The 72,089-nt window shown below is 42.3% G+C and overlaps 2 protein-coding genes and 1 pseudogene across 2 annotated transcripts; 1 reads left to right on the top strand and 2 right to left on the bottom strand.

Annotated features, from left to right (window-relative positions):
- Positions 1 to 41,681: 41,681 nt before the first annotated feature.
- LOC136490202 (protein NO VEIN-like) lies at positions 41,682 to 46,065 on the bottom strand. The gene is made up of 5 exons (XM_066486678.1): positions 45,757 to 46,065; positions 44,966 to 45,176; positions 42,234 to 43,087; positions 42,072 to 42,125; positions 41,682 to 41,957 (listed from the first exon to the last, which is right to left on the bottom strand). The coding sequence occupies exons 1-3, from the start codon at positions 45,946 to 45,948 to the stop codon at positions 42,447 to 42,449; spliced, it is 1,044 nt and encodes a 347-aa protein (XP_066342775.1). The 5' UTR covers positions 45,949 to 46,065; the 3' UTR covers positions 41,682 to 41,957; positions 42,072 to 42,125; positions 42,234 to 42,446.
- Positions 46,066 to 51,206: 5,141 nt separating this feature from the next.
- On the bottom strand, positions 51,207 to 58,489 carry LOC136488609 (uncharacterized). The gene is made up of 3 exons (XM_066485484.1): positions 57,785 to 58,489; positions 51,790 to 52,168; positions 51,207 to 51,232 (listed from the first exon to the last, which is right to left on the bottom strand). The coding sequence occupies exons 1-3, from the start codon at positions 58,487 to 58,489 to the stop codon at positions 51,207 to 51,209; spliced, it is 1,110 nt and encodes a 369-aa protein (XP_066341581.1).
- Positions 58,490 to 58,620: 131 nt separating this feature from the next.
- On the top strand, positions 58,621 to 60,331 carry LOC136490201 (heat shock protein 90-5, chloroplastic-like; annotated as a pseudogene).
- Positions 60,332 to 72,089: the final 11,758 nt, after the last annotated feature.

The following is a 72,089-nucleotide window of genomic DNA, read 5'->3' as shown; positions in this document are numbered from 1 at the left end:
TGACAAATATGTATACTTATGATAAAACCACTCTCATGCTATGGCAGGGGTAAGTCCATTGATAAATAAATGATAAGTGTAAGGTAATAATGGTGTTCCAGAGATAGAAATAGATACTCATAAAATGTAGTAAGGCTAAGCAAGAGATTCGTTAAGAGCAAAAGATTCCTAAGTCATTACTTATCTACTAAGTCTTTTGTACACCCAAGTACATACACTCTCATCTATAGTATAACTAACTTTGGATCTATGCATAAGGAACATTACTAAGGAAGATTAAGAACAGAGCTTATCTTCCTTCGCAATCATGTTCTACGCGCTTTATAAATAGGGAGTGGACTACAAAGAACTCAACGGGAGTGTCACATCCACGATCTACCACATGACCCAGAGTGTGGAATGCATTCATAGGCAAACAATATCTAAGCACCATGCTTACATAATGTCGACCACTTAACTCGCTCGAGTACTGAGCTAAGAGCTTTGCGAACATATGCATATATTCATCATCAATCATAACTATATCAAGCATATTACTAGAGCAAACTAGGAAGCATGATAAATAGAAACATAATATTGAAGTAGCACAAAGTCATAAATAAAGAGATATAATGGCTATACCAGTCTCCTAGACGACCGATCCGAAATCCTTAGCGATAGCCCAAACTCTACTTGAACCTTGCTAGCTAGCCTATACTAGAAACTTGAAGAATTGGAGTTCTATTCTCTTCTCTCTAGAAACCCTAATTTCTGGTCTGATCTTGACTTATGGCAGCGTGCTCTAGAGGGGAGGGCAGGGGCTGGTTATATAGGCCGAGGCGTCCAACTTGAGCCCTTGGTTCAAACCAACTTAAAGGACAGCGTAGATGCATCCTAGGAGGCGGTGGGAAACCGACTTTCGAAGGAGGCTGACAGGTGGGTCCCCCAAGGGTCGAGCGGCCTCTAGGTGGGGCCGGCTGGCCGGACCTGCCAGTGGCTTGGCCCCCGCTTTGGTGTGGAGTCCTCTTGAGTCTTCTAGAACCTTCTAGAGTTGATTTTGCTGTGGATAAGCATGATTTTATTCGATGATTTGATCCACCTTGATGGTTTTCTGAAATAACCCTGCTAAAAATATAGATTCACCAAAACTTGTGGAAATTGTCAGTCTATATTGGTGATCCTTTTTATGCATTTATTGAAGTTAAGTTGACGGTTTATGATGGATGGTAACTACCATCAACAGTGGGGCTGGCCGGCCCCACCTACAGGTCAGCCGGCCCCTAGGACCCACCTGTTAGCCCCCCGTTGCTATGTCAGTTCTCCACTGCCTCCTAGATTGCATCTACGCGGTTTATTCAATTTGGTTTGATCCGAGGGCTCAGGATTGATGCTCTGGCCTATATATACCAGCCCCTGCCACCCCCTGGAAGCATTCAAGTCAATTGAGAAGATAGAAACCCTAATCATTCTCAGAGGTCCACCATATTCTAGGGCATAGCTAGTTAGACTAGGTCTAGAGGGAGGCAAGCAGGTTTCGCTTGGATTCCTAATTGTGTCAAGAGCATGGTTTGGTATAATCTTTGTACCCCTCTCTTTTTTATCTCTCATTACTTTTATATGTTTGCTACAATTGTTTTTTTAGATTAACATTATTCATATCGTTTATGTTCCTAGTTATCATGTTCATGGTCTACTTTGATTATATACTTAGTATAACTAGAAATATCCTTATATTTATGCATAAGTTCATATAGCGCTCACTCTAAGGTACCATGGGTGAGTGGTCGACATTGTGTAAGCGTGGTGCTTATACGTTGTTTACCTGCGGATACACCATATATTTCGGGTCATGTGGTAGATCACGGATGTGACACTCCCATTGAGTCCTTTGTAGTCCACTCCCTGAATATAGGTATACAAGTAGGATCTAGTTACAAAGGAAGACAAGCTCTGTTCTTAATCTTCCTTAGTAATATCCCTTATGTGTAGATATGAAGTTCATCTCAGCCATGACTACTAGGTGTAATGCACTAATCAATGTATGCTTTGACTTGTAATTAAGAATGACTTAGGAATTATTCCTCTAATATTCTACTTAACCATGCTAATGCCATAGATAGGAGTAATCTAAGTGATCAATGATTAGTTATTATGCACTATTCATATATAAATTTACCTCTTGACTTACCCCTATTGTGAGTAGAATATTGGCTATGGTTTAATTCTCCATCAATATCATAAGTTATCAATACATGTCCTTCCCAGACCTTCCCTGTGGTAAAAATATAAATAACGATACAAGGAATACTCCTGGGTGATGTGCTACAATGGTATATTATCTGTGGGCTTGCAGATCCCTTTCATATATATATATATATATATTCTTCCTAGTCACATAAAATAATAAAGAGCTACCTCTAGCATCATCACTAGGGATGACAACCTAGTAAAGTAATGTTAAGAGATGAAGACATACATTAGGTGGCTACTAAAACAAGTGCCAATCCTCAAAGGCCCACCGCTGCAACATCTCTTGGATCTCTCGGCCGCTGCTGCTACTACAAGTGCATGCTTGACCTCTCGGTGCTGCCTTTTTTGCTTCTTAAGCTGCTCCATCACCTTGGCCTTGCCCTTGTCCCTTGGCATATGAGGAGGCTCCTAACCATCACCATCCCCACCAGAAGGAGGTATTGGACCCATAGACTTTGTACGAGCCATAGCACCACTGAGAAACTCCCCTATCTCCAGTTGTCCCTGCAAGAACCATTGCTAGAAAACCATTGCCAATAGATAAACTGCCCCTGACAAGCTAAAACTCCCCTAACTCAAGTCACACCCAACTATCACTCAAGAGGCTTGGCCTCTGTTCCGTACTTGTGGGCTTGGCCTCGAATGAAACTGCCATTGACAACTGCCTCACACAAACTAACATGCTGCACAATAGATTAAGACGGTATATATAAGCATATATGGACTAGGGAAGAGTTAATCCTAATGGAAGCAAAGCACAGATCGGAAGAAAAATGGACAACATGGCATTCTACCTTGCAACTGCAATGATCCAGATTTAGCAGGAAATAAAAGACATCACGGAGTCGACCCAGTCATCTGCAGCACGCAAAAGTGACAGAAAAGAGTGAGCATAGGCAAACAGTAGCTATTGGGGCATTTTATCAAGCACCTTGGGGGCACCCACCTAAGCAGAAGGAGGAAATGCCATCTAGTCATATACTAACACATATTGATGCAATAGATAACCATAGTTCATTATGCATTTAGCTCCACAAAGGGATGCATAAGGGCCTGCCTTGAGCTAAGTCAGTTGACTCATTGTCGGGTTCCACCGCTTGAGGTTCTTTCTCAACCCCGGCCTCTTTGGGAACATCGTCACCTATACATGCATGATGCTTGATGAGTATAATGCATAAAGTAAATGACATGATATGCTATGCAATGATGTTACTTAATTTGCATTGGATCATATGCACTAAGTGTTTCAGTGTAGCATAGCTGAGCTATCGGTTTGGTCTATCGGACAATCCGGTGTAACTATCGGACAGTCCGCTGGTTCAGGGACTTAGTGAAAATAGGGTAGTTGGGCCATTGAACCCGCTGTGGTGACTCACAGACTCTCTAGTACCAAGTCTATGCTTTTGGGACACTTTATTATTCTCTACTATAAATCAACGAAACATTCTGTTGTGGCGACGGACCATCCGTCACATCAGGTTTATAGGGTACTTGTTCTGCTAAGTGTTCAGGTTCAGTGGAATGCTCCACTAAGGGTGACGAAGCCTCCGCTAGGAACTAGCTGCTCTCAGGTTTCCCAAAAATTCATGTTTATATTTCAGCAGACACTTCGGTGTAACTGACAAACTCTCTGCTGTGGTAAGTCTGTAGCTTGGGCTCTCTGTCTTTGAATTACAATTCCACGGACTCTCCACCAAACTCAACGTTCTCTCTATTGAATTATAATGTGTTGTGTTTAAGTGTGGACAGACAGGTCTCAGTGTTGATGGACCCTCCACCAGTGAGGACGGACCCTCCGTCAGATGACTAACAGTGAACATTTCTACCAACTTGAAATCCAAATCTTCACCTAGGCTTCTTGCATGTGTAATCCATTACTAGGATATGTTTCTAGTGTACTAAGGAGCATTTCTAGCTAGGTGACTCTAGCTACATTATGTGCAAACTAAACTTAGGTCATAAATCGACATTTTCTAGGTTTTGGCTCATCAGAGTGAAAACTAGGTTTTGGCTTGATTCAAACCATACCAAGGCTGCAAAATGAAAATGCAAGGCTTTCTCAGATGTTGGAGAAGCTTAATCTCCCCCTTGGTGACTTGAAATCTTCTTGCTCCTTGTTTTGTCCTCCTCCTAGCTCCTTGTGGTGAGGGTGAGAGGGGTCCTCCCTCTTCTAACCCCCACTCCTTGTGGATGAGAGCTCCTAGGTGATCTCCATGGCCTCCATCATCTACTCCAACTCCAAATCCCCCTCCTTTTCTTCTCCTTTCCCTTCCTTCTCCTTGCTTGAGTGTGTGTGAGAGTGTAGAGAGAGTGATGAACTAGAGAGAGTGGGAGAGTGAAAGTGAGTGGGTGAGCTTATTAGGCTTCTGCTTTGGGGTCTCCATGTATTGGACAACTGTTATGACAAGTGGGGCCAAGTTGAATTCTAAAGTGACACCTCACAAACTCTGCATTGGATGGACTGATGGACTGTTCGGGGGTTTTGGCAAACTCTCTGGTGAGTGTTGAATTTAACTGATCGAGGCTGAACTCTGTCAAGTCATGTAGATGAGTTGATGGATTATTCGGTGGTGGCGGCGGACTCTCCGTCAAAACAACAGTGAGCAGACTGAAAGCAGATTTCAGCACAAGATGGTTTCTTAATTTGAATTTCAAATGCAAATGTTGATCAAGATGCTTATGCTCATTGACATGTCAAGACCAGGTCATGACACAAAGATTCAGCATGTGGACGTGTCGAGTGGAGATGGGAGGGGGAGATGTCATGTGCCTAAATCAGGGGCCCAACGTCGGGCCAATCGGGCCAAGAGGAACCCGTGACCCAACCCTGGCTGACCCAGACCCCTGGTGCGCATGACCAGGGGGTGGGCCACCACTACTCTGCCAAATTCCTGACATCGGAAGCAATCCAGAATAAAAAAGAGGAAAGTCAGAAAAAGTAGAAAAATAAATAAGAGATTTTCTTAGATTAAATAGATTAGGACTTATTAGGAAATAAATAGTTTTACCTGTAATGAAAGTAGTACAAATCTATAAGGACTCTTTTTCTAGTTTCTTGGAGGATAAGTTTAGATTGCTTAGAGCATCCCCAAGAGTTCCCAATAAAGCCTCGCAATTTATGATTTTTGGCAAGAATAGAAAAATACCCATCTCCATGAGTTCACAATCCTACCTCCCAACTTTTGGCACTTGGAAAAAATCACCAAACTCGTGGATATATCTGCGCGTCTTCCACGCGCATATCGGTCTGGCAATCTAAGGTGAAAGGGCGTGGAAAAGAATAAAGAGTAGGAAATAGTTCCTGATGTAAATGTACAAGAGAGAAAGAATATATAAAAGCGGTTAGGATAATTTAGAAATAGTATAGGATTCCTGATGTAAAATTGTGTTTTATATTTTAGGAGTGCCTTATTGGAAACTGTGGGACATGGTCTTATTTATTCCACCCAATACTCTTTGGCTAGTTGGAAAACTCCATGGTTTTGGGAAGAAATTCTTGGGAACTCTTGGAAATGATCTTAGGGGCTAAGTCTCCTAGGATTATAAATAGAGGGGTGATGTAACATTTCAATCTTAGGCAAAAGAAATAATCTATTCCCCTATCCCCCCTCTCTCTCTCTCTACCACCGATGCCTCCCTTTCCCTCTCTCCCTTGCACTCATGCCCCTGCCCCTGCCGCATGCCACCACCCTGCCCTTGAAGGTCGCTACTAGAACCTCCCCCACGCCTGGCGCAGCGGCACCGCTGCCCCTCACCGCTGCTGCTCCATCACCCGAGGCCACCCCAATTAGCCCCATGAAAGGATCATCACAAGGTAGGATTTAACTGTTGTGAGAAATTTTAGATTAGGCCAATTCAACTCCCCCTCCTTCCTTCTGGAGCTATTTCATTGGAGGCATGATGAAGCCCGGTGACGATGAGATGTGGTAGCCTCTTTCTAGGTGTGTTTGTGAATCCAGTTGTGTGTAGGTGGCAATGTCTTGGTGGCAGGGGCTAAGGTCTGTCATGGAGAATCAAAGTTGTTTTGTTGCTTTTGCACCAAAACTTGGCAAGGATTCATGTGTTAGGGCTTTGATGTGTTAGGGCTACTGGATCGGCAGTTGTGTGGCTGTAAGAGTGTGTTGTGTTGTTGTTTGAACTTCTATTTTTCTTACTTGAATGATAGAGCTCCTACCTTTTTGTTAAAAAATAGGTGCGAGTAAGGAATATTTCATCTAATTTCTTACAACACCTTCAATAATCATGAAGTTGAACTCCTCAAAAATAACTGAACTTCTTTCTTAAATAAGTTATATACGTACTCACAAAAGTCAGGGATAAAAGTTATATACATACTCACAAAATTCAGGGATAAAGTTTAGAAGGTTAGTTTTTCACTGGGCACGATATAGCCAAACTATAAATTTTCATTTTGATCCTAATATTGACAGGCATGAGAAAACATGAATTAATTAATTCATCAAAAGTGAAAGCAAAAAATGTTTAGTCGACTCATCCATGTTAGAAGTGAAGGTAAATGAACAAGATTGGAAGAACCGTTGCTTTCATTGATCTTTGAAATATATTTATACAAGTGAAGGGGTGTCACGATGGGACACGGCTGTTTCCAAAAGATATGCCCTTGGGGACTAAAACTAACTATCTAATCCTATCCACTAATCCGGTGCTTGATGGATGAGATCACTCATGAAGAGATGCATGTTCGTCTGTAGACGCCTGTTCGCGTATAGGTGTTGTTTCACAACACTCCCTCTTGATTGAATCTTCCTTAAGATCAATGCAGTTGTAAGCTAAAATTCCTCGAAAAACCCTATGGGAAAAATATGAGAAATATATGGATATGCCATAAAAATTCCTTTAAACCTTATTGGAAAATAAGGAGAAAATAGCATATTTGTTTGTGTGGTTTAAATAAACCACTATGTCATTGGTATCCCATTAAAAATCCTAGTGGGGAAAAAATATTGAAGATACGACATAAAGATAACTCCCCCAAAAACCTTTTAGGAAAAATATGAGGATCAATATAAAGTGATATGCCGCTAAAACTCCTATAAAAACCTAGTGGGAAAATTAAAAGAAAATATGACGACATATTATTGGTATTGCCTCTTGGATATCTCACATGAAAAACCTTTTCATGGAAAAACCATGGATGAGTTGCGAGGACAATATGTGTCTTTGTTATTTCCCACAAAAACCCCGATGGGGAAAATAGAAAAGATGAAACATGCTTATGTTAATATTACCTCATTAAAAACTTTAACAAGAAACCTTGTGAGTAAAACTTATGAAAGAAAAGAGTATAATATGATACTGGTACAGGTTAGCATGTAAGAGATGTCTCCCCCCGATCCTTGCAAATTTTAAAGTCGCCGCATACCAATCTTATGTACAAATTTTGAAACATAGATGTTGGTAAGGACTTAGTAAATAGGTCAGTGAGATTATCGCATGACTTGATTTGCAAGATTTTTATCTCCCCTGCTTTCTCGTAACTCATGGGGATAAACCAGCTTAGGGGCAGTACTCTCATGTAACTTGTTTGCATCTATGTAACATAAGCAAAATTATCTTTATAGATAATTATAGGTGATTCAATCAAACCATTACCACATGACTTTTGTATGTGGTTAATCATTCTACGAAGTCATACACATTCATGTGATGCTTCGTATAGAGCAATAGTTTCAGAATGATTAGTAGTGGTCGCTGTCAAAGTATATGTTGACGGTCACTAACATCAATTATAAACAATCAACATAACCTGCATTTATATTTAATTCCATCACCAAACAAAGGTATAGGGGTTTAAACTAACAAATTCCATGAGTTTTGGTGAATCTATATTTTCTACAGGGATTATCCAGAAAACCGTCAAGGCGGACCTACATGTCAGAATTAATCGTGCTTATCCACCGCGAAACGAGCACCAGAAGGTTCCAGAGGACACCACACCGAAGCAGGAGCGGAGGGGCTAATATGTGGGGCTAGCTAGCGCCACCTGTAGGCCGCTCGACCTATAGGCCCACCTATTAGCCTCTGCCTCGTTATGTCGGTTCTCCATTGCCTCCTAGGTTGCATCTACGCCATTCTTTGAGTCAGTTTGATCCAAGGGCTCACATTGGATGCTTCGGCCTATATATATTAGCCCCTACCCCCCTCCTTCAATAGATCACTAAAACCCTAATTCATATCTATAGGATCAGAGCCAATAATCAATAGAAGATTAGTCCTCCATAGGATCTAGTCTTATAAATAGAATAGTGAGATAGAGAGTGAGGAAAGAGTTTGGAGGAGATGTCGGCCTGTCAGTGCTCACTCTACGGCTTGTACCTTGGCAAATCCAAGTTCTACTTGAGTTTGCTTCAAAGGATTCCCTGGTAATCAACTTCTAATTCAAGTAAGTGTCGTGTTTATATTGCTCATTAGGTTCACAACTCTTTGAGTGCTTTAATCTATAGGACGCTCTAGGTTAAAGTAGTAATTGTAGGTATAAGCGTGGTGCTTAGTCCAGTCACTTGTGGATGTACCCTATATTCCGGATTGGTGGTAGCGCACGAGGGTGACTCTTATAGCCTCATTGAATCCTCTGTAGTCCACCTCCCATTTGTAGGCCTAGCAGGATTTAGTTACAATAGGAAACATACCTTGCTTGTGCTTCCCTTAGCAATATCCCCAGTTGAACAATAGATGACATAGCTTACCGAAGTTAGAACTAGAAGACCTTTGTGATCTCCTATATACTCCTATTATCTTAAGCCTTGTTGCTACTCCTAGTTAAGTTAGACTATAGTTGGTCTCACATGTTTCCCTGTGGATACGATACTTGGAATACCTCCGGATGAAAGTTACAGCGGTATTCGTGCGCTTGCGGATTTATCTGTGTGCGTTAAAATATGCCAACAAGCTTTCTGGCGCCATTGCCGGGGAAACGGTTGCTGAATTATCTACAAGCCTAGCTTAACATTTTATCTTTTGTTCTTTCTTTTGTTTTACTTTTTTCGTTTAGCATGGATTCCACTCCTATCTATCAATATGCTAAACCCACGAACGCAAGCCTAAAGCCACCTGAATCCTTAGACCCTATCATAACACCTGGTTATGAGTTGCGCCTGTATTTAATAAAACAGATTCGGGATAAATCCTTAATGGGAGAAGGCGATGAAAATCCATACTCACACCTACGAGAGTTTAAACAAACCTATGCATGCTTGCGTATCGCTGGCATGTCTGACAAAACCTTAAGATGGAAGTTGTTTCTGTTCTTTTTTATGGGAAGAGCTAAACAATGGTACAATCTAGTCGTAGGAAGTATGCAAGGATATTGAGAAACATTATACTCTAAATTTTGTTTACGTTTCTTTCCCATCTCTAAGGTAGTCAGCCTTCGAAAAGAGGTTCTAAATTTTAGGCAATTAGAAGAAGAATCTCTTAGTACATCATGGGATCATTTTAATGAACTAATCATCACTGGCCCGGACCTTGCCATTCAAGACCCTGTACTTCTTTAATATTTTTACATGGGTCTTTGCAAGGATTCTAGGGAATCCATTAATGCAGCCTCTAGAGGAGCTTTCCTTCATTTGTTTGCTAGTGAAGAAAGGGCTATGCTTGATAGAATTAGTGGAAAGACTCCCTGCACTAGCATTCATTATGAACTCCTTGAAGAAGAGAACGAATCCTCTGCGAAACAAGAAGAGGAAGTTCTGATAGCCAAATCACAACCATTCTGATCCCAAGATTTAGTTATCAATCCTGAACCACCAATACCCCAAAATCCCCCAAAAGAAGAAAGAATTCCACCTTTGGAAATCCCTATTGAGATTAAGGATGACCTCTTTGGTGCTGATTTTGGGAGAGCATTAAATTCTCATAAGAGACCTTCAAGCGAGTATAATTCAAATCCTCTCAAGAAGGGATCTCTTAGAAAGCATCCTTATTCTCATGTGGGACATTGGGAAGAATTCAAGGATGGCATGTCTAGTGATGCCATAGAAGGAGAGCCAAGCCATTTAGAAGCCAATCCTATCTTCTCCCCTTCTATACCCACATTAGATGTCTTATTTGAACCCATCTCTCAACCCATCCTTGACCCCGATGATCCCTCTTATGCTCCATCTCTCCTAAGTCTCATGATGACCTTAGAAATCCATTAAGACAATCGAAGTATAGGAATCATGAAGACCGCAAGGATGACCAAGAAGAGCAACAACAATGGCTAGAATGTATTAGGAATTGGCTGCAATGTATTAAGAATTCATATGCCATTGCTAAAGAATGGATGGACAAGGACGAAGCCTTATGGGTAGAATCCAAACTTGGCCTAGATTCAAATAGTGAGCTTGAATCAATATCTTTACTAAACATGACTCATCCAAGTTTGGAGGAAGCCTTAGAGAAGATCACCTCGAGAGTCTCCAATCCAAGGAAAATATTGCACATTCATGAAGAAACATCCTTGGAGCTTGAAAAGGAAGATGACATTGATGAGCATGGGAATTATTTCATGAACACCTCATCAAATCCATGCTCACATGAGGAATCTCCTGAATCAATTGGTCTCTCCAACATTGCCACACACAAGATCTTCAACCCTCTCGTAGTCCCTGTTTATAAAATTGTTGAAAGGGTGGTTGTAGATGCATATGTTTATCATAAATATTGCAAATCTCGTTGGCACGAATCTTGAGATAGGCACACAAGGGTTGATGTTCGAGGGCAAACCACTCCACTAATTTGAAACACAATTCCAAGGTTTCCCAAGGACGAGCTTCTGTCCTAAAACAAACACTTTTGGGAGATAATATGAGTTTTCACCTTCTGCTGTGATACCCTTATGAAATAAGCATAGAAACATAGTTGCAAAAATATTTTTTCGGGTATTTCTATCACTAACCATTTCAGGTTTGAAGCAAAAAAGAATGAACGATGATGACTCAAGGTATGTCCAACCAATTATCATGCAACATTGAATCACATCCATCCAAACTTGACTTTACATTGCAAAATTCAAGCCTGGGGGATGGGCTTCTCTAAAAAATCTTATGCCATGTTGCTAATTTATCTTGGTTGTCTCTACCTTTAAATCATGCTCAATAACAATCATGCTTTTTCATCTCCAATTGAATAAATCTCTATAATGCTTTCATGCTACCTTTGTTTACTATAGTATGTTCGAGGTTTGGAATAAGTTCATACATCTTTTAAATTAACCATGGAGCTTAGTTTAGGGGTGCTGATCGTACTTCCAAAGGCTTTTAAATTAAGCATGGTGCTTAGGTTAAAATGCCTTCCTGAATCAAATTAGACGTGGTGTGTAAGTTGATTTTTGAACCAAGAATATGCTATAGTAGATACTGGTCATTTTGTTGGACTAACCCTATGCAGGAAACTTTTCATTCAATATTGGTAAGTCATGAGATGAATTCAAATCAGAGATGAAGCAAGACACAACTCATTCATTATAGATGTAAGAACTACATACCTCATTCAACATGGATGAAAGAACTGTAAGTACCAAAGTTCATTCACTTTGTTTTTTGTAGCAAGTTACCTTTGCCTTGAGCCATGCTTGTATAAAACATGATCCCTATACTAAAGTAATCCCAAAACCATCTTTTCATTAGCATAGAGGGAAATTACAAAATTCTAGACAAACAACCCGTGTTTTAAAATTGTATATTCCTTCGGGTATGTGTCGTCCACTAATCCTTTGCAGGCATAAAACAATGAGTGAGTAAAAAGGTGTAACAAGGTGTTAAATAATCAAAGAGCAGAAAGATGGCATGACAAAAGGATGAGAAAGAAAGGGTGCAATCTAGGAGACAAGAAGCTCATGAACATCTCAAGATGCGAGGCTAGCCGAAAAAAGAAAAACTTCAAGCAAAAGGGAAGGACCATCATGAGTCATCTACCCTTCGTCATATGGTGGCATCACACTTCAATGACAAAGGTAATCTCCTAAGGTAAATGGTCATCATTTAACAAGTTTTCCCTTGATTCTGGTAGGCACACAAATAAGAAACAAACATGTTTGAGTTATAGTTCTACTTGATCCGACATGATTAACTCAACATGTTTAGTTCTTCAAGCTTGTTCCTAGCACCACTCTCTTGTGACCATAGTCTTAACCAAACAAACTAAAAAAATGCACATCCTATCTCTAGAAGCTTATAGTCATAATCATGTAAAGATTGATACATTATGCACAGATAGACAATCCTTCCATGGGTTAAGCAACTCAATCTTTTCTGCCAAATAAACTTAAAAGCTACATTCATGCTCAACCTTCTGATCTTACCACCTATGTTATAATTGAACACAACACTTAACATCAACTTCATCTTGTTCAATGTCCCTAAGGTTAGAGAAGAATAAATAAAGTTTTGGTTCTATTGGTGTTTTTCCACCAACAGAGCCCATGCACTTGATCTCTACCTTGTTTTATAGTAGGACACACTTCAAGCAAAATGTGCAGGAGTTAGTCAATTCCCCAATTTCTGTAAGTGAAGGTCCTAAGCCTGTCAAACCAAAATCAAAACTCAAAACCAAGACAGGTTTGGCGGAAGAAGGTGACATCACCATTAGAGGCATCATCATAAGAATCTTCGTCTTTAGAACAAACCAAGGTATCAATGAACTTCACTTCATAAAAAGAAGTCCGGTTCGAACAACTTACAATACCGAATCCTCACTGAAAGAGCTAGCTTGGGGGAGAAGCACTCCCGTGTATCCAGGTAAGTTTTCTTTCTCCTTTTGTTTTTTATTTTAGTTTCTTTTTAATAGTTAAGAAAATGATAAATGAAATAAAAAAGTTATCTTTATAATAAATATATATAGCTATAGTAATAATGTGTGATCTAGTAAAATTAAAAACAAAATAAAAGGGGTGTCTAGTTTCCTTTAATTTATTTTTAAGAGTTGAATAAATAAAGATGACTCAGAATAATCTCTTGAATAGAAATGATGAATAGTTGCTCTATTGTAATTCCTTTCAAGTACCTAGTTTTCAGTCTTGAATTCTCCTGAGTTTTGGATAAGATTGTTTTGATATAAGGATTTGCTCTGAACTTGAAACTCGTGGGTGGCATATGCTTGATCTAAGTCTAGATAATTGATGGATACGATATAAGAAGGTTTGAGCTGATGTTTATCTTGTTCCAAATGACACTAAAGTTCTAGAGATTTATCTTTTGAAAAACACAAAAATGCTACATGATGAGTTCATGTATGACAAATATTGAATTCCCACCAGAGCCATACATGTTATTTAGGCTAGGAAACTTCCACATATATGTTGCTTGCTTTTGCATTGAGTTTTGTCAAGCTTTGCTGACCCTTATGAGAGGTTTGTCATGCTCTTAAAATCAAGATCACGTACACACCACCAACATATGCACTACTCCTACACTGGGGGTAGGTGCAAAAACATGCCTTCCCTCTAGATCCACCCAAAAATGTTCTACTCCTACACTGTAGGTGAACACAAAAACATGTTTATTAGGTTTTCCATCCACCAAATAAATGCTCCAAGTTCTTGTTATTATCTCTCAAAAGTTTTGTTGCAGAAAAAAGGGTATGGGGCTATGCAAAAGTTATTCATAAAAAAGGAAAGAAAAGAAAAAAAAAGAGTTGAGAAAAAAATGGACAAGTGTCCGAGATATCTAAAACAATGGGTACTTAGATGCCCGCCTAAAAAAAATGAATAAGATAGCCCCTGCTCTCTAGCAAGTGTTTCCAAGTTTCAAAAGAGAGATAAGTTTTCAAGGAGCAAAGTAGAATTAGGATTAGCCACCATATATTCCACGCATATGCACATCTTAATTTAATTGTATGACTCAACTCTCTTTTCAGCATGAAAATGTCGACACACAGCAAGTCAGAAGGATCTGCTTAATAGAGCAAGGCTAGAGATCTGCTTGGCTTCAATGCAGGGGTAACTAATCCTACGAATTCCTCCCGAGACATGCTAGTCAATTTGACCTGCAATTGACAAGGAGAGAAAGTTTATCAGTAATTTAAGGTGGAACATGCAAGTCTTTGCCCAGACAGTTCCAAGTGTGCCGCTTCAAGAGCAACCAGATGAGAAAATTGACTAAATAGCTGATATGCGTAGAAATCGACTGTTACGGACTGTAAAGCTCGTGGCAATGTTTTTGTAGGCGCTAGGCGGTTTCTAGGCGGTGACCCATCGCCTAGCGCCTAGGCGCACCTAGGCAGGCCTAGGCGTTTCAAGGCATTTTGATAAATTTGCATTCAGCATGTATAGCTGAATAAATATATAAATGTAGTTGCTGAAATGCTGAATAAATAGAAGTTCCTACAGCAATAGAAGTGGTATCTTGTGAAAAAATAGAAGTTCTAGGGACTAGAATGTAAGAAATCAGTAAAGGAAATAATAGCAAGAAAATTTGCTGAAATTTTTTACAAAGTGGAGGGGCAAGTCGCAAAATCGCTCTGTCTTATCCACATCTCATCTGCAGCCCGAGCAGACCGTCTTCTTTCCCATGACCTTCTTCTCCCTTCTTTCACATGACCTCTCTCTCTCTCGTGGAGGCCGGCTACAGGCAGGCAGGCCGCAGGCTCAGCCTTCATGCGTTGCCACAGCTTCGCCTCGTGCCCCCACGCCATCACGACCCAAGGCATGCCTTTCCTTTCTACTCCCTTCCCCTCTCCTTCAAACGGATGCGCATCTGATGGGATTGGGAGGAGGGAGGCCCGGAGGAAGCGGCCCGGCAATGGATCTGGCGGCGCAGCTCCCTCCCTCGGGCGGCGTGGCTCTGGATCTGGTGGCACGACGCCTATTCTCCGCTTATCCCCCTAGGCGAGGCGTTACCCCTGTGCCTAGTGCTGAAGCGCGCCTAGGCGAGCGTAGAATCGCGCCTTGTTTTTTATTGGCTCGTGGGTAGCGATTGATTTTATGCCAATAGGTACAGTACACGTAGATGTAAGTGAGATCATCAGCTAGGTGGATATTATCAGTATAAAGCATTGAGCCAATGAATCTAACGAGAAAGGATATAGCATGCGAACAAATCGACTATCTAGTACAAATGATCCTCCAAACGCTCTGAATCTAATCTGTTACCATCAACAGTGAGGTTCAACCGGATCGATGGCAGCTATGATGATAATAACAAACTAAAACCGAAGAAACTGTAAAACCATCTATACTTCAACAGGCTTTCCAAAAGACATGCTATACGTGAAGGCTCAGGTGAATCGGCTAAAATAGCCGATTCAGGTGAAAAGGTACTACAGCGTGTGAACAATCGACTATTTCACGTGGACAAACCTATGGACTCATCAGACCTAACCGGCTATCTCTAATAGTGGGGTTCGACAGGATCGATACAGCCGTGATAAAGACAACAAATCAAACCTTTAAAGTAAACAGATCTATTCATGTTTAACAGAATCATGTAAACATCTGAATCAGCTGATATCAATCCGTATGCTATGATTCCATGATTGACACAATCTTGGATCCTTCGAGTTCCTGTGTTCTTCTTCCCAAATTTTAGTGTAAACACATTCCCCCCAATTTTGGGATAAAATGATTTTATTCCAAAATTCCTATTTATCTGTTTACCACGTCGCAACTGTTTTGTTTCGAGATATATGTGTGACTCCTGACTTCTCGGTCCGAGTCTTATATAATATCCCAATAGTATCTTTTCCAACTTACTCGGCCTGTTTGCTTTCCCCTTCTTTCTAATCTTAACAGCCGACGCCGACGCCGCCATCGCCAAAGCCCCAACCCTAGCAAATCCTCTGCCAAGCTTTTATTCAAGCGATCTTCCTCGGATTCAAACCTATTTCGGCTACAATGGCGACCAACGACCACGTCCCTAAGGTATGCTTTCAAGTTCCCATTCTCAAAGTATCGATCGCTATCCTATGTTTCCTTTCTTCTCAAATTTATTTTATCTAGTTTCTAGGAAATGAGGAACGAAATCTTGATTTCATCGGCTGTTGCTCCCAATGTCTATTTTCTTGGGCCTATGGGTTACCCTGATCCATCTAATTTTATCTATCAAGAAACCAACCAAATCCCCTTCAAACAATCTATAGTGGGTTCGTCTTCCTAGAACACCAAGACTCCCTTCAGAAACTGGCCCAAAGTGCCTAGGGGGTGGAGAGACTAGTTTCGTAGGGTGTCCGAGAAGAAGGCTAGAGATTGGGAGCTTTATGATATGAATCAATGCTTGATGCTCTCATTGTCTAGAATGGAGAGGAATGATCCACTCCTGATCTCTGCATCTTATTTCTGGTCCAACGCCCTAAATGCCTTCGTTTTTTGTCACAGTCCAATGACCATCACTTTGGCCGATGTTTATATGCTGACCGGCCTTAGAATAACAAGATCGATGCAGTCTAATGACTTCTTAAGTGCTAGATCCAAGAAATTAGCCAAAATATTAGACTGCACAGGATGGGCAAGTTACATTCTGAACCATGTCGGAGACAAATCAACTGTTAGCGAAAAAGAATATGTGGCCTTTCTGAACATGTGGTTAGAGAGATTCCTCTTCTGTGGGTCATCTTGTGGTCTGACTTACAATCACAAACTCATGGCGGAGCATCTGGCAGTAGGCAAGGATATTTCTCTTGGAAAGTATCTACTAGGAGCTGCTTATCATCTGATGCACTAGGTAACTGCCCAATTACTGAAGAATAAACCAGTGCATACCAACAGTGGCCCTTGGTGGTTGATACAGTTGTGGCTGAACCTATATATGCACAAGATTGTAAGGCCTGATCTCATAAACCTAAGTTTTCCTTCCTCCAACTTTGATGAGGAATATAGAGGTGAAGAAGGAAGAACCCGTCAGTGCATGAGCTATGGTGAAGCCGCATCGGCCATAACAATTGATGTCGATGTTGGCCATCTCTTAAAAAAGTTGTATAGAGGGTTTGATATAGATACCCTGACTTGGCTCCCCTATGATGAGGATGAGAACAATGAGCTGATCTTCCCATTCAAATTTTGATTTGAATCATGCAGTTTAGATGAGACGATGGCCGCAATCTTTAATTCCTTCATCAAGCACTATGTTCTTCTAGCCGAATTCCGTCATGGTTGTGGCAAAATGTCTACAGGTTCCTTCCTTCCAGGCAACGTTCCAACCTATGAGTTTTACAACCCTTCTTTTGTAGCTCGTCGGTTTGGTCTTGGTCAATTGCCTCCTCAACTGTTCTTCAAGGATATACTGAGGCCAAGAGAGGGTATCCATGAAGTAATGTAAGCCTCCAAAGTTTTTCAACTAGGATCATATCTTCGTTCTCTTTACTTGCATGACTGGACAAGAGTCAACTTCTCTTCCAACCTTTTTGACTCTTGGTGGCAAGAATGGCACTCCCATCTCTTCTGTGGGTCGGCCCATCCTAGATGCATAGCTCTGGATGGAGACTTTGCTTCTAACAGTGAGGTAATTTACCATTCTTTTTTCAGAAAAATTATTCGATGAACTCCCCTGCCAACTGTTCCTATAGACCTTTTCAAGACACCGAATTCGATCCCCAAGCTTGGACAGGAAAGGGCACCCTATAGATTATCAGCCACCATACCCAGTTTCAAGAAGAGGATCAGTTGCGCCTCCACTGAAGAAGCTGATGAAACCTCATGCCGCCACCGCGATCGTAATACATCAATCTTCAAAGCGCAAGGTGGCCCAAGGGACAACCCAGAAAGACGTTACTGGGAAAAGACTCTATAGAACAAGACCATTAGCTACTCAGGTAAACAATTGGCCCTCTTCTCAAACTGATAATCAACTTTTAATCCTGTTTCCTCAAAGTTAGCAACCATTGCATCCCAATCTGCTCTGGTTGCAGAACTGTTGTCCTAGGCATTTGATTCAGCACCAACTAAACCTCCATCGGCTGATCCTCAAAAGGATCCGATTTCAGTTGAACCAACTAATGCTTCTAGGAATGTAGAAGATGAGAATCCTTCCACCTCAATCCCTGATGTTGCCAAGGTATCTTCTTAAAGCTCTTGACCCTTATTCAATTTCACCCTTCATCTAACTATTCATCACGTCAGATACCCTCTGAGGAAACACCACGCAGGAGCAGAAGTCTGATGATCCTATTGGTATTGAAAATGATCCTGCTGTTGTTGACGCCTAGACTATTGATTCCCTAGTTCAACACACAACTGATGGTAAGAAAATTATATATATATATATATATATATATATATATATATATATATATATATATATATATATATATATATATATATATATATATATATATATATTATCCTTCTACAATAACCATGAACTAAAAATCTTCCTTGATGTTTGTAGATATCTCAATGTTAAAAGTTTAGAGCTGATTCAATCGGACATCATTGGTGCATCATCAGCTCTTCCTTCTCTTCAGATTGAGGCTACCACAGAAAAGGTGTTGTGTCCACTTCACCGTTCATTTTGTTATAAACTGATCCAAACCACCTAATCAAGATTTTCTTATACATAGGCACTCAATCTTCTAGCTCTGAGCTATTCTTTCAATCTTGAGGAGTATCTAGATGAAGATGAAATCAGCTCATCGACCACCTCCTCTAAGGAAGCTTTGTTAGAAGAGACCAGGAATCGGCTAAGGGATATATTGCCAATGTTTGAGAAGAATATAGCCGATTTAGTCCAAGACACTGATTCAATGCAAAGAGTCTTCTTGGCTATTAAGGATAATCCATCCCTAGTTCTTTCCAGAGTCTTGTCACCTTTATCCATTATTGAAGATCAAGCCCCAAAGGTGAAAAAGGATCAGAGGAACCTATCCAACCATGAAACTTTATTGGCTAAGAGGAACTCCAACAGGCAAGAGGCTAAAGAGCTGACATAGCTGATTGATGATTTGAAGAACTCCTCCCTTAGGATCGATCCAGAGTTGTCCCAACTGGAAATCAAGCATGCAGAACTTGAGAAGGAGCTAGAGAACATGAAGGCTGCCATCGATCATCATAAGTCCAACCTGGCTCAAATACCTGATGCCATCAAGCAAAAGAAACAAGAACTATTGGCCAAAATCAGAGAAGGCAGGGCCATCCGCAGTAGCCTCAAGGACATTCCTGGATCAGCCGAAGAAGACAAGCAACAAATCATAGAAGTTGATGCTATCCGGCTAGAAGTTATGAAAGCAATCCAAGATGTTCTAGACTTGTAATATGTATATCAACATGTATCTTGTGTAGAATCAATGATAACCATACTTTCTATCACCTCATTGTACTTCTTGTTTTGGCTAAAGAGCCGATTTGAAAATAGCCAATTCCAGACTTCTAATCTTAATCCGATTAAGTCTAAAAACACAGCCTTTATTAAGAGAACCCCTCGATCTTCTATCCTTAGTCACCAAACGCCGTATTCTCTTCAGCATTAGTGAGGTGGTGCTTCGCCTTCTATTAATTGCGGTTGCCTTTTGCACTTCTCGAGGCGTCCACCTCCTCGCTCCGCGGCTTCAAATACTAGCCAAGGGCTCTGGCCTCGAACACATCTACATTCACAACTGCTCCTGTTCCTTTGCATTTCTTCACCCTCACAAACTCTGTAGTGGCCTTCTTCCTCTTCTTGTAGATCCAATCAACTTCATGGCCAGCGAGGACAACCGCGGCAAACGTGCGGTGGAGGAGATTTTGGAGGAGGATATGCCGGTGAACCAGCGCCTTCCACGCATGAGGTGAGATTGATATCTTCTGTTCATGGCGATGAACTTTTCTAACTTGTTTATAGGTTCGTCTTGAATGACAGTATTCGTCCTCTCCCTAGGGCCGGTAAGCCCTCTGACGCTGCATCTTCTGCGTCGGCCTCGTCATCGGATTCCTTTGACTCTTACAATAGCAACGATGCCCGGTGTTTCCTTCGAGAGTGGAGGGCAGCCCAGGACCGTTATTCCGAGGCAACTCGGGAAAATGGCCAGCTTGAGATTCACCTTGGGGTCTCTCAAGCCGCCCTTCACACTGCCAAAGAAGAGGCCAGCACCGCTCAAGCGTGGCTGGCCGAGTCCAACGCCATGGTGGTGGGTAAGATGAATCCCAGGAACGCTTTTAGTCTGATTTCCATTGTCTTTATATTGATAACTCTCTTGTTTCTGTGATCGCTAGCCCTAACGGTGCTGTTGGAATCCCTCCAACTGGTGGCAAACATGGCCACGGATGCCGTCAACGCTCGGGGCCCGCTCATCAATGCTCACCTCCACAACATTCCAGCCCGCATCTAGGAGATAGCCCTTCACAGCGTCCATCATGGCGCGTCGGTGGCGCTGGCCACGGCGCAAGTCCAGACTAGGCATGAGCTCCACAACATGGAGACCGGCTTCTCAATGGGCGATGGCCCCGAGGAGCACAAGGACTTGATCATGGAGTTCGTCGATGCAGCGGAGGCCATCATGGACATCACATCTGCTCAGGATGTGACAAACAATGTCTTCGATTAGTTTGTATTTAGGGCAAAACTGACCAATGAATAAAATCTTCTACTCTTCCATGATCGTGTCTCAGTGCAATGCCCTTGTATATGTCACGATTGTCTTTGTTTTTGCTTTTGCTCTATAGGCGATACATATCATATCGGCTTTTACCTCTTTGGGTTTATTTTTGAACTAGAGGCGATACCCTTCTGGTATCGGCTATTAGAGCCGATGATTGAATGAATTGGCTGTCAAGCGTCACTCTAAACATTAAGATAATACTCCTTCAATCACTTTCCACTGATCGCTTCTTGATAGGTTGCATCAGAACTCTTCAGATCAAAATTTAAACAATTAATTAATCTGGGCCAAACATCTCATTAAGTAAAACAATCTTTAAATTTCCTTTAATAAATCCATCAACTATGGCTCGTACTCAGGATTTGACTTAGCGTTCACATACATCGGCCTAGTCCTATCTCCAGGACCAATGTCCACCTCCCTTAATCCACCGGCCGATGCGATGCCATGATTATCCATTAAAACAAACTCTCAGAGCCGATTGCTTGGATCGGTTGTTGGCTTTCATTACTGATCTTAATGAAGCCTCCTTCCCACAGCTTGCTAGAAAAACACTTGAAGTCCTCTAGCTCCCAATACACTGGATCGGCTACTGCGATACTCACGGATTCATCAGCGCGAACCAGCTCAACATCATCTCCATGCCACTGAATCAAACACTGATGCATGGTCGATGGCACACAACAGTTTCATGAATCTAGTAACAACAAAGGAGTAGACTGTACGAACCTTTTCCATCAATGACAAAGAATGTGGTGAGCAACATCTTACTTCCGATTGTTAATTCGACATTCATTGCCCCCCGGGTCTTAGACGTATTACCCCCAAAATCCTTAAGCATCATGTTGGTCTCAATCTAATCTCCTGGTCCCTTGCCAACTTTACGAAAAGTCATATAAGGCATCAGGTTGATAGAAGCACCTCCATCCACCAACATCTTGCTCATCGGCTTCCCATCAACAAAACCTTTTACATATAAAGCCTTTAAGTGCCGATGCTTAACTGGCTTATCGAATATAGCCTACTGTATAACTGTCAACTTGCCAACTATTTCTTCATACTCTGATTCATCAAAATCTGAATAAACTTCTTGATCTGCTGGAGCTCTAAATTCTGACGGTAATAGAAAAGCCATTTCAATATTAGCTGATGTTTGCCCTCTATCGACTGTTTGTTTAGCATGCTACACTTGAGGTCTACTAGATACCTAAGCTTATTCTAGCTCTCTGTTCCTTAGGCGTTGCACTCTTCTTTGCTGGCTTCTTGTCAAACCTCCTAGACACCATTGGCCTTCCTACCAAACATATTCTTCCTCGTTACTTTCTTCTTCATAACCAGCCCAATTTTGATCAACAACTCGCTTTCCAAGCCGATCATGAACACTTCTATTTTTTAAGCGCCGATCCATGTTATTATGATGATACGCATCTTGAGCATGGATAGACCGGCGGTTGCCTTGAGATTGCCTAAACTCCCAATATTGCTCGCTGCACTCCGGACAGTTATTTCTGGTAGGCAATTTCAAACCTTCGTTCCAGCAATGTCTAAAGAAAGGACAATTCCAATGTGATTCGGCTTGTTTTCTTTCATACCTCTCTTTTTCCTGTTGACGCTGGTATTCTTGCTCTTCTAACCAACGCTGATAATCATTTTCCTTCTGCCGCTGCCATTTATTCAACAAAATTCGAGATGTAACACGCGGCCTTGTCGTCCCATCCTTTGACATCTCTCCCTTCTCATATTGGCTCTTTTGTTGGTCACGACGCTTTCTAATCTCTCTATTTTTGTCAACCGATATTTGCAGCCTGGGATCGACTGTTCCAGTTTCTTTTGATCTAGTTGATGTTAGGACTTTAGTCTTCCCTTTGAGCAACCTAGTATCAACCATGTTCTGATCTCCTGGGAAAGGATTATCATCAACTTTCATCTTTCGAGGTGTATCAAATTTTAGCCTTCATTGCTGAATGGCCCTCTATATATGCTGCTGAAAAACTCTGCACTCATTAGTAGAATGAGAAGTGGCGTTGTGAAATTTGTAGAACTTCTTATTCTTCAATTGATCGGGAGGCAACATAAAATGATTATCGAGCAACTTAATATGTCCCTTCTCAAGCAAGAAATCGAAGAGCTTGTCTGATTTTGTGATGTCGAAGTCATAGCTCTCTTCGACTCCTCTTCCCCAAGGATTTGGCACCATTATTGTCTTCTTACCCCAATTCCATTCAGCCATGGCAACCACTTCTTCTTCATCGTCCTCATAGCCATCATCAACTGAATATGAATTGTAGGTTTCAGCAATTGTAGTACTCTTCTAGAATCAGGTATCTCTGCGCATATTCTAAAATTGGCTATTGAGCGTTGCCACTTGTTGAGCCAACTGACCTAAATTGTCAAATTCTTGCCCCAGCATCTTCTCTCTCCACGTTGGCAACATTCCTTGAATGGCCAATGCAGCTAGCTAATCATTAGTCAAGTTCAATGAGAAGCACAGATTTCTAGTCTCTCGGAACCTCTGAAGAAACTTGGTGCCCGATTCATTAGTTCTTTGCCTTATAGTCGTCAAATCGGTAATTTTCTTTTCTCCTGTCCTAGTGTAAAAATATGTGTGAAACTTCTTCTCTAGATTAGCCCAATTGGCAATGGAGTTAACTGGCAGTGATGAAAACCAAGTGAAGGCTAGCCCTGACAAAGACAAGGAGAAGAAATGAACTCGATGGGCCTCTTCAATGGATGCTTCGCCCAACTGTGTAAGATACCGACTGACATGTTCTATTGTGCTTGTGCTATCTTGGCCAGTGAACTTAGCAAACTCTGGGAGTCTGTAATTTGCAGGAAGAGTGACCAAATCATACCACTCTAGATATGGGCGTTTATACGAAAAGGTCTGCCCTTTTGGTTTCCAACCGAACTGATTCTTCATCATCTCGGTCACTCTAAGCAACAACTCATCAGCATTTGAATTTGGATTTCTCTGTAATTGTTGACCCATCTGTGGATTAAAATTTTGGGTACCTTGATACCCTAGATTTGGAATCATGTGAAGGGTGTTGTAATCTTTGCCATAATGATACCCTTGTGGAATCTCTATCTACTGGGTTCTTTACTGGTTTGCTGCTTGAAGTCTCTGGTTATAGATGTTAGGATCTATATCTCTACGAATCCTTTGAACTAATGATGCTATCTTTGAGCCGACGATAGTATCTAGCCTGATGTGCCAAAATTGACCATTTGATTCTAGAGTTGCCCCATCAGCTGTTGCACATGCTGCGCTGCGATCTAGGATTATACTGTATCTGATTGGTGGTGGTACCTTGAATCTGCTCAGATGAGCTCTGAACTACCTGGACATCATCTTTACTAGCTGGTGCTGCTTCTTGATGGCTAGTACCGGCTTGATTAGTCCCCTGAGTCAATGGATGTGGAATATTGTAATAAGTCAGAACAACCTGATCAATTGGATATCCACGAAACACCTCTTTCATGGTATTGTGGAACATGTTCAAGAAAACTTTATTATGGTTCAATATGGCATCATGAATAAACTTGTTTACAGCCTCTATGAAGAAATGCATGTCTTCAGCTTCATCTGCATCTGTCTGCCCATGCAATAGAACTCTTGGTAGTGGATATTTCTAAACAATTGTATTGTCACGTGTCTTGGTGTAGGACAACAAACACTTGTTCTGAAATTCTTCTATAGCTTTGCTGATGATATCTTTATCTCCATCAGGTAGGTCTTCATAAAGCACCATAAGGATGTCATTGTTGTTGTAAGCTGCCATGATGATTGTGGGGTCCCACCAGACATGCCAAAACATGTGTCGGCACAAAAATGTTGACACACAGCAAGCCAGAAGGATCTGCTTGATGGAGCAAGGCTAGAGATCCGCTTGGCTTCAACGCAGGAGTAACCGATCCTACGAATTCCTCCCGAGACATGCCAGTCAATTTGACCTACAATTGACAAAGAGAGAAAGTTTATCAGTAATTTAAGGTGGAACATGCCGGTCTTTGCCCAGATAGTTTCAAGTGTGCCGCTTCGGGAGCAGCTAGATGAGAAAATCGACTAAATAGCCGATATGCATAGAAATCGGTTGTTACGAACTGTAAAGCTCGTGGATAGCGATTGATTTTATGCCAATAGGTACAATACACAAGATGTAAGTGAGATCATCAGCTAGGTGGATATTATCAGTATAAAGCATTGAACCGATGAATCTAACGAGAAAGGATATAGCATGCGAACAAATCGACTATCTAGTACAAATGATCATCCAAATGCTCTAAATCTAATCTATTACCATCAACAGTGATGTTCAACCGTATCGATGGCAACTATGATGATAATAACACACTAAAACCGAAGAATCCGTAAAACCATCTATACTTCGATAGGCTTTCCGAAAGACATGCTATACGTTAAGGCTCAGGTGAATCGGCTAAAATAGCCGATTTAGGTGAAAAGGTACTACAACGTGTGAACAATCGACTATTTCACGTGGACAAACCTATGGACTCATCAGACCTAACCTGCTATCTCTAACAGTGGGGTTCGACTGGATCGATGCAGCCATGATAAAGACAACAAATAAAACCTTTAAAGTAAACAGAATTATTCACGTTTAACAGAATCATCTAAACACACTGTAGGCATTAACGCATGGGCGATCGGCTATTTAGCCAATGCAGGTATAGCAAACAGTTAAGGTCACGCCTAATCAAGAACAAATCTACTAACTAGTATCCTCCAATCTATAGTGCCATCAGTGGGGATCGACCGGATCGTTACAGCTGTAATAGCGAACTATAGACCAGATTTAACTAGCCAGCAAACCTCTTCAAGATCATACATGCCTTAACCGCGTACTATGCACGATCAAGATCGAAGTAAAAACAGCCGATGAAACATAACCCGTCGCTTAGAGTAAGAAACATCATGTTGTGACAAAGCAAACTACGGACTAAAAGGATATGAGGCCGATCTAAATCGATCTTGACCGGGCAGATTGATGTTGCTACAAACTAATAACAATAAGAACATCAGCAAGATCGGTAACTTAATGAATCTACCCGAAGGACACAACCCTTAGGTAGAGCCGATAACTTGACCTTAATCTAATTCGAGAAGTGGAGGTCAACCGGATTGATGCAGCCGTACTTGAACTAGATAAGAGTCGATAACTAGCTTATACTAAAGTTCGCAGTGGAGGTCGAACTTAACCAATGCAGTCGTACAAACATAAGTATAATCCATGATGGTACTTACAAACAAGCCAGAGGTCGGTCAGACCAATGCAGCCCTGCTTATTGAAGAACTCACCGAGATCTACTCTACTCCTACTCCTAAGGGTTGGCGTGGAGCCGAAAAAAGTAAATTGTATTTGATTGATTGGATCTCTTTTACAATAGCTAGGGTCCAATATTTATACCCGGAGCCTAAGCATGAATCCTACTCAAGTATGACTCACTACAATCTTTGGTATAGAAGAAAACATTCCTAACTCAAGATAACTTGGACCCTAATCTTTTCCTTTTTGCAGAGTCCAATATGTATTTCCCGACACCAACCATAGCTCATTGTCGTTATCTGCTGACGTCATTCAAAGAGAGCCGATTCCAGCGTCGCATCTGAATCAACTGATATCGATCCTTATGCAACCGATTCCTTGATTGACACAATCTTTGAAGCTTCGAGTTCCCATGTTCTTCTTTCCAAATTTCAGTGTAAACAGATCCATTGTTTGACTTTACAATATATGCATTGCAAGTATGCTCTAGCTTTCTCCCTACCTATGAACTCCACATAAGCCTTAGTGGTAGGAAGAGAAAAAGGCATAACATCTTCTGTGCCTTGGTGAGGATCCACAAATACCACATATATTGAGAGATTTGAGAGGGTCATACAATGGAAGCTCTGAGTTTTATTTTGAAAAAAAAAACTCCAGAACAATGGTGGAACAAAGAACTTGAGATAGTGCTTCACTTAATCATTCTGCCTTTCAATTGCTCAAGACCGAAGTGAAGGCTAAGAAGCCCCATGGTTGAAGGTAATATGGGTAAGTTTGAAAGTCATATCAGTTTATTCTAATCCATAGGAGAATTCTTGATTGAACGCCTGTGTACTTTTGAGGAGTGAAAGCATCGTAGCAACTCCTGATCCATTGCTGAGTTTAGCTTTGCTCAGGGACTGGCAAAGGTTAAGCTTGGGGGAGCTTGTTGACGGTCACTAACATCAATTATAAACCATCAACATAACCTGCATTTATATTTAATTCCATCACCAAACATAGGTATAGGGGTTTAAACTAACAAATTCCATAAGTTTTGGTGAATCTGTTTTTTCTGTAGGGTTTATCCAGAAAACCATCAAGGCGGACCTACATGTCAGAATTAATCATGCTTATCCACCGTGAAACGGGCACCAGAAGGTTCCAGAGGACTCTAGAGGACACCACACCGAAGCAGGAGCCAAGGGGCTACCCTGTGGGGCCAACCGGTCCCACCTACAGGTCGCCCGGCCTCAAGGCCCACCTATCAGCCTCCGCCTCATTATGTCGGTTCCCCACAGCCTCCTAGGTTGTATCTACGCTGTTCTTTAAGTCGGTTTGATCCAAGGGCTCATGTTGGATGCTCCAGCCTATATATATCCGCCCCAACCCCTTCCCTCAACAGATCCCTAAAACCCTAATTCATATCTTCAGGATCAGAGCGAGCAATCAAGAGAAGATTAGTCCTCCATATGATCTAGTCTTATAAATAGAATAGTGAGATAGAGAGTGAGGGAAGAGTTTGGAGGAGGTGCCGGCCTATCGGTGCTCACTCTACAGCTTGTACCTTGGTGGATCCAGGTTCTACTTGAGCTTGCTTCTGAGGATTCTCTGGTAATCAACTTCTAATTCAAGTAAGCATCGTGTTTATATTGCTCATCAGGTTCACAACTCTTTGAGTGCTTTAATCCATAGGACGCTCTAGGTTAAAGTAGTAATTGTATGTGTAAGCATGGTGCTTAGACCAGGTTACTTGTGGATGTACCCTATATTCTGGATCAGTGGTAGCTTATGAGGGTGACTCTTATAGCCTCATTGAATCCTCTGTAGTCCACCTCCCGTTTGTAGGCCTAGCAGGATTTAGTTACAATAGGAAACATACTCTGCTTGTGCTTCCCTTAGTAATATCCCCAATTGAACAATAAATGACATAGCTTACCGAAGTTAGAACTAGAAGACCTTTGTGATCTCCTCTATACTCCTATTATCTTAAGCCTTGTTGCTACTCCTAGTTAAGTTAGACTGTAGTTAGTCTCACACGTTTCCCTATGGATATGATACTTGGAATACCTCCGGGTGAAAGCTATAGCGATATCCATGCGCTTGCGGATTTATCTATGCGTTAAAATATACCAATAGTATGTTTAGAAGACTTCATGAAATAGTTGTACCTCCATGTAAGAATACAAATCCTATTTGGGATGGGGACCAGATCAGTAACCAGCATCTGTGTATCCAATCATATTGGGATCATGATTTCTCTTAAAGAATAAACCAAGATCCTTTGTGCCACTAAGATATCTGAGGATATGCTTCGCTCCCATCTAATGACGATGAGTTGGATTTGCACTATGTCTAACTAGTATGTTCACTACAAATGCGATATCAGGCCTGGTGCAATTTACAAGATACATAGCGCTCCAATGACACTAAGATATGGAACCTCGGTCCCAATATCTTTTCTTCAATATCCCATGGTGTAAATGGATCTTTCTCTATTTCTAAAGAACAAACAACCATTGGGGTTTTGTTATGATATGATTTGTCCATATTGAATTTCTCTAATATTTTCTGGATATAGGCTGATTGATGCATTAAAATCCCTGAAGGACGGTGCTCAAGCTGTAAGCCTAGGAAATATTTGGTCTTACCCAAATCCTCCATCTTGAATCCACATGATGGAAATTGTATCTCAAATGATTGCATAATTATTTCTGTATTATGATGATATCAAAATAATCAATATATGCAATCATGCTTAATTATATACAATGTATGTTGCGATTTGTATTTGGATTCAAAATGTGAAGTCCATTGGTACTTATACGTCTAAATCTATCAAATTCATTTGATCTACCAATTATTGAATTTAGAAAACTTCATTTTCACACATACCATGGGGTATGCTATGCTGGGTCTCTGTGTGAAACCATATGCTACATGCTCTCATTATTCACCACCTTGCTTCTAAAAAGAAACTCTGTGAGGGAAAATATTACTGCGGTAATACTTCTCATCATTTAACAAGAGCAATCTCCTTAATTGCCACCTTTTAGTTTGACCAAATTTGAGTGTGAAGACACTCTTCCTAGGACTTTTGGTCTAGATCTAGTAAGGTGAAGAGCAATCTTTGAGGAGTATATGTCGCGACAATTTATAGTCTTTAAATGATTGATTCGGTTCTTGGAATCAATATAGCATGTGAAAATGTTAACCCTTTTGTACTCCGAGTCATTTCCCATATGGAGTCAGGGTGTTCCAATGTCCCAGGATCAAAATTTGGGTGCACCGTTCATCCGGGTGGATTTTGATCTAGGTTTTGGATGCTCATCCATTTTGGGTGTCTACCAACTTGAGGTTGGCTTTGATTTACTAATTTGGAGGATCTTGTCCTGAGTATCCTTGGACGTTTACTTCGAGCATTATCCTTAGGAGCGGCCGTACTTCTCCCCCTCTTCTTTGGAAGTGGGAGTTGAATGGTTTTAATTGGTACATCCATTCTTTCGGGCACATTATAAGTAGGATAAGAGGATTTTTTGACACCCTTATTATTAGTAAATGTTTCTGGCAGATTCTTTGCAATATGATGCAAATATAAGATATTCTAAACGATTAGGTTTAGAATTTTTGGTACGTGGATGTAAGGATTGCTCTTTTGATTCCTGACATTCTTAATGTGGTATAAATCTCCCCCTAATGCCTGGAATTATCCTCAAATGTGATCAACATATGGGCAATTTATAAATCCCCTGCAAAGTTACCTCTTGGGATCCCTAATGCCCATTGGTATGTTGGGGTGGTGATATGGGTATGTGAAAACATACTCAATGTGCAGATGGGAAATGTTTGGCTACGGCCAAAGTTTCACGTACATACTGCATCGGAGGGAGTTGTATAAGTGCAGCTTGATGAATTTGAATTAACGATGCAGTGTGTAAGGCCGCATGAAAACAACTTAGTTCTGGTAAATTACAATTATATTTTAATATGTCATGCAATTTGATTCTCAATAAGAGACTCAATAAAACCTTTATTGGTATGGACATAAGGTACTTGATATATAGTACCCAAAAACCAAATAGTTCCATATAAAATGGATTTGATCCCGCATCTAGATAATTTGCTCTAAATTGAAGATTTCGAGCAATGAGTTTGGTATAGTGATGGTTCTCATGACTAAGAGACACACCTAGGACTATATTATGGATGTATAAATGCATAGTATCTTTATGATCCATAAAATGGTAAATAGAGTCACATGTATGTTCTTGAATTTCTTCAAGAAATTTAGTGGCTCATATTTATGCTATGACCAATAGAATTGACAATAATTCTCACTTTATCTCTTTAGTTGAATAACCAAGGCAAATGTGCTAAGTCTTGTTGACATCAAGAGAGAGAATTATTTGTATGCAACATTGGATACAGGTTATGTATGTGTAGTCAAATCGAACTGAGGATGTTTTGTTTAAGTATTGCCATATCCGTTGTTAAGAAAAAAAATACTCATCTTAGTTATCATCTTGGGGTTTCCATATGAAAACCACATTGACGGATATCTCTATAATTTTAACTGGGTACATTATGGAATTAGAATACAAGAATGGATTCATGATTATTATTTGAGTACCAATAGGGAGTATGATAGTAGCACGACCAAAGCCCACTATCATGACATCGCGTTAAGCGATTAACAAAATATTTCCTTGTCTCTATGTAAGAGTTTAGGAATATTTTGCTTCCCTATATATAGAGTTTGTGGTGCAACTATCCAGTAGGCAAAATTCCTCTTTGCATTTAGATTGACTCCCGTATAAGTCTATATATAGCATGAAGAATATAATGACATTCTTTGTAGATATATATATTACATACAAGTTAATTAATGGAATATCAAATGTGATGGCACATTATTATGATATTCAATTGAAACTGGTGACAACATTTTATATTACAACACCAAAATGGGACGTAGATACTAGGTATCTTTGTAAATGGGAGACAAATTTTGGTCTCCAAAATGGATCAAGCAAAGTAAATTCGATGATTGTGCTCTCCATGCTCATAAGACCCACTTATTAATTAAGTGTTTGGTTGCTACTTGGTTTCTTCATGAAACTTGTTGTGAACAACTAGCCTTCTTGGTGGTGCTAGGTTGAAGATAGAAGCGTGCTTCATATCTTTATTGTTGAGACAGATATATATGTCCAATGAATTTGTAATACCAATCAATTAAATGTTTCAAGGCATAACATTTCCAAGTTGTGTGGCCATAACATACACAATTGGGACAAAATATGGTTCTATCATATTTGAAAAATGCCTTGACCCTAAGGAATGCATAGGGCTGCTACTTCTTTCTGTGTTGAATCTTACCATTAAAATTCTTTGGATGACATTATTACATGGCATCGAACTTGTTATGATTCTGAAAATTCAATGTACTTCAGATGATAGAGCATCACTATAATGCTAATGATGATTCCTCGATAAGAGTTTATCATACACTTAGACCTGAAGTAATGTAGGAATTAATTTATAATACATTTGGTGAGTTGTGGCCAATCAGAGATGGAATTGGGCATAATGACTGCCTTGTGTTGTTCATATCGCTCATTGAGAGCTAGCCATATAGTGCTTCGATTTGCATCCATTGAGATACACATATGTGTGATCTGGATGTGTATAGTGCTTTATTTAAATAAAACTCCATACTTAGTTGTTCAGTAAGCGGTGATGCTCTCTTACTAGGAGCACCAAGTATATTTTGTTATGAACCCATAGAACAATAAAGTTGAACTTTACGTCCATTGGCCATGTTGGATAATGGTGATGATCAAGAGTGAGAGATAAAACTCTTTCATGTCCATTATTCCAACTAGGTGCAAATCATAGATTTTCTGAATTTACTTTTAAGGGTAAATTAAAATTGCTATGGTAGTGTTGTAATGGGATGCAAAATAAAGACAAGATAAATCTTGTATTAATGATAGTGTAAAAATCTCATATGCATAATATCATAATAATGGAGGTAGTCACCATAAAGGTGTAGACCTCAAATTGGGCATAATCTATGTTAACATTAGATGCCAAGTTATTTTATGCAAGTTGTATGAACACGTCTTAAGGTAGTCATCAAAGATTTGATGTAGACCTTAGTTAATTCGCAAACGAATTGGGTACTCACGTTGAGGATACTCACTAAGTTGTGGACTTAGTGTAGATCCTACAGTAGCAACTATGGTGCTACCTTGTGGATGGCCAATAGGAATATGAACTAATGGAAGTCATCTTTGTGAAAAGATGTAGATCATATGTTCTAATTTGTGATGTTGGGTACGCACGTTGAGGATAGTCAATAAGTGTTTACTTAGTGTAGATCCCGCAGTAGCAACTTTGGTGCTACCTTGTGTATGGCCAACAAACAAATATAGAACATGCGCATTATACAATTGATGAGAAAATACACTTAAAATGTTGTGTAAGGAAAATGGACCCTAGGCCCATTTACTTTGGATTTTGGTGTTTGATGACCAACACAACCAAATTGGACTAATGAATTTGCAAGTGTTTGTTTTGTAGTCCAACAGGGTGCAAGACGTGACTTGGACGAAGGCGACGTGATGATCCGATGATCAACACCCAAAGCAAGACCTTAGGAGCACAAGAAAAGACCCAAGATATCAAGCAAAGTCCAAGCATGAAGATAGGAACCAAGCCGTACGCAAGATCACGAAGAAACGAGCTCGCAGATGCGACCGGACACAAGGACCGGATGCTGGAAGCGCGACCGGACGCTGGACCAGTGGCTCGGCAGAGACAGGCGACCGGACGCAGGACCGGACGCTGGCGGCAACCGACCGGACGCAGGAACGCAGCGTCCGATCGAGTACAGAAAGGTTCCAGAGCGGCATATCTACGACCGGACGCGTCCGGTGGCAGGCGACCGGACGCTAGCCAGCGTCCGATCAGTGTTTTGCCGGCTCAACGGTCGGGATGACCAGACGCGTCCGGTCAGGACGTCTTTCAGCGTCCGGTCAGTAGCAGTTTTGCGGGAATTCGACCCCAACGGCTACTTTCTCAGTGGGGCTTATAAATACAACCCCCAACCGGCCATTTGAGGAGTGTGGAGCTAAGGAAACATACCAAGGGTGTGATACACCATTTAGTGATCTCCACATGCATAGTGCTTAGTGTTTTATTAGGTGATTAGCATAAGTGCTTGCGAATGCTTAGGTTGATTAGACCACCGCTTATGCGCTTTGCTCTAGGTTTATGCCTAGTGTTTAGTGAGGTTTGCATACCTCTTCCAGCCCGTGCTTGCGAGCACAAGTGTTGTACATCGGAGGGGCTTGAAGTCTTGCGAGATCACACCAACCGCGTTTGTGGTGTGGCCGCCATCGTGTACCAGAGGGAACAAGGCCCGTGCGTTTCGGCTGGAAGCTTGATAGTGAAGACGGCGGGGAGCATCTGGGAGAGGCTTGCCGAGAGGCACATCGGAGACCCACTTGCACATGGGGAAGGCTTGAGGCTATCTACGGAGTTACCCGACCAGGAGCTTGGCCCCTTGCGAGGGATTCCTTGCGAGGGGCTCCAACGAGGACTAGGGGGAAGCTTGCGCGCTTCTCGATACCTCGGTAAAAATACCGGAGTCATCAACGGGAGTTTGCATATCTCTACCTTGCTCTTTAGCTTCCGCATTTACATTGTTTACTTTACTATGTTTGTGGTAGAGATAGCTATACACTAGCAAAACCATAGTTGCACATCTAGATAGTTTATCTATTGCATAGGTTTTGCTAGGGTTAGAAAAAGAGGCCATAGTTTTGGGAGTTAGAATTTAAGTTGCCAAATTCACTCCCCCCCCTCTTAGGCGTCATGGTCCCTTCAATTAGTATCAGAGCCGGTTGGCTCATATTTGGACCCTTGCTTAAACGCCGTTGAGCCGACGCTATTGTAGAGTGGTTGGGATGGATACCGCTAGGCCTCCACAATTTGATGGCACTAACTTCCCATACTATAAAGCTAGAATGGCTTGCCACCTTGAGGCGGTTGATTTAGGTGTATGGAGAGTCACTCGTGATGGGATGAAACCCATTAAGAATCCCGAAAAGCCCACAAAGAGTGACGAAAAAGAAATGCATTTTAATGCTAGAGCTAAGAATTGCTTGTTTGAATCATTTAGCATGGATGTGTTTAACCAAGTGTTCACCTTAAATACGGCATATGAAGTTTGGTTAAAACTCCAAGAGCTCCATGACGGCACAAGTAATGTCCGTGAGCAAAAACATTGTCTAGCTAAGCAAATTATGATTCCTTTGCTATGAATGATGATGAGCTTGTTCGTGATATGTATTCTCGATTGAATCTAATTATCAATGAGCTCCATTCAATAGGATTATTAAAGCTAGATGATGCGGACATCGTGAGGAAGACCATCTTCGTTCTACCACAAAAGAAATATGCAAGCATCATCACCATCCTTCACAACAATGAGAACCTGAGCACCATGACCTCGGGCATTGTCATTGGCAAGCTAGTGTCATTTGAAAATGTCATGTAAGATGGGTCAAGGAGAAGCATCTTCATCAAGCAAAGGCAAAGCTCTCGCTTGTAGCGAGAAGAAAAAGATGAAGGGCAAGAAAGTTGAGTCAAGCTCAAGCTCAAGCTCCTCAAGTGAAGAAGAAGAAGATGAGGATGATGATGGTGATGAACAAGAATCAAGTGATGATGATCAATCTTCCTCCTCCACCTCCGACCTTGATGAAGAATCAATCAAACTTATCAAAAAGGTGGAGAAGATGATCATAAGGCTCAATGTCAAGGGTGTGCCCATCCAAATTCAAGACCTCGTTTTCACTAATCAAAGAAATGAGCAAAGAAAGAGAGGATGCTATGGATGCGGCGAGTTGGGGCACTTTGTGGAAGTTTGTCCAAACAAGCTCACACCCAAGGCAAAGAAGAAGGCGTGCAAGAACAAAGCCCTCACATCAATAAGGTCATGTGATGATTCTTCAAGTGAAGAAGATCATCACAAGAGGCAAGAGCGCAAGCACTCATCATCAAGCTCTTCTCGTGTGTGCCTTATGGCACAAGGTAATGAAAGATCATCCTCTAGTGAGAGCGATAGTGATGATGATTTGCCTTCTTATAATACAACTGTGCAACAAAATCTTAAATATGCTAGAGTTTGCACTAGTCAACAAAAGAAGCTCAAAAATTTAAAAGAAGAGCTAGGTAGTTCACAAGAAGCATACAAAAATTTGATTGAACAATATAAAAACTTTGCAAATCTCAATGTTGAACTATCCACTAAAATTGAGCAACTTGAGGCTAGTGCAACAACAAATGCATGCACAATCAATGATGAGCAACTTTTAAAGAAAAATGAAAAATTAAAAGAAAAGTTAGCTAGCTCACAAGGAGCATATAATAGTTTGCTTGCTAAAATGGAAACCATGTGCAAACATTGTGATGAGCTAACTAATAAAGTTGCTAATCTTGAAGCCGTTAGCACAAACCCCACCAAGGCATCTAAAAGGAAAAGTTCTATCTTTAACATGTCAAAAAGGGATGCCTCTACTTCTTGTAATGATTTATGTTTAGACTTACCTTTGTGCAACCAAGTTTGTGTTGAGAAAGTTATTGTAGATACTTGCACACAAGAGGTTGCAAAGGAGAATGAGCAACTCAAGCAAAAAGTAGCTCGCCTCACCAAGGACTTGACTCAAGTAAAAGGCAAGGCGAACCAAACCCAACTTCATCAAGATAACACCGTCGAGTGAAGAAGCTTGATGAAGGACAAACCGTGGTTTGTTACGTGTGCCACAAGGAAGGTCACAAGTCCTATGAGTGCAAGGTGAAGAATGGGGGAGGAGCAAAGAAGAAGGAGAAAAAGCAAACAAGCAAGCTCTCCAACACCTACACCAACATGGTGGACAAGAAGGCCTCCACACCTTATCTCTTGAAGAAGAAGAAAAATGACAAGGTGGTGGCCATCAAGGTGAACAAGCAAGCCAACAATGGGGTCAAATGCTTTTGGGTGCCAAAGGAAATCATTTCCAACATGAAGAGCACCAAGAAGGTTTAGATCCCGAAAGGGAAGTGAGAAGTCCGTCGGACATCGCGGAATTTGGAGACTTGGCAAAGTTTGGGTGCATTACATGGGGTGCATCATTATGGACAAAGACATTGCCAAGTAGGTTAGTGAATACTATGGACCCAAATTCCCCTTCCCATGTTAGGTAACTAGATGTCATTACTTTCAATTAGCATTTATTTCAATTGGTATTATCTTTCAATTGGTATACTCTAAAAGCATCTAGTTATCTTTTATGCCTAATGTTTGCATTTACATGCTTAAATATTTTGTCATGCATTCAATAGGTATATCATATGGTAGGCTTGCTTGGTTTCATTATCAACCCTTGAAGCAAACCTACATGGTTTAAAATTGCTTAGAAGCATGGCACATAGCTTGTCTTATTATTGTTCATCTAATATGTGCCAAATTCCAAATTGTAGATAATCTCTCCCGGATATCTTTTTGAAAATGATTCTCACATTCATGAGATGTCATCTTTCAAGTGGTATTTTTAATTCTAAAAATCAATGTGCATGATTTCTACAAAGTATTCTACATTTGTGTGCACATATTTAGGGATGAGTAATTCTACAAACTTAGATGCTTTGAGACTAACACTTTTTCAAATGGTATCAATTTTCAAACCTATGTGTAGTAGTCTCATTGTAAGGAAATTGGAGTCCCCAGAGTTAAGCATCATTCTTCAATTGGCATCACCATGTTGATTTCATTTCATATTTATATGCTTTCGCCATGCATTATATAGATTAAACTCTCTTGTGCAATAAATTGCTAATTATGCATATGCTTTGCTTTCTACCATATCTATGCATACATTTAGGGGGAGCTTAGTCTATATAATGTGAGAGTCAAATTTTGTGATCCATTTCATTCTATACACAAAGGATCATGAAATTTGACCCTCCCTTGTGCTACTAATGTCTTCCTTTTCGGTGTTTGATGCCAAAGGGGGAGAATTTGAAGGACCAAAGGCAAGCATCAAGTTGATGTCTACAAGTGGTAATGGTCCAAGAAAGGAAGAAAAGTGGATTATGGATTAGACTAAGTATTGGTAAAATTTGTAGGAATCCATAATGACACATAGGGACTTTTGTAAGGGCAAGATGGTCTTCGATTGGTATCTAAGTAGGATTTTCTAGCATCATATAACCTTGCCCTTTGCATTGCATCCTAGCAAGTAGGTAGTTTTTAAATTTTCAAAATCTCTATCATTTGCTTGCTTTGGTCGTGTTGTCATCAATCACCAAAAAGGGGAAGATTGTAAGGAAAATGGACCCTAGGCCCATTTACTTTGGATTTTGGTGTTTGATGACCAACACAACCAAATCGGACTAATGAATTTGCAAGTGTTTGTTTTGTAGTCCAACAGGGTGCAGGACGTGACTTGGACGAAGGCGACGTGATGATCCGATGATCAACACCCTAAGCAAGACATTAGGAGCACAAGAAAAGACCCAAGATATCAAGCAGAGTCCAAGCATGAAGATAGGAACCAAGCCGTACGCAAGATCACGAAGAAATGAGCTCACAGATGCGACCGGACGCAAGGACCGGACGCTGGACCGGTGGCTCGGCAGATAGACGACCGGACGCGAGGACCGGACGCTGGCGGCAACCGACCGGACGCAGGAACGCAGCGTCCGATCGAGTACAGAAAGGTTCCAGAGCGGCATATCTGCGACCGGACGCGTCCGATGGTAGGCGACCGGACGCTAGCCAGCGTCCGATCAGTGTTTTGCCGGCTCAACGGTCGGGACGACCGGACGCGTCCGGTCAGGACGTTTCAGCGTCCGGTCAGTAGCAGTTTCGCTGGAATTCGACCCCAACGGCTACTTTCTCAGTGGGGCTTATAAATACAACCCCCAACCGGCCATTTGAGGAGTGTAGAGCTAAGGAAACATACCAAGGGTGTTGATACACCATTTTAGTGATCTCCACATGCATAGTGCTTAGTGTTTTATTAGGTGATTAGCATAAGTGCTTTGCGAAGTGCTTAGGTTGATTAGACCACCGCTTATGCGCTTGCTCTATGTTTATGCCTAGTGTTTAGTGAGGTTTGCATATCTCTTGCCACCCCGTGCTTGAGAGCACAAGTGTTGTATATCGGAGGGGCTTGAAGTCTTGCGAGATCACACCAACCGCGTTTGTGGTGTGGCCGCCACCGTGTACCGGAGGGAACAAGGCCCGCGGCGTTTCGGCCGGAAGCTTGATAGTGAAGACGGCTGGGAGCATCCGGGAGAGGCTTGCCGAGAGGCACATCGGAGACCCACTTGCGCGTGGGGAAGGCCTAAGGCTATCCACAGAGTTACCCAACCGAGAGCTTGGCCCTTGCGAGGGATTCCTTGCGAGGGGCTCCAACGAGGACTAGGGGGAAGCTTGCGCGCTTTTCAATACCTCGGTAAAAATACCAGAGTCGTCGACGGGAGTTTGCATATCTCTACCTTGTTCTTTAGCTTCGGCATTTACATTGTTTACTTTACTATGTTTGCGGTAGAGATAGCTATACACTAGCAAAATCATAGTTGCACATCTAGATAGTTTATCTATTGCATAGGTTTTGCTAGGGTTAGAAAAAAGAGGCCATAGTTTTGGGAGTTAGAATTTTAAGTTGCCAAATTCAACCCCCCTTTTAGGCGTCACGGTCCCTTCATGTTGCATCCATAATTTAAGCACGTAGTGCTTTAAAATTGAAAAGCTTAAATGGGCTTAAATCAAATGATCGATTGCATATTAAATAAATGAATTGCAAGATCATAGTCCTAATAGTAAGGATACTTGTTTATTGGATTTGCCGTGTATGGGACAAATACTTTGAACAGTAAATAGACATTTTACAATAGTATAACATCACAAGTACAATAATTGTTAAAGTCAGCGACCTAAACAAATAGTACTTACACATAGAATAACTATGTAGTTTGCTGCAGAGAATTATTAGAGACAAATAGCCTTATGCGAATTCTTTGCAAATAAAAAAAAGATAAGTAGCAGGCTTGCTGGCTGTCAGGCCCATTTAGCAAGGATGCTGTACGAGCATGCTGCATGCCATCCAAGCAAAGCGATCCGATAAGAACGAGTGGCAGAAATTGCCTCTCGCTCGAAGCCATCGCTATCACTATCGCAGCCTGCAGTAACACCACCGCCGTCGCCATGGAGGAGGCCGCTGCAGTCGCCGAATCGCTCCGTTACCGACGGATTCAAGCAGCTGGACAGCGCTCCCTCCTCCCTCGAGATGCTCAGGCTGGCTAGGGGGCGTGACCCTCAACCTCGTCGGAGGAGAGGTGCCCCACGCCGCCGTTCTCGCTTGACCCGGCATGGCCGTTGGAGCCAGGTCCGTCGCAGGCTGGGGCGGCGGTTGGCGGCTTCGCTGGCGTGGACGCGGCGTGGAATTGGCGCAGTCGGCAGAGGCGGAGGAGGCGGGGCGTCGTCGAGGGCGCGGCTGCTCGAAACTTCACCACGCGCGAGCGCGGGCAGGCGAGTCGGGGCTGAGCGGCGTGCCGCCGTCGTTGGTGGGGAGCGGCTCCAATGGCGGAGCCTGGATTTCACGGCCGGGTATTTCAAGTACAAAAAATTTTCGATGCATACGCAATAGTAATAAGGGACAAAACCAGTATAAATTTGATCCTGGTGCACAACTGAAGTAGTATATATATAATTTTCTTAAAATATATGCTATGTAAATTATTTTTTTACCCTGGTAACAAGGCACCAGGCAAAGTGAACCTGGTGTCACCCCTGGTAATAATCAAAGTTTAAGTTCTTTATCTATGTTACAAGAAAAACAATGCAAACATTTCTTTCAAAACAAAGGAACACAATGCAACCAAAATAAAAGAAAACGAAACCTTCAATTCTTATTCTGAAGAATCAAGAATGGATCGTCGTGCTGTTGCTTCAACCCGCAGATGAGAGAGGTGCCGAGGGGAAGGGTCGGACACCTGGCCGCCGGAGCCGAGGGGTAGCCTGCAAAGACCACTGACCGCCGCCGCCGCTAGAGGAGTGCCGGGCGCAAGGCGCTGCCGCGTTCCAGACTGCTAGAGGGCCGATGGGCGAGGGGCCGACCGGGCAAGAGCTGAAGGGCCGAGGGGGAGAGCCGACCTACCGTGCCGCCGCCCGCCGGTGCAGCCGCCGCCCTTCCGATCGATGCAAGCGACGGACGAGAGCAGGAGACAGGGATGGGAGTACGGTCGATGGGTTTCTGTCTTTCTGAGTTCGTGGGCTGCTACTACTAGTTGTTCTTCTGGGCTTATGGGCTACATATTTGCAACATTCAACAAACTAACATGGTGTATCATTATACATGTATATATATATTTGTGTTTGTCACAAAAATCATGTGTATTCCATGGAACACAGGGGCATACCCCTGGCGCCGTCCATGAGCGGCTCCGTGCCCTCCTCAAACCCGCCACGGTGAAGGACGGAGTCGGCGCTGGTGGCGCCAGCTCGACCTCCATCGGCTCGGTGGCGGCCCAGTTAGAGGGGCCGGCGACTTCAGGTGCAGGAGGTGGGCAGGGGCCGTGGCCATGTTCGACGCAGAACCGTGGCAGCCACGGCGGACATGGTCCTGGTCCATGATCGGGGCAGATGGATCCTGTTGGTGGCGCAGGGGCCACTGGAGCATCTGTGGCGTGACGATGACGTCCACCACGCCCACCGACTCGCATTCGAAACCCTTGTCCTCTTCCCCGACGTTCACCGAGAAGATAACGGGAGGTGTCAAGGAGTTTGGCGCGAATCATGCGATCGTTGAACGGGAGCCCCATGTTGATGGCACGGTGGAAGATAAGTCGACGATCAAACTCGCCGGAGGTACATAGCGCAGAGGCGGCAGCATACCTTTGAATCTTCTTCTAGAACATCCTTCTTCTCGATAACGTGTTAGAAGTGAAGGTAAATGAACAAGATTGGAAGAATTGTTGCTTTCATTGATTCCTGAAATATATTTATATGAGTGAAGGGGTGTCACGGACTGTTTTCAAAAGACATGCCATTTGAGATTAAAACTAACTATCTAATCCTATTCATTAATCCTATGCTCGATGGATGAGATCACTCATGAAAAGACGTGTCTAAACCTATCCATGGATCCTGTGCTTGATGAATGAGATCACTCATGAAGAGACGTCTGTTCGTATATAGGTGTCATTTCACAACAATCCAAATACAAATACAGGCCAGCTCTCGCATAAAGTTTCGAGAAAAATACCCTAACATGGAAATAGTAGGATATCCTATTTAAAGTAATCAAGGGCTTAAATATTTTGAGACACAGGAATATACTAAAACAATAATCTATTCGATTTTCGAAAGCAAATACATCGTTTCGAAGTTTCCCTATGGCAATAATTCGAAACGGTAAACTTAGCTGCGTGCTGACCAATATACCAAAATCTGAACGTACAGCAACTGAATAAAGAGCGATAGGCCTAAAATATACATTTAGCACACAGGAAGAATTAGGATCGTGAATCATGCTGAAACAACAGCCACCATGCCAGCCATTTTATAATTTAAAGTAAGCAAGCCACCGCACTGCAGCTATAATTTCTGCACTGTTCATGTCAAACACAAACTCATCAAATAGGATCAGAAATAAATAGATCAGACAACGCACTGGAAACAATATTACATATCACATTTGAGTTTAGGTTTGCACATAATAGTTAATACTTGCACGGGAACCACTGACAAGTTGCACTCCAGCACGCATTAGTCCAAACTTAAACAAGAGATATAGGAGCAGATAGACTAGGCACAAGATGGACTCTAGAAAACACCAGGGAAGTCACATTCAGAAGCTTCCAAGCACAGCACGTCAGCACCAAATTTTTATGTAGGTCACCAGCAACCTGCCAAGAGAATTTACATAAGACTTGGTTTGCAGTGAGAAAACATATGATGCAGCATACAAACATTATACATGCAGGATAGTGCCCTAAAGAAGACCGAAAACATTTACTGACCATGAACACCATCGAAAGAGCATAATCGACAGAACTAATGGCTCTTGCTGCCATCTGCGTATAGAAAGAGTTGGGGGACAGTGGCATCAGTAGGTTATATAGTTATGTAATTTGGGGAAAATTTAGAAGGCACAATAATAAGTTTAGTTTCAGGGCACAGACCTAGCATTGAAGGCTTAAGGAAATGCTCGTCTTCAGGAAACATCTGCAGGACCTTGTCTTTGATGCCAGACCTAACTGTCTCAAGCAGTGGGATCTGTGAAGAATTGACAGGTAGAAAGTTGAACATAGATGGCAGAGACATTGATGGTGATGCATCAGCTCCAGACTTTATGAGTGTAACAAAAGCATCCATGAAAGCGCTTGGGACACACTCTAGAATTCCCTTGTTCCACGGACTGTCAAACAGTATAGCCTCCCTTGACGAAGCAGCTGCTTCCCACGGGACAGACGCTCACCATGTGGGAAGGCCAGGGTTATCACCCATTCATCAATTTCAGCACGCTTATCGACTCTGTTCTCTGGCTTTACTGGGAATTTCTGCCTCCACATATAATAACCACATTCAGCTTCATCTTTCCCGGTCTCTTCAGCAGATAAATGGATTGTGTACGACTCAGCATGCATGTTCTTCCTGGCTTGGTAGTTCTTTTCACTGGATATCGAAATCTCACTAACAGTTGTATTGCTGGGATCAGAGTTATCCTCCCGGACAGAAAGTTTCCTGATCTTTGTCAGGAACAGTAGCATTTCAGGATGCATGCTTGACAGCTGCCTCTTCACCGCATCAATCTTCTCACTCTTCAATGGTAAGATGATGATAGTTGTAGGTAGGACCTTTGAGCACCCATATAATGCTTCGATGTCGGAAAGGCTAGGTGTGGATTCCACCCACTGAGGTACAATGTACCCAATATTGCATTCTGCACAAGGTTTCTCATTGAACTTGATCTGATAGCCGTTGCTGAATATGTGGGGCTGACTTGATATCAAGAACACACTTTTGAACCCAATACCTGAATCAGAGGCAACAAAAAATTAGTTGAGACTAGGCACAAATAGTAACCAGATATGCAGTACGTTATGTAATCCTTTGCAGTGAATTGGTTGTAGTAGGTAAACAGATAATGAAAAAAAATGCTACAAAAGATTTGACATCTGATGAAACAAATTTGAGCAAGGTTACATTAGGCGTTAGACGCTCTCTAGGCAGTGACCATCTTCCTCTCGCCTAACCGTTTTAAGGCGTTTTGTACAAATACATATATTATATCTAAAAGAAAAGAATAAAGCAGAACAGTGGGATTAGATTGGAAATAAGGCACATCAAAGAGTCCAGCCCATCTTATCCACTCCAACCTTATCCATCTGCCTCCTCCCAATTCAAGTCGCACGCACGCACTCAACTCTCCAAGCGCTCGTCGCCCGCCAGCTCTGCTTCCGCTCGCGCCCGCCTCCTTTTGGCCACGCTCGTCACCCACCAACTGTTGCCCACCGCTAGCCTCCCCCCGGTCGTGGCCGTGGCACCACCCCCCTCCCGATCGCACAGGCTGCTAGCCTCCTCCCGGTGACGCTCGCCGCCACCCGTTGTCACTCCCTTAGACAGCGTGGCTCCAGATCTGGGGGCACGCCACCTATCGGTTGGTGCATAAAAAGGAAACAAAAATCCCTAATCCCCTAATCTCAGGAGCAGTGCCGTATGGCCTAACATGTATCTATTGCTATAGCATATTTATATATCTACGTGCATAATTATATACCATATATATTTTAAATGGCTACGTATATCTCTTGCATATATATCTACATTCGCAATTACATACTTATATATTTTCCATTTTATCCTAATCAAACTATGTCATGTCCAAAGTTGCAAAATAAAAAGATATACCACATCCAATAGATCGCGCATGCATCAATTAGATCTAGAAGGTTTTTTATATCTAAACATTCCCAATTTTCTAAAAGATAAAATTAAATAAATATATATTTTACCTATTACCTCCTAGGAAATAATGGATGATCCTAACGATCTGATCTAATTAAATAAACAGCTCACAGTCATTTAAATTTAAATGCATAATATTAACATAACTATTGTTTAATTCGTCTAAAAATATGCTTATCAATTTGACTAAAGTAATCCATCCCAAGTGTTTTAGTTTATGAATGCTAATGCTAGCATCTCAAAACATAACATGTGTAGTTGTGTATTAAATAATTGTCTTAAAGGCCTTACTTTAGTTAGATAGGATTACAAAATTTTGTCTAAAAACAATTACAATATTTATTTTAATGCATAATATGAGCATACGCTCTTGTACACAATAAGGTCTCTACCACTGTAAGACATGGCAACCAAAAAAGAAATTAGAAAAGACATAGCTTTCATGTAATATTGTTTTAAATGGCGTGATTTATGATTATTTGGTCGAAACCACCTTATTGGTAGAAATTACCATAAGTTCAAAACTTGGCACGTCCATAGTAAATTCATATATCGGACATGTCTTAAAAGTTGAGATGCAAGTCCGGTCGTGTTCTAGTGCAAATGCACCTAGATTTTTGTATGAACTCAACTTTTCTACAAATCGGATGCAATATGGAGGGGCCAAGTGTCATTTTTTTTTAAAAAAACTTCTAAATATATTTTTCAAGTAGTTTCCACGATTCCACGGAATGTTTTCCCATGATATAATTGATTAGCATCATATTAAGTACTGAACATAGTTTTAGTCATTCAAAATTAAAATATTGTATGATCTTTTACTGCTATCATTTGCCTGAAATTGACTCAAAAGGTCCTAACTAATTTTATCTCCATGGATGAATATTTCTTTTTCTGAATGGTGATTTAGGAAACAAAATGAATGAAAAAAACTGTGAATATTTACCTTTCTCTCCAATGTAACCCTGATGTCTGTTTCCCTTCTTTGTTGATTTCCCAACACGACAAATTGACTCTATATTGGTTGCAGAGAAACCCCTCTCATTGTTGAAGATGAGCAAAGTTGAGGATGCACCACATCCAGTAATATCCTTTGATGTAATGAGGAACTCCAAAGAAGGTGCTACTTCAGAAGGGTATTCATTATCTTCAGCGTTCTATTTTTTGAGAAAGAAAGCAAAGTATGAGAAGAAGTATTAAGATTTAAGCACAAACACACCTGCAAACTGATATAAATAAGGTGGCCACAGACAATGCCTAATTTCCAAGGATTAGTGTTTTTATTCTAAAAAAAAGGATTAGTGTTTTTGTTCGCTTCACAAGTTAAGAGGAATCAAATAAATACAGAGGACACACAAGAAGATGAACTTTTTGTTTTACCAGTTAGTTCTGCTATTCATCATTGAAGAAAAGGATTATGACAACTACATGTCTTTTTAAATTCGACAATAATTACTGACCACGTGGAAAACTTATGTAGGAAAAAATAACAAGAGCAACGGCTTAACTATGATAATTATATAAACTCACAATACTGAAAAGGAGGGCTGACAAATTATGCTAACAAATAAAACAATTGTGCTAAATCGGTACCCAAATTCATACACACATCAATTAGCCAATTGCAGAAACTGTAGAGCATAGTAGCCTCAAGGCCCTGAACTAAGTTTCCGCTCACACAAGAACAGCGACAGCAAGAGAAACGCCAAAAGGAGATTACACCGGCCGATCGATTACCTGCACGAGCTCCATGAGGAAGTGCACGTCCTTGGAGTAGAGCTCCTGAGAGAGGTAGTTGATGGCCTGGTGCATATCCTCCGCCAGTGGGTTCTTCTGCTCGCCGCGCCCGATGTAGTAGCGCTCCCGCCGGATCCTCTCCACGTGCTCCCGCGGCGACGCCGGCGGCGGCATCACCGAGGACGACGACATTTTGACGGTTCCACTTCCACTGGACTACCAAGGGGAAGGGACGCGGCGTGGGTTGCGAGAAAGTGCAGAAGGGAGGGGGGAGAGGAGGGGTCTTCTTCCGGGCTTGCAGGCTGCCTTTATAACCACGGTGACTACAACGGCGGTTCTTCGAATTCTGGTTGTTTCTTCCTGCAAACAACTTGTCAGCGGCAACTTTCAAATAGCTAGCTAGATTTATACTTAAAAAAACATTATAGTAGAGAGTTATTTGAGCTGCGAGAGAGTTATTTCTAGAAGAAATCATGCTAGACTAGCTATTTGAAAGTCACTGGCTATTTGATTTTTTCCTGATAAACCAATAAAATTCTTACTAGAGGTATGAGAGGGTTGTTTCTAAAAGACCGTGCTAGACAAACTATTAAAAATCACTGGCTATTTGATCTCGTCCTGATAATCAATAAAATTCTTTTCTAAAATATCTATTTGGAAATCATTGAGAACGCCTTAGGCTCACATTAAATTACCAACTCTACTTTACCTTTGCCTGTCCAGGCTAATCACAAGTAGATGCTAGGAGTGAAAATTAGCTCTTGTCTATCAAAGGTGCCGTTTGAATTCCAAGCAATTCTAAAAATTTAGATAAAAAATCCCAACAGTTTAATTAGATTTCAAGATTTAAAACAACTGTGAGTTAAAATCTCTCTAAAATCTAGTCTATTTGGATGAGACACACGATTCTAATCTGGAGGATTCAGAAGGGCCTAATAAATAAGAAAGCTAATAAATAATGAGTTAGTTTTAGTCAACTTCTTAGCCCTCCGTTCTTTTTTTATAGGAACATGCTGACAGGATATGATTCCTTTGGACGGCTGATTCCTGCACGCTCCTGCACAGCCTGCACTCCGTCCACTAATTCGCCATGTCCGCATGTGCATCGCCGTCGTCGTGTCCATACGAGACCCCACCTCTTCTTGCCCCTGACCGCCACTAGCATCTAGCAACAGCGACGCGTGTGAGCACCACCGCCACCAGTGCCACCAACACCGAGCTTGGCTCGGGTAGGCTGGCGGCGTGTGTGACGGGTGGAGCGAGCACCACCAGCACCAGTGCGCGCGATGGGGGCAAGCGAGCGGCGACGGATGGGCGTGTGGCAGCAACGAGGGGATTGCACGTCCACGCTCAGGACGGAGCAGCCACATGGCACTGCAGCAGGGGGAGGAAGCGGAAGGGATATTGATGGATGATTTTTTTTAATAAACTCACAGGCAGAACGAGCGGCAGGGAAGCGCAAGCAACGAGGCGGTGGACCTATGGGAGTGTCTGACGATTTGTGCTCGCGTCGGATGTAAGACACGTAGCATTACCACTTTTTATAAGGTGCGGTTGGACATACCAAGGTCTACCAAATTACAATTTGATTATTTATTATTTTTACATTATATTGTTTATACTTATAAACTTATGATAATTGGATACTATATTTAATTGCAAATCTAAATGTATCAAATTTGTAATATAATAATTAAAAAGTATTAGTCAAATTATTGTTAAAGAGTTTTAAAGTTTAATTTTTCATATATGTTTATGCCTTACAAAAGAGAATGGAGGGAATAGCTTATAACTTATCAGGGCTAATAGTATATTGCTAGGGATGTATGGAGGGAATAGCATATAACTTATCAGGGCTAATAGTATATTGCTAGGGATGTATGCACCTTTTATTAGACGGGACCAAACATGTGTAAGGCTAATAGTTAGATGACTAAATTTTAGCTGTGTCGAGTAATAAATAGATTTAGCTAAACAGGTCTGGTCCATCTTGTCACTCTTAAAAATATTGTTGGAGTAGTGCTGAAATTCAAAAGTGACTGTAAATTAAAGGGTGGTTACAGTACTAAGTTTTGCAAGTATAATTTCGGAGTTAATTGATATATTGTTCTTTAAAGTCACTTCATCCCTATTATTACTATCTCGGGAGACTAAATTGACATGTCTCGAGTTTATTGGTGGACATGTGGTTTATTATCGAAAAAATATATTCCTTAATAAATTAAATATACAGCAATATATCAGTCAAGTATCATGAAAGCTGATCAAGATTAGTACAAAGTGTCTCTCAACTTTGCTGCTACGCACCCGAGCACAAACTTTTGCTACTGCTAACATTGGTCATCAGTCGAGCAGGCAATGCAACCAGGCTCCCACATGCATATCTTCGCGGCGAAGGTTGCTTCCCTACCCTACACGGCTACACATCGTTAAGCAAGCGAAGGCCAGGACGGAGTCAGTCTTTCTGAGGCAGAGCGTCTCGTCTCGACTGTGAGCTGCCCAAGTGTCCCGACGAGAACCGTGAAACGTCTAGGTCGCTGTCACTTGTTCGTCGTCCCACCGCGTGGAAAGCTACCCCAGGACGACGCAGCTGTTTACCTGTTTGGCACTCATTGGATTAAAGGTATACAGAGTCTAGTCCATTTTGAAGGACCTCTTTTTAGCCTCAATTTTGGAGCGATCACTCTTTTTCCAAAAATAAAATAGGCAAGATTAATTTTCTTGGACCATGATACGGCACTACATCAAAAAGGGTTTTTAGAGGCGGTTGAAGGCCATTTGTAGGGGCGGTTTGACCAGCCGCCCCTGCCCAACCGTCTCTACAAATTATGCATTTATAGGGGCGGTTTTCAGGCCGTCCCTACAAATCGATTTGTAGGGGCGGCTCGTATTACCAGCCGCCCCTATAAATCGATTTGTAGGGGCGGCTGTAGTACCAGCCGCCCCTACAAACAGGTATTTGTAAAGGCGGTTTAATCTAGAACCGCCCCTACAGTACGTTTTCCCGTCAAAAAAATCAAATTTACAATTCAAATTCGACCAGAACTGTTTGTTTCCGCGTATTCCATCCAGCGTTCGCGTTGCCGAACGCCGCACGACCAACGTTCCGAACCGCGTTCGCGTTGCCGAACGTCCCGCGACCAACGTTCCAAACGCGACTACAAGCACAATAGTATTATATAAACTACAATTACAAGTCCAATTCATGAGAATATATATAATCCATCATTAAATATATAAATTCCATACACATTGTTATCAACGTCCTAGAGCTAGCCTTTCAGTCTCACGAAGGTATTGGTACTGAGGATTTCTACCTAAGTCAGACTCTTAGTCATGGTAGGCGCCTTTGACGTGTACAATCTGGTCCAATATGAAGTTGCAAAGGTCGCCGACGAGCTCTAAGAGTTGATCATCCTTGTATGGGTCTTTTTTCATTCCTTTCTCTTCTCTCCACTACCAGAGAACAAGTTTCGATTTAGTATTTCATATCATGTACAAAGTTTTTATACTACTGATGAAGAGGTTCAAACTTACCCTTAAGGGGTGTCTCCTGTAGGCACTGGTGTTACTCATCATAGAACATATATAGTATCCACAATGTACACTCCCAGGCCTCTGCTTGGAGCACTGTGTGTTTTGCATATGAAAATGTTAGGTAATGCTTTTGACAGCCATGTAACGGAGTACTGAAGAAGTTACACTTACCGCACATAGTGTTTTTATAGCCAGCTTTTCCTTCCTTGCTAGATCATGCCTTCCGTGATGATGAGTGACATAGAACCTAAATGCCCTGTTCGAATTATTTTAGCAAATACAACTTGTTAGTATCCAAAAGTAAACGTTACAAGTATGTATATAAACATATAAGCTAATGAGGATTGTCGATATGTATACGTCTTGAGAATCGATATGAAGTCTTTGTATGTCGCCGGGTCCCTATCTATTGAATCAAAGACCCATGCCATGCTCCTCCCGACAGCAGTAGTAGTAGTAGTAGCAGCAGCAGCAGCAGCCACTACACACCAGCAGTATATAAGCAAAAAAAGCAACAACAGCCAACAATTAGTAGCTAGAAGTAGCAAGTAGTAGTAGTAAGTAGAAAGTAGTTGAGTAGAGTAAGTGTAGCAGTAGAGTAGTAAGAGCAGTAGAGTAGTAGAGTAAGAGCAGCAGCCACTTAGGAGTAGCGAGTAGTAAGAGGAGTAGTAGGAGTAGTAAGAGGAGGAGTAGTAGGAGTAGTAAGAGGAGTAGTAGTAGTAGGAGGAGGAGGAGGAGTAGTGGTAGGAGTAGTAGTAGTAGTAGCAGCAATAGCAGCCACTACACACCAGCAGCAGCAGCCACTACACACCGACAGTATATATGTGTAGCAGTAGAGTGGTAGTAGTAGTGTAAGAGCAGCAGCCACTTAGGAGTAGTGAGTAGTAAGAGGAGTAGTAGGAGTAGTAAGAGGAGTAGTAGTAGGTGTAGTAAGAGTAGTAGTAGTAGGAGTAGTAGTAGTAGTAGTAGTGATAGGAGTAGTAGTAGTAGTAGTCCATGTCTTTTGCAACATTCTTAGTTCCTTGTTTTATGTTACTTGGGCACAGTCAAGAAAGGAATATGAACAGCAGGTGGCCAATGAAGAAGCGGAACAGCTCCGCAGTTTCTCTTCGCTACCTGCAGCGTTTCACAGCTCTAGCTACAGACCTGACAGCGAATTTAAGTTGCTACACAGTTGCAGCGGCTACAAGCTACACTGAACTAAAACCAGGCTGCAGGTAACTTGCATATAACAAAAATAGAAACAAAAAATTGCACCAAAGGCTGCTAGTGCTAGGTGGCCACCACTACTAATGAGCGGCACCATTTTGCATATAACAAAAGTAGTACTAGGTGGTTTGTAGCACTTGAACTTGCAAGGCCCACACCACTCGTGTTACGCGAACGAACACAGGAAATGCACATGTCTTATATAAAGATGTCTATAATGGTAATGGGGTTATGAACATTATGATAAAATATCAAACTAGATGCCAAAACAAGATGAACTATTTATATGGCTTATTTTGGCACCAAAAAAGGTCCAAATTACTTCCATCAATAAGTTCGGCCAATGTCTAGACAATCTACTAAACTAATGTTTGATTTTATTTACTTCCTCCAACTATTTCAGCTGGTGTAGTTTACCCACAAGATTTTTTATCCAAAGTAGAGAGCATTTTACTACCATATATGTTATCGAGACTTAAGTGATGAGAAAAGCTCAACTGAAGATAGCTTACGTGTGCCCAAACTCATCATTGTAAAAAGACAGTTTTAAATTTGAGTAAGCAAAAGCCCACAGTTAATCGTTTATGTTATGATACATAAACAACATGCAATTTAAGCTCTATTTCATTGGAAAATATGGACAACATAAACCTTAACTACTACTTCATCTGTATATCATTATGTGGATAGAAAAAAGAATAACACTAATTAATATTAATAAAATCTGAATCTGTTAGGCAGCGACAGGATAAATTCAGGGACAATGGTTTTTTTCCCCAATCCTAGCTTAGAACAGGGACAATGGTTTTTTCCCCCAATCTCTGGAAAATGGGGGTAAAACATGACACCCCAAAGACACATAATCGATATCGAAACGACAATCAAACAATCTTAGTCATTGTTGACAATGGGGAAAGGAACTTATTGGCGAACAAGCAAGAACTTTCTCCTTTGATCAACAGAACGACCGGCAGGAGTTGCTTAATCATACAATGAAATATCGACCATCAAATATCAATCCACATGTGACATGTCGTAGACAAGCTTGGTTCCAGAAAAGGTACAGCGGATCAGCCACATACCCAAGTTGTTGGATACAGGGAGACAAGAATCCCCGATCTTAAGAAATAGAGAAATCAGGTTTCTAATTGTAGAATTAACCGATCAATCAATTAAGACGCCCAATTAAAGAAGAACATTGGGGCATCCAGTACCAAGATGTCGGTCTAAGCCCCAGACGAGATGGCACGGTGCAAGGTCTATATATATCCATAGATAGATAGGTACCTGGAGCTTGAGAAGTGGAAGAGTGTTTGCCGGTGGCGGAGAAGACGACGAGGAGGCCGAGCGCGGAGCGCCGGGAGCCTGCGTCGTCAGCGTGCGGGGGCGGGACGCCGGGGGCCGGGCACAGGGCGCCGGGAGCCTGCGTCGTCGGCGTGCGGGGGCGGGGCGCCGGGGGCTGGCTGCGGGACGCTGGGAGCCGGGCGCGGGGCGCCGGGAGCCTGCATCGTCGGCGTGTGGGGGCGGGACGCCGGGGGCCGGGCATGGGGTGCCGAGAGCTTGCGTCGTCGGCGTGCGGGGGCGAGGCGCCGGGGGCCGGGTGCGGGACGCCAAGCACCGAGGGCTGGTGTGGGCTGGCACAGGCGCGGGACCGGCGGTAGAAACCCTAGGCATGTGGGGCAGCTTGACGGCGTCGGAGGAAGAAGACAGCGCCTAGACTAGATGACTCCCGTGCGCCCTTCTTTTTATACTCGGGACTATTTGTAGGGGCGGTTCCTGATCCAGCCGCCCCTATAAATACATTTGTAGGGGCGGTTCCTACAAATATTTTTCCATTTTTTTAAATTATAAATTCTATATTTTTTATATCATAAAAACACAAAGTAATATAAAAAAATTATGTATATGCACAAATATAATATTTTGTATTATGCTATATAAGAAGAAATATATATATAAACAATTTTAGTCAAAACAATATAGAAAACAAAAAAACAAAAATTAAAATTTGAATTTTAAAAATTCAACTATAATTTTATGACATTAAATGAAATAAAATGAAAATGTTGTAAACATAAAAGTTGTATAACTCATCAACATGTACAACTTTTATTTTGGTCATCTTGTCATGTGACTTTGTTTGAACGATTTAAATTTTGAAATTCAAACAATTTCAACTTGAAACAATATTTTGAAAGAGTAAATAATTTCAGATGAAAAACTCATAAATACCAAAGTTGTAGAACTCATCAATATGTACAACTTTTATTTTGATCATATTTTTATTTGACTAAATTTGAATAGTTGAAACTTTAAATTTCACTAAATGGTAACTTGAAACAAGATTTTGAAACCTTAAATGATTTCAACAATAAAAGTCGTGAACATAAAAGTTGTTGAACTCCTCACTATCTACAACTTTTATTTTGGTCACTTCTTGATGTGACAAAGTATTAGTAAACATTGTTCATAAATTCACATATGACTCATAGTTTCATGAACGATATGAGAAACATGTTAATTTGTGAACGATGTTTACAATCACTTTGTCAGATGAAGAAATGATTAAAATAAAAGTTGTAGATCTTGATGAGTTATACAACTTTGATATTCATCACTTTTTCAGCTGAAATCATTTAATGGTTCAAAATCTTGTTTGAACTTGTCATTTTTTTAAATTTGAAAATTTGAAGTGCTCAAACTTTGTCAAATGAAAAGAATGATCAAATCAACACACTAACATGATAGGGTAAGATTTTAGAAAATTTTAGGAAAAAAAATCATCACATTTAGAGTTAGTATGAGGGAGAAAGACTATTTACAAATTTTACCTAGAGATTAAAAAGAAAAATCACAACTGTTCACGATGATCAATGATGAAAAAGTGTGATTTCTCTTTTTAATTTGTGACTGAAACTTGTAACTAGTTTTTCTCCCTCATACTAACTCCAAATGTGATGGTTTTTTTCCTTAAAATTTTCTAAAATCATGCTTTATCATTTTAGTTTAGTCATCTATCTTTGTCACTAATTTTGAATAATTCAAATTTTAAATTTCAGAAAATAACAGCTTCAAACCTGATTTTTAAACACTAAATGATTTCAGCTGTAAAGGTGATGAATATAAAAGTTGTATAACTCATCAAGATCTCCTACTTTTATTTTGGTCATTTCTTTATTTCATAAAGTTTTAGTAGTAATAGACTGGATATTCAAATAGAGTCATCTGGATGTTGCAAAAGGTAGTCTCACACACATGCATAAAATATAGTCTCACACACATACAAAAATATGTAGTCTTATACACATACATAAATATATAGTCTCACACACATGCATAAATAAAGTCTTACAAACACACACTTACACAAACACTCTACGTTCAACAACTAGCTAGCCCGCTGTAACGACTTTCCCCTTGACACCTTTTTGTTCCCATGGCATTATGTCTTTGGGGAGGTTCTTTTCCACAACACTGATCTTCTTAGGAAAGTCTATGAATAGTGGCATCTCATCGTAGTTATTGTAAGCTTCAACATCGTCCACGCCATCAACTCCAATAATCTGCTGTTTCCCGAAGGCAACCACGTGCTTTGTCTTCTTCGGGGGAGGTTACTTTATGGGTCAGACATATAGAAAACTTGTGCGACACGTGAAGCGAGCACCCAATGGTCATTTTGGTAGCCTAGATTCTCGAGGTCTAGGACTCTCAATCTGATCTCGTTCAGTTGGTGTTGTTTGATCCAGCGGCATCGAAACAGGGCCACCGTTATATCCCTTCCATAGTCAAGTTCCCATATCTCTTCAATGGTGCCAAAGTATTAGATCTTTCGCCCTAATCCATCGAGAGTCTCTATTCGAACGCCGTTGTTTTGGTTCACATATTTACTATCCTTTGCGTGGGTATAGTATGTATACCCATTGATGTCATAAGCATTCCAAGATGTCACTTGTCTCGATGGACCCTCCGCCAACCTACTGATGGTAATAGAGTCTATGGTTTCTCCAGGCGGTATGTTTCGGTCCTTCAACCATGTAGTTAGTCGTTGCTTGTGTTGTTTCATGACCTAATCATCCGAACGACCTTTTCTCTCCGCCATAATGATAGCCAAGTGTTCATCAATGTACGGTTGCATTAGTTGTGTACTCTGCAAGACACTGTAATGCACCTGACTCACCTCTTTATAATCATGGTCGATGAACACTTTTCTACCACTGGTGCCCTTCCTAGCCAGCCTACCCTTGTGACGAGAATCGGGTTTACCAATCCCTTTTTGTACTTTTAGGTACTCTTGACAGCACTTGATGACTTCTTCAGTACTATAACCCTCTATCATGGAGTCCTCTGGGTATGCTCGATTATGCACGTATCGACTTAGAACTAACATGAACCACTCGTAGGACCACATTTCATGCAAGTAGCAAGGGCCTAGCGCCTGTATTTGATGAACCATGTGAATCATGAGATGTGGCATTATATCAAAATAAGCAGGGGGTAAACAAATCTCCAGTTGGTTTTGTGTCTCCACCATAAATTCATGTAGGTCACTCAGCTCTTGCTTGCCAATCGTCTTCTATGAGATCTTCGAAAAGAAGTAGCACATGCGGGTGATGGCCATTTTCAAGAACTCTGGCTTTATAGCCCTGATTGCAATAGGTAGAAACACTATCAACATCACATGACAATCGTGAGCCTTGCAATGTGTTATTGACAAGTCCTTCATCGACACTAGCTTCTTCACATTTGCAAAAAACCCAGTCGGGACTTTGATCCCCCTCAGGAAAGTGCATATAGCTCTCTTCTCGTTTGGTGTTAGGTTGAAGCACGCCGTGGGCATAGTGTATTTTCCATTAGCCTCAGGTACAGGGTGAAGTTGTGGCATCAGGTTTAGCTGCACCATGTCTTTCCATGCTTTCAGACCATCCTTTGACTTGCCTGTGTCCATCAAGGTAGCAATGAGACTCTCAAAGACATTCTTCTGCACGTGCATAGCATCAATGGCATGGGGGACCTCCAAGTCTGGCCAATAAGATAGATACTGAAAGAAGATCGATTATTTTTTGAAAGATACGCCTTCGACAGGAGGTGTGCTTCTATCTCTGTTCGTCCCATCCGGATTCTTCTTTCCATAGACGACGCGTATGTTTTTCACCATTCTGTATACGTGTTCTCCGTTATGACGTCTCTCTAGAGGGGGTTCAATTTCTGGGGCATTGTCATAAAATCTAAAGAACAATTTGCTGCGGTACTTGTGACTTGTCTTTAAGAAGCGTCGGTTCCTTATGTAAACTATCTTCTTGGATGCATCCAGGTACACCCATAGTACCATCCAAGCAAACTAAGCATACTGTCTTTCCTTTGATCTGTCTAGACAAAGCAAACAACGCGGGGTAATCATTGGTAGTAACAAATATTATTACTCTACATATGAAGTCCTCCTTTCAGAACACATCGTACATCTGCTCCCCATGCCTCCATAGCCTCTCCATTTCTTGCATCAAAGACTTGAGGAACACGTCTATATCAATGCCTGGCTGTTTAGGGCCAGAAATAAGAATAGTGAGGAGAAGGTACTTTCTCTTCTGACACAATCATGTTGGGATGTTGTACATGGTCAAGATCACTGGCCATGTACTGTGGTCACTCATCCTCTCATTGAAGGGATTCATTCCATCGGTGCTCAAGCCAAACCATATATTCCTTGGGTCATCGCTGAATTCTTTGTGCTTCTCATCAAACCTTTGCCACTGACTACAATCAGCCGGGTGTGTAATATTATCATCATCCACCTTGCGCTCATCATCCCACCATGTCATGAGTGTGGCTTCTTTAGGGTTTAGGAAGATACGTCTCATGCAGTCGGTCACTGGCAGGTACCACATTACTAAGGCAGGAATTCTTCTCTGCTTTGCATCATTGCCTAATGGAGTGTCCTTTGGGGGCTGAGATTCTTGTACCACCTTTTTTGTACCATTCTTATTCCTCTTTTTCCCCATGGAGGGTTCGTCCCCACCATAAAGGTCATTGTTCTTATACCGGCTGGCCCCACACCAGGGACATTTATCTAGTGACTTGAACGTTTCGCCACAAAAAAGTATACAGTGGTTGGGGCATGCATGGATTTTTTCAACCCCCATTGTCAATGGACTTATGACCTTCTTCGCTTGGTATGTGTTGGCGGGAACTAAGTTTGGTTGTGGCAGCACCCATGACAGGAGATGCAATAGATCATTGAAACTACAGTCTGACCAGCCATACTTAGCCTTCAGGGTGAGCAGCTCAAGCACAAAACGTAGCAATGTCCAATGTGTCGGACATCCCTTTTCAACACCATACACAGTCTCCTTCGATGCTTTTGTCACCCTTTCCAAATTTTCTAGACCTTTTGGGCTATTTAGTAAAATCTCTGGTCCAAGGGCTCGAATCATGTCCTCCAAATTATCTTCATCCCCAACACGTGCTCCACCATCATTATTGGCACCACCTTCATCGTTACCATCCCAACCACCAGCATCACCACCTTGTTCATTGCCAAACTCGAAATCCATTCATGCATCAAGCTCTGCTGAATATTGGGACAGGGATTCTATGGTTTTGTCGTCGTATTCCTCCTCATCCTTATCGTTAACAAAAACCATTTCACCATGATGAATCTATACTGTGTAGTCCTTAATAAATCCTCGCATAATCAAATGTGATCTGATGATAGTCACATCTGTCCATGCCATACAGTTCTTGCAATCTTTATAAGGGCAAATAATTGTATCCTTATTCTCTTTCAATGTCGTTGCATGCTTCTTTGCGGCTTCAATAAATTTATCCACCTCTTCACGGAAACATGCCTTGAACCTTAATGAACCATACATCCAAGAGTTCCTGTGCTTCATCTTTTACAACAACAACAAAACAAACATTAAAGGACTACTTATTTAGATATATATAAAAATGAATTAAATTAATAATTACTTGAGAATAATTGTATATACTTTAGATATATATGAATATAAATCTAATATAATTATATGAAGCATACAAACACACCATGGTAGAGAAAAATTAATTAATGGCCCATTTATCCATAAATAATTAAAGGGAAAATGGTGTTCTTACCCCTATCTAGTAAGCTAATTTTGATTTTGCCCTTCCTTTTTCAACTTTGTGTTTTTACCCCTGTTATTTTAAACTAAAAGGTCCGTTTGCCCCTACTTCATACGTCCGTCAGATGGACATGGATTAAACGAATTAAAAAAATTCTAAATCTGAAAAATAAAGGCCAAATGACCATAGTGCCCCTCATCCTTATCTCCTCATCCCAAACAAAGGCCACGACTCCAGGTTCGAGCACAGGGAGGGGCTGCTTCCAGGACGCGGGCCTACCTCCCGGTCGCGGCTCCAAGGTGCGGGCGCAGGGAGGCCGCAGCGCCCGCCCACGGGTCGGCGTGCGCGCGCTGGGCGGCGGCGGCGGCGCCTTGCCGTGGCTCACCGGCGGCGTCCGCCTGTAGGTCCCAGCGTCTACCCGCAGGTCCCGGCGGTGCCCGGCCGTGGGTCGTCTTCTTCCTCTGGGCTCCCAGCTTCGTGGCTGCAGGGGCGGGCGGAGCGGCATCAGGGGCGGGCGACTGGCCGGCTTCGTGGCTGTAGGGGCGGGCAGGCGGCTCCGGTGCCTTGCCGTGGCTCCCAGCAGCGCCTGGCCGCGGCTCTCGGTGGCGCCTAGCAGCGTGTCTCCGCGCCGCCTCCTCCCCTCCTTCCTCCGCTCCTCCTCCCCACGCAGGCTCCCGTCCCGGTGGCCGCACTGCTGCCGAGCTCGTCGTCCCGGAGTCTTCCACGGGCCGCGCTCGTGTCGCAGGGCAGGGGCGCCGCCGTGAGGTGCGCGGTAGGGGTAAGATGGGAGGCCGCGAGGCGGAGGATGGTCGGGGTGAGGTGCGACGCCGCCGTCGCCGAGAAGCCTGTTGGCGAGGAGGAGACGGCCGGCGAAAAGTTCGAGTACCATGCTGAGGTGAGCTATCGAATTCGGGAATTTGGGATTGGGGTACATGAATTGTCACTTGTGTGCTGCATTCACTCATTCAGTATGCTGTTGCACTTTGCTGTTGGGCTGTGGCCAAATTCGTGTTTCGCGATTAACAGAATTCTGCTTGTCTTCATGGAATCTGCAATTGAACGCTTCTGTGTTTATGTAGCGTTTCTCTATGCCCTGCAGGTTAGCCGCTTGCTGGACTTAATTGTACACAGTTTGTACAGCCACAAGGAAGTATTTCTCCATGAACTTGTAAGGTCAGTCATCTTCTCGGCGTGCACAATTGAATTGACTTGTTCTTATGACCAAGGATGAATTGCTGCTATTCACAAACTGCATTTCTACACCTCCTGAACAACTGAACTCTGACACAATTTATGTTGCCATCCAGTAACGCGAGTGATGCACTGGATAAGCTGAGATTCCTCAGTGTAATGGATCCTTCTATGTTGGTTGATGGTGGTGACTTGGTGATAAGGATTAAACCTGACTCAGAGGCTGGGACAGTCACTATCACGTAAGTTGTTCATTAAACCATTGTCAGTCACCATTTTAATTTATCAGATGTGATTAAAATCATTATTCAGACTCATTTTGTGAATGCTACAGAGATACTGGCATTGGAATGACTAAAGATGAACTCTACACTCTAGCAGTATGTGTGGGAAGCAGAGGCTGACAGCAGCTGTTATGTAATCAAGGAAGAAACTGATCCTGAGAAAATGCTGACACGTGGAACACAGATTACTCTTTATTTGAGAGTAAGAAACTTTAAAACTCTTTCTATATGATCTCTACACTCTAGCAGAATTCTTATTGCCTTCTTGTTTCAGGATGATGACAAATACGAGTTTGCTGACCCTGCGAGGATTCAAGGCTTAGTTAAGAACTATTCGCAGTTTGTCTCATTCCCCATATATACATGGCAGGAGAAATCAAGAACAGTTGAGGTAGGATCATGATATGGTTTATTGTAATTCTGCTTCCTTCTGCTACAATTATTGTATTTGCATCTATACCTATATTCCTTATCTGAACAGGTTGAAGAGGAGGAAGAATCAAAAGAAGGTGAAGAGGCTACTGAGGTTAGTTCTGTGTGAGTTATTTGAGTTCGAGTTCGGTCTCTCTGTTACTGCTATATCACCCTGCATGTATCCTCTTCTGTTATAGGGTGAAAAGCAGAAAAAGAAGAAAACTATAACCGAGAAATACTGGGACTGGGAATTGGCTAATGAAACGAAGCCCATATGGGTAAGCTGACCCCAATTTATGTGCTACCATGATCTAAATATTCCTAGCTAAGTCATGTCAAGTATGTCAGATAAGTACATTTACAGACTTAGGTTTCCATTTGCTGTTGGAGATATTGAAGTTGGTTATTTTGTTCCATGCAGATGAGGAATCCAAAGGAAGTTGCGAAAACTGAGTACAATGAATTCTACAAGAAGACATTTAATGAGTTTCTGGATCCGCTGCAGTGGGTTCCTGGGGCGAACATTGTCACCTGGAATGCGGTTGCGGCAGGAAATTTGAAGGCGGGGAACGACGGCGAGGTGATGAGGTTGGTGTCGCAGATGAGGAGTTGCCATGGTCCAGGGCTGGATTCTGTGACTGTTGTGATTGGCCTCAGGGCATGTGCTAGGAGTGGGTATCTGAGGATTGGCAAGGAGTTGCATGCTGTGTCTCTTCGTTTATGCTTTGATAGGCTTGAGCGCGTGGAGAGTTCATTGATCACAATGTACTCCAGATGCCAGATGATGAGCTCTGCATAAATAGTTTTGAATATTTATCAATATTAAATCCGAGTTCAAATAATTACAAGTTGTGCCAAATATGTTTGACCAAATTTAATCAATTGTCAGCATACAATAAAAAAGTCTAATTCCAAATCAGGGTAAAATCACAATTAGGCATAACAAACAGGGGCAAAATCGCATGGGCATTCATGTCCTTTTGTACAAAGTTTGACACCGTTAGGGGTGGATGACGGAGCAGGGGCAAACTGATGCTTCGTGGATGGCACAGTAGGGGTAAATTCACAAAGTCAAAAAAATAGGGGCAAAATCATAATTTTGATACAAAACAAGGGTACAAACGCAAGAGCCCCATAATTAAAATACATATTTATTGATTACAATAAACAATTTCAAAGACAACAATTAGCAACAATTATACTTTACCCAATATCTTTCATACAAACCCTAGTCCAATTTCATCAAACATAAATTTACTAAAACAAAATTAATAAAAAACCAAACCCTAGATCTAGATCCACATGCACATGAAACATACATAAAACTAACTAATTGTTCACTAAAATCAAGAAACATGGACCAAATAAGGGTATGATCTTGTTCCCCTCCCCCATTTACCCTAGTACATTTAAAACTTGGGTCTAATTTGCTTCACAAGTAGCTCAAGCACCATAGAAGAGAGAAAAACAAAACTCTAATTACTCACTAACCAACCATTAAAACTTCAAAAAAAGTATGGAATAGCATTTTCTTACCTTCTACAACCTCTCCACCAAAGGATTTGAGACCAAAACCTTCCCCCCTTAGTAGAGCAATTTTTAGGAGGTGCCCAAGGCCTCCCCACCTTTCTTTCACAGGTTGGAGTGAGTGACCCGAGGAGGAAGAAGGTGCTGCAGCTGTTTTATATGCGGGTCATTTGTAGGGACAGCTGGTGATTGAGCCACCCCTACAAATCGGAGCTATGTATATGGGGGCATTTGTAGGGGCGGCTCAATCACCAGCCGACCCTACAAATAGCATGTCTAGGGGCGGCTGGTGATTGAGCCACCCCTACAAATCAGACCCCATTTGTAGGGGCGGCTCGTAACACCAGCCACCCCTGCTGTTCCATTTGTAGGGGCGGCTGGTGTCTCGGCACCAGAGCACACCACTATACGGGCAGCTCCACCACCAGCCGCCCCTACAAAAAATTCAAACCGTTGCTAAAAATCATTTTTTACATAGTGTGGAGCAAACCAAAAATGTAAAATCATTGCTCTGTCTCTTTAAACAACTATTTGGTCTAAAGATTAATTTTCATAATCACGAGATTTTCTGTTTTAGAGAAGCAAACATAGTTACGAGGGTAAATATACTAAACTTTTTTAGATGTGAAGTACTCCCTCCGTCCCTAAATATCTGTCATTTTCGCTTCCCAAGAAACAACTTTGACTAAATATATAAAAATATATTAATATTTATGGTACATAATTAATATCAATAGATAGATATTTGAATCTAGTTTTTTTAATAAATATATTTGGAGATACAAATGTTGCATGTATTTTTCTATAAATTGAGTCAAACTTTCGGTATAGAAACCAACGATGATAGTTAATTAGGGACAAAGGGAGTAAGGTCACACCCTTTCGGGTACTGTCGACAGAATATCATCGGTAGTCCTTCGAGGGGTATCCCACGAAGGTAGATTGATCGGTAGAGGAGCGTGAGATCAAGAACAAGAAGGCAACAGAGACACACGAGTTAGACAGGTTCAGGCCGTCGGTACGATGTAATACTCTACTCCTGTAGTTTGTTGGTTTGTATTAGCTATCGTATGATATTGCGTGTGTTTGAAGAGGGTCCCTGCCCACCTTATATAGTCCGGGGAGCAGGGTTACAAGTCGGTTAGATCTAAGAGATAACCGGAAAGTAATAACTGATTATAGGAATCTTGGGATCATACATATCCTAACAGATCTCGTAATATCTTTAGGATATCTTCTAGATGTCTTGCGGAAGGCGCCAACCAGGATTGTGCCCCGCAAGGCTTTGTCTTGTGGACCGGACCGTCCCTGAGGGCACAGCCCATGTGGTCTGCCATGGGTATCCGAGGTCATACCCCCCACAGCTAGTCTCTGAGCACCTTGTATCCGTTGTACAACGCCGTCTTGTGCTTGTCCAAGCAGGTACGAGCAAAGCCGACCACCATGACAAGTTGCCAAGCAGTAGCGAGCAGTTGCGAGCAGCGAGGACCACAGCCGAGCAGTAAGATCCAAGCACGGCTTGCCATAAGGGTGTAAGGAGCTCAAGTTTAGAATAGAAAATTTCCTCATAGTGGACCAAGTGTGCCCACTTAGAGTCCGACCACGGGAGAAGGAGTCAATCTTCTTCAAGAGGCATGTAATCTTCAAGAAAAAATCCTGCATATTCACCATGAGGTGAAGTGTGCCCACTTAGTCCCCGAGCCTGACAGTAGATGACGTAGTCATATGGTGCTAGGGTCAAAAATTAGAAGAATAGTAGAAGACCAGCCGAGCAGGCAGCCAGTCCCCGGGCGTGGCCCCCAAAAGAGTTAAAGCACATTCACCGCTAGGTGAAGTGTGCCCACTTAGTCCCCGAGCCTTACAGTAGGTGACGCAGTCACGTGGTGCCAGGGTCAGAAACAGAGAAACAGCTAAAGACCAGCCGAGCAGGCAGCCAGTCCCCGAGCCGTAAGCGGAGATATCGGAGAAATCAAACCATGGAGAAAAAATCGGAGTAATGGTTGTACAGTAGCGGTTACTAAGCCTCAATAAATGGTGAAGAAATCAGCGATTACTCAGCGAATATCAACTGACGGCGGCGTTTAATGGGCGACATGGGCTGTGGTTGCGTAAAAGCCCAAGTTACGGCCCACCTTGCTGTTGCGGAGGATTCGGAGAGGCGCAAATCGTAGGAACGGTTTCCCAAAAACCCTCAACTACGAAGAGGTGGGGAAAGTGCTTCATAACTATGCCGCCGCATTCCAAGTTTCCACCTTTGCCACTTTGTCTTCCTCCTCATCTCTCACATCTCCGAATCCGCAACCACATTTGTCTCCGCACCAAAACCTAACCAGATCTAGGAGATGGCGCCGAAGAAGGGAGCCGCGAAATCGAAGAAGACTAGTCCCAAGAAGGCGAGGGCCGGCGCCCAACGTGACAAAGAGTGGGTGCCATCGCGAACGGGAGAGGCAGAGCTGAACAGACTGGTGGAAGCTGGCGTTCTCCCTGACCGTGCCACCGCCGGATGGCGGCCGACCCTTGGTGAGTCCTTTCCGTCGCCTCATACTGTCAGGCTCCCCTACCTGGCGTCACTCAGAAGGATGGTCTGCCGTGGGTATCCAGGGTCGTACCCCCCACAGGTACCTATGCACTTTCTACAAACTTCATAATACAGATTGGAGTGTAATGGAGGAAAGATTCAAGTATAAACTAAGTACCTTGGAAGCTAAACATCTATCTTACTAGAAGCATATTGTAACACCCTAAAATTTGTACTTTTGAAAATAGGATTAAAATAATTTATTTATGAATTTTTTTGCACATGAAATATAGGAAAAAGAATGTTTTCATTATATTAAAATTCATCAGAAGCAGTAGCAACATGGATGTGCATACATGCCGGTGCATTTGATTTATTGCAATGAGTGGTGGAATCCAAAATTTAAAATGAATTCAAATCGATTTTGAAAATAAGTTTGAAAAGGGCTCTGAAATAAAAGAAAAAGAGCAATGGAAAATAAAAGAGTTTTCAAAAGTTTGCAAAAGTTCAGTTTTGGAAACCACCCAAAAGTTCTCATCTTGAAAAGTATATTTGAAACTATATTTGAATTTGATTTGGATCATATTTGAATTTGGATTGAAAAAGGAAAATAGGAAAGGTTTGAAAAATGGAACAAAATCATTTCTTCCTCAATCTGGCCTGTGGCCCTGCCAAGCCAATCGGCCGCAGGCCCAATTCGCTCGCCGATCCGCTCAGCGGCAGCATCCCCGCTCCCCTCTCCTTGGCTCACTGCCATCCTGACCCCGCAGCCGCAGTCGCACGACAGCGCGCTCGCGCGTTCCCTCTCCTCTCTCTGGCTATCACTCTGGCCCTGCACCCACTCTCTCTGATCCATGGGCCCACGTAGTCAGTCATCCCCTACCTCCTGCTCGTCCCCAACACAGACTCTACGTCGAGTCAGTGTCCGCCACCGCGTCGATTCCTCGGCCTTAGCGTGCGCGCCAAGCCCCTCCATCTCATAATAATCGTTCCTGTGCCATGCCGCCCTACCCCAAGCCCTATCATGAGCCACGCGCTTCACCTTGAGCCCTCGCACGCATCCCCATCGCCTTGCCGCTCCACCATCGGTCAAAGCCGCTCCCCGACCTTCATACCTCGGTAAGGAAGCCCCCGGTGCCCCTCTTTTGCTCTCTCTTGCTCCTTCTCTGTTCGTACGCCGCCGCCGAACAATTGCTGGCCGCCAAACCAAGCTCACTGCTGTATTCGTTTATCCCCTGCTTCAATCGGTACCACAGACGAGTTCGCCATCTCCCTCTCTATCTCCTAGTGCTTCTCCCGGATCGAACCGAGGTCCCTAGGGCCTTCATCGTGTTTCTCCGGCGAGAAATCACCGTCGCCGGCCATGTTTATCACCACCTATGTCACTGTGCTGGTGGCAATTCACTCTCTCCCTTCCCCTTCTGTTTCCCACCATCGGTAGTCCTCAGAGGGGTATCCCACGAAGGTAGATTGATCGGTAGAGGAGCGTGAGATCAAGAACAAGAAGGCAACAGAGACACATGAGTTAGACAGGTTCAGGCCGTCGGTACGATGTAATACCCTACTCCTATGGTTTGTTGGTTTGTATTAGCTATCGTATGATATTGCGTGTGTTTGAAGAGGGTCCCTGCCCACCTTATATAGTCCGAGGAGCAGGGTTACAAGTCGGTTAGATCTAAGAGATAACCGGAAAGTAATAACTGATTATAGGAATCTTGGGATCATACATATCCTAACAGATCTCATAATATCTTTAGGATATCTTCTAGATGTCTTGCGGAAGGCGCCAACCAGGATTGTGCCCCGCAAGGCTTTGTCTTGTGGACCGGACCGTCCCTGAGGGCACAGCCCATGTGGTCTGCCATGGGTATCCGGGGTCATACCCCCCACAGCTAGTCTCTGAGCACCTTGTATCCGTTGTACAACACCGTCTTGTGCTTGTCCAAGCAGGTGCGAGCAAAGCCGACCACCATGACAAGTCGCCAAGCAGTAGCGAGCAGTTGCGAGCAGCGAGGACCATAGCCGAGCAGTAAGATCCAAGCACGGCTTGCCATAAGGGTGTAAGGAGCTCAAGTTTAGAATAGAAAATTTCCTCACAGTGGACCAAGTGTGCCCACTTAGAGTCCAACCACGGGAGAAGGAGTCAATCTTCTTCAAGAGGCATGTAATCTTCAAGAAAAAATCCTGCATATTCACCATGAGGTGAAGTGTGCCCACTTAGTCCCCGAGCCTAACAGTAGATGACGTAGTCATATGGTGCTAGGGTCAAAAATTAGAAGAATAGTAGAAGACCAGCCGAGCAGGCAGCCAGTCCCCGGGCGTGGCCCCCAAAAGAGTTAAAGCACATTCACCGCTAGGTGAAGTGTGCCCACTTAGTCCCCGAGCCTTACAGTAGGTGACGCAGTCACGTGGTGCCAGGGTCAGAAACAGAGAAATAGCTAAAGACCAGCCGAGCAGGCAGCCAGTCCCCGAGCCATAAGCGGAGATATCGGAGAAATCAAACCGTGGAGAAAAAACCGAAGTAATGGTTGTACAGTAGCGGTTCCTGAGCCTCAATAAATGGTGAAGAAATCAGCGATTACTCAGCGAATATCAACTGACGGCGGCGTTTAGTGTGCGACATGGGCTGTGGTTGCGTAAAAGCCCAAGTTACGGCCCACCTTGCTGTTGCGGAGGATTCGGAGAGGCACAAATCGTAGGAACGGTTTCCCAAAAACCCTCAACTACGAAGAGGTGGGGAAAGTGCTTCATAACTGTGCCGCCGCATTCCAAGTTTCCACCTTTGCCACTTTGTCTTCCTCCTCATCTCTCACATCTCTGAATCCACAACCACATTTGCCTCCGCCACCAAAACCTAACCAGATCTAGGAGATGGCGCCGAAGAAGGGAGCTGTGAAATCGAAGAAGACTAGTCCCAAGAAGGCGAGGGCCGGCGCCCAACGTGACAAAGAGTGGGTGCCATCGCGAACGGGAGAGGCAGAGCTGAACAGACTGGTGGAAGCTGGCGTTCTCCCTGACCGTGCCACCGCCGGATGGCGGCCGACCCTTGGTGAGTCCTTTCCGTCGCCTCATACTGTCAGGCTCCCCTACCTGGCGTCACTCAGAAGGATGGTCTGCCGTGGGTATCCAGGGTCGTACCCCCCACAGGTACCTATGCACTTTCTACAAACTTCATAATACAGATTGGAGTGTAATGGAGGAAAGATTCAAGTATAAACTAAGTACCTTGGAAGCTAAACATCTATCTTACTAGAAGCATATTGTAACACCCTAAAATTTGTACTTTTGAAAATAGGATTAAAATAATTTATTTATGAATTTTTTTGCACATGAAATATAGGAAAAAGAATGTTTTCATTATATTAAAATTCATCAGAAGCAGTAGCAACATGGATGTGCATACATGCCGGTGCATTTGATTTATTGCAATGAGTGGTGGAATCCAAAATTTAAAATGAATTCAAATCGATTTTGAAAATAAGTTTGAAAAGGGCTCTGAAATAAAAGAAAAAGAGCAATGGAAAATAAAAGAGTTTTCAAAAGTTTGCAAAAGTTCAGTTTTGGAAACCACCCAAAAGTTCTCATCTTGAAAAGTATATTTGAAACTATATTTGAATTTGATTTGGATCATATTTGAATTTGGATTGAAAAAGGAAAATAGGAAAGGTTTGAAAAAATGGAACAAAATCATTTCTTCCTCAATCTGGCCTGTGGCCCTGCCAAGCCAATCGGCCGCAGGCCCAATTCGCTCGCCGATCCGCTCAACGGCAGCATCCCCGCTCCCCTCTCCTTGGCTCACTGCCATCCTGACCCCGCAGCCGCAGTCGCACGACAGCGCGCTCGCGCGTTCCCTCTCCTCTCTCTAGCTATCACTCTGGCCCTGCACCCACTCTCTCTGATCCATGGACCCACGTAGTCAGTCATCCCCTACCTCCTGCTCGTCCCCAACACAGACTCTACGTCGAGTCAGTGTCCGCCTCCGCGTCGATTCCTTGGCCTTAGCGTGCGCGCCAAGCCCCTCCATCTCATAATAATCGTTCCTGTGCCGTGCCGCCCTACCCCAAGCCCTATCATGAGCCACGCGCTTCACCTTGAGCCCTCGCACGCATCCCCGTCGCCTTGCCGCTCCACCATCGGTCAAAGCCGCTCCCCGACCTTCATACCTCGGTAAGGAAGCCCCCGGTGCCCCTCTTTTGCTCTCTCTTGCTCCTTCTCTGTTCGTACGCCGCCGCCGAACAATTGCTGGCCGCCAAACCAAGCTCACTGCTGTATTCGTTTATCCCCTGCTTCAATCGGTACCACAGACGAGTTCGCCATCTCCCTCTCTATCTCTTAGTGCTTCTCCCGGATCGAACCGAGGTCCCTAGGGCCTTCATCGTGTTTCTCCAGCGAGAAATCACCGTCGCCGGCCATGTTTATCACCACCTATGTCACTGTGCTGGTGGCAATTCACTCTCTCCCTTCCCCTTCTGTTTCCCACCATCCAGATCTAATCCAACGGCCCAAGTTAGCCTGTACCCCTTCGCCCTTGCCTTTTTGCCAAAAACCACCTTGAATTTTTAATATAGAACCCGCCGTCCCTATAGTTTTTCTAAAGAGCCCCTGCTTTTTGATAAAATAATATCCGCAGTCCTCCTGCAGATCCAAAATTCGATTTTATTTATTTTAAATTTGAAAATTAAGTTCCATCTATTTACAAAAATGCCACTATCTTCATTAGGCCATATCTTCTCCGTTTTAACTCTGTTTTGACCCGTTAAAGTTGCGTTAGATTCGTAACAACATAATCCACGCATTAGTATCAATGTTTTCCATGTCAAGAGCTCTGGAATTTTATGGTTTAATGCCTAACTTGAATAATGATTATGCAATTGGATTTTTCTAATTAAAAGTAACTTAGGCTTTTCACCTTGCTCAATTATATGATTAGTTTTACCTTGTTTTTCTAAATCAAGTATAATTTGACTTAACTCAATTAAGGTATATCTCTAAAGTATCTTATACATGTTTTATATAGCTAAAATAAATAAAGCCTTTAGTTTCTTTTCGAAGCAAATCTATCGGTAGATGTATCTTTTTCACCGTAGCTCCGATTAGCGCGCTTTTTGCGTCTATGTGATCGTAGCAACGCGTAGATTTGATTTCAAATTATTTTTCACTGATTGGTGTATTGTTCTAATATAGTTATGTTTGAATGCTATGCATGTTTGTTCGGATGCTTGTGTGGTGCTTAATGATCTTGTCTAGTCGGTGAGTTTTATGTGGTGATCAAGAAGCAGTTCTTTGGAGGCTACGAATCAATAGAAGAAGGATCTAAGTTTAAGGCAAGTATAGCATAGGACCATCCTTGTTACCCATTGACCTTTAATCACTTAATTCATATTGCATGTGTCTACCTTATTGCCAATAAGGATATCGTAGATATTTGATATCTTGTACCTTGACACCATGGGTGATTATGCATTGGGTAGTATGATGCTAGTGTTCAATTAAAGACCATGATCTTGTAACTTGACTAATGGAATATGCAATAAACATTAAAAGATGCTTTTTAGCAACATGGAATCAAGGGGGCTAGAGCATTGGGCTGTTTTTATGGTGCTCTAGATTCCTCTCCCTAAGGACTTATCTGTAAGTGATCATCCAGGACTTACAGAACATCTGTGAGGGCTACATGACTCTGGCTTTAGGTCAGTATGAGGACCTTTTCTAGCTTGTTAGTGGTTACCTTTATGGTGTAAGAATGGCTTGCCAAATTGGGTATAGGACAGCCTCTATCCCCTTGTGTATAGGCTATGTGTCATTGTGCCATCGGGAAGGGGGGTTCCTATATCTGTTTGCTGAGTGAATTTAATGGCCCTAACTTGTTAGGTGAACCTTTGAAAGGCTTCATAGTGAACCCTACCGACCTTCCTTGGAAGTGGGTCAAGAGATTAGCTACCTCGGGCGAAATAGTAAATTACGACTCATAGTGAAAATGTACAACCTCTGCAGAGTGTAAAACTGATGTGGATGGCTTGTATATTAAGATTGAACTTGTAGTGGGGATTAGCTTTATAAGAGATTGTAAAGAAAATGGGCCCAAGGGCCATTTAGTTTGGATTTTGGTGTTTGATGATCAACATGATCATTTGGACTACTATTGTTTGCTAGTGGTTTTAGATATAGTTCAAAGGATGCAAAGTGGACTTGGACTTAGGCAAAGTGGTGATCTAGATGATCAACACCTCAAGCAAGACAATTAAACATATGTTGAAACTCACAAGACATGCAAAAGTCCAAGAAACAAGATGGAATGGAACCAAGTTGGACGCAAAGATCGTGAAGAAACAAGTTGAAAGAGGGTTCAATAGGGCGTCCAACCTAGGAGGGGCGTCGAACCAAAGGAAATAGCTAACCCTAGCAGTGGTGTCAGAAGGGCGTCAAACCGAGCAGGGGTGTCGGACCCTAGTGGCGATGGACCAACCACTACAACTATTCACAAAACAACGGCTGATTCAGACAAAAAATAAGCAGAAGAGTCAAACTAGTGAATGCTAGTCCAATGGCTTGCAGAGAGATTCTAGAGAGGGTTTGTGGGCGTCAGACCGGTCTGACAGTAAGCGTTAGACTATATGCCATAGAAGAACCCAACGGTCAATAGAACGACTAGTTTCAACTACTAGCTGTGGACTGGGCGTTGGATTGGTCTGACAACCCATCATCGGATGGTCCGATGAGTGTGCAAGTTCCAAAGGCTACATTTAGAGTTAGAGCCTATAAATAACCCCTTGGCCAGAAAAATGAGTGTGTGTAGAGCTCAAGGAAGACTTATGTGAGTTGAGGCTCATCTCAGTTGCTCTAGCCACCAAAGTGCTTAGTGATATACTCGGTGATTAGCATAGGTGCTTTGCGAAGTGCTTAGGTTAGTTAGACCACCACATTAGCGCTTTCTCTAGGTTTAGGCCTAGTATTTAGTGAGGTTTACATACCTCTTACTCATAAGGTACTTGCACACACCATTGTTGTACCCGGAGGGGCTTGTAGTCTTGCAAGACCACACCACCTGCGTTTGTGGTGTGGCCACCACCGTGTACCGGAGGGAACAAGGCCTATGGTGGTTTGTCTAGAAGCTCTATAGTGAAGACGACGGGAAGCATTCCAGGAGAGGCCATCTCGGAGATCTACTTTGCGAGTGGGAAGGCCCAGGGGCTATTGTAACAACCCCAGCCCATTAATTAGTAGCCTGTAGTAGATTTGAAGTTGGCCCAAGTGGCTCATGTGTGGTTGTGGTTGGTGGGTTTAGCACCACCTTAGAAGTTTAGGAGGGTGAGGGCTAGCTTATAAGCTTTGTCTTTCCAAACGTACCCATGGAGGGGTGTACCAAGGGGTAGTCCTAGCCATCTGCCACATATATATGTGGTAAGCTGCCGAGGGTGTTAACCCTTAAGGGGGTTGAATGTAACACCCAGTCCATTAGTAGCATGTAGTAGGTGTGAAGTTGGCCTATGTGGTTGTTGGTATTTTTTAACTTGTCACTTGTTTTAATAGCCACCTATTATAAACCTATATCTCCTAACATTACTTTACTAGGTTGTCATCCCTAGTGATGTTGCTAGAGATACTTGTTGGTACTACCTAGCACTACTACTAGAATAATACTAAATAGTTCTTTATTAATTTATGTGACTAGGAGGAATATATAGATATGAATAAAAAAGAATCTGCAAGCGCACAGATAATTATACCATTGTAGAACTTCACTCGAGAGTATTCTAGGTATCGTTATTTATATTTTTACCACAGGGAAGGTCTAGCATGGACAAGTATTGATAACTTATACTATTGATGGAGAAGTAAACCATAACCAATATTCTACTCAAAATAGGGGTAAGTCATAGGATAATATATATATATATATATATATATATATATATATATATATATATATATATATATATATATATATATATATATATATATATATATTGATCAATGATAATGATAAATCACTCAGAGCACTCCTTTCTATGGCATTAGCATGGTTAGGTAGAATATTAGAGGAATAATTCCTAAGTCATTCTTAATTATAAGTCAAAGCACACATTGATTAGTGCAACTACACCTAATAGTCATTGCTAAGATTATCTTCATATCTACACATAAAGGACATTACTAAGGGAGATTAAGAACAGAGCTTGTCCCTCTCTGTAACCAAATCCTACGTGCTACCTACATCGGAGAGTGGACTACAAAGGACTCAACGGGAGTGTCACGTCCGCGATCTACCACATGACCCAAAATATAGGGTGTATCCACAGGTAAACAATGTATAAGCACCACACTTACACAATGTTGACCACCCACCCATGGATCCTTAGGGTCAGCGCTATACGAACATATGCATGAATATGATGATAATCCAACTATACTAGGTATATAATCAAAGTAGACGATGAACATTATAACAAAGAACATGAATAAGATGAATACTAATATTGTCATAACAATTGTAGCAAGCACATAAAAATAATGGAGATACAAAAGAGAGAAGGGGTACAAAGATTATACCAAAC

This window comes from Miscanthus floridulus, chromosome 10 (genome assembly GCF_019320115.1).
Source record: "Miscanthus floridulus cultivar M001 chromosome 10, ASM1932011v1, whole genome shotgun sequence".
Taxonomy (NCBI): Eukaryota; Viridiplantae; Streptophyta; class Magnoliopsida; order Poales; family Poaceae; genus Miscanthus; species Miscanthus floridulus.
This window is presented reverse-complemented; position numbering and strand designations above follow the sequence as displayed.

Coding starts and splice junctions, on each gene's coding strand:
- LOC136490202 (XM_066486678.1), bottom strand. CDS start 45,948: ATGTCGTCGTCCTCGGTGATGCCGCCGCCGGCGTCGCCGCGGGAGCAC. Junction 45,177..45,756: donor TCCTCATGGAGCTCGTGCAG/GTAATCGATCGG, acceptor CTCAAAAAATAG/AACGCTGAAGATAATGAATA. Junction 43,088..44,965: donor GGGTTACATTGGAGAGAAAG/GTAAATATTCAC, acceptor CCTCTGATTCAG/GTATTGGGTTCAAAAGTGTG.
- LOC136488609 (XM_066485484.1), bottom strand. CDS start 58,489: ATGGTACTCGAACTTTTCGCCGGCCGTCTCCTCCTCGCCAACAGGCTT. Junction 52,169..57,784: donor TAAGGATGAGGGGCACTATG/GTCATTTGGCCT, acceptor CCACATGCCTAG/GGTTTCTACCGCCGGTCCCG. Junction 51,233..51,789: donor TTCCACTTCTCAAGCTCCAG/GTACCTATCTAT, acceptor GCTGCCTAACAG/ATTCAGATTTTATTAATATT.